Source organism: Numida meleagris, chromosome 14 (assembly GCF_002078875.1).
Source record: "Numida meleagris isolate 19003 breed g44 Domestic line chromosome 14, NumMel1.0, whole genome shotgun sequence".
NCBI classification, from domain to species: domain Eukaryota; kingdom Metazoa; phylum Chordata; class Aves; order Galliformes; family Numididae; genus Numida; species Numida meleagris.
In genome coordinates, this window is record NC_034422.1 from 7,629,097 (window position 1) to 7,700,960 (window position 71,864).

A 71,864-nucleotide genomic window follows, 5' to 3' on the forward strand; every position below is an offset into this window, starting at 1 on the left:
CCCTGTCACACAAGCTCCAGCACTGTTTCAATTGGATTCCAAAAATAACCTCTTTATTCACATGGCTCATGCTATTATATCGTAGTACAGCTCGGGCAGGCGAGGGGTCATTCCATTATCCAGGAACGAGATAACTGAGTATTAGGGCAGCCAGGCTCTTTGACTCTGTGCCCTGTGGTAATGGGCCTTTTTTAAGGGCATTAACCAATGTTTCTACTTAGGTATTTGACAAGAGTAAAGGTAACATTGCCATTTAATCCTCCCTTTTTTTTTTTTTATATCCTCACCTATAGACAGCGCTCACACATCCACTTCTCTTCAAGTGTTCAAACTTCAGCTCAACACCACTGAGCTCTCTGCTGCGGCTCCCACTTGGATGAGACCCCCCCAGACCCCCCGATAAGGGCACAGCCTGTGCCATACCTAGAGTTACGTGCAAGGATTTTTCATCTCCCGCTTTCCACTGTGCAATTCCTGGCAGCGCTGCCTTCAGCCCCCGTTCACACCAAGGAACTTTCTTCGGATGGATGAGAAAACACCCAGGAAAACCCAGGAGGCTCTGAAAATATCCCATCTCACCGCCTCAGGTTGGTTAGGGAGGACAAAGTGGCAGGTCAGGCTTCTTGCTGAGTTGGTGGCCGTTAGGATTGGGCACCTTGCAGGTGCAGAGCCCAGTGCCATGATCCCCCTGCAGCCCTGGGGCACATGGCTCCTGCAGCTGGCAGTGCCCACCAGCCTCCAGCCAGAGCCCAAGGGCTCGCAACGCCTGCACCTCCCCTCTTTAGGATTATCTAAATGTATCTACCAAAGATTGTGGCTTAATTGATTGATTAATAACAGAAACTCTAATTGAATCCTCCCAGCTTGTACATAAGATGTCTTAATGTTAGAGCCTAGGGAGTAAGTGCACAGCATGGAAGTATGAAGTGCGGCACAACCAGTAACACTTTCAATTTAAAAGTCAATCTCATTATACGAGAAGCTGTTTTCTCTATCCCTCTGGAAAGGCAACAGCAATCTCCCATCTTCTCCCTACCAGAGCCACACGGTTTGTTAGTGTCTGTGGGAGATGCAAATACGAGCTTTTTTTTTATTTGTTCCCACTGCTGCATATCTGAGCAGTTCAGTAAATATTCATGAGGCTGCCATTGTAGGAGCTCTGAAAACTACAGAAAATATGCCCTCCGAGGTGACATGTAATTTGGCACTTCCCGCATGGAGAGGCAAAGGATGCAGCCAGAGCAGAAATATCCCAATAATTAAATACCTTGCTACAAGCTAATCTTTTCTGTTTCTCATTAAACATGAGACACCTCAAACCTTTTCCATATGCAGGAGCCCCATAATGCAGAAGTTAGCACGGAAGGGTAGATCTGCACACACCATCCAGGGGACCAGGCAGTATCTAGGCCAGGAACGTCTGGAATTCCTTCCCAAATTCTCACTTCAAGGCCACGATGCCTCTCAGCATGGAAAATGGAATCCCTTTGGATCAGAATAGGCACTCATACATGGCGTGTCCCATGTTTTATTTGCCCACAGACCCTGCTGGTGTATTTCCCCTTCTGGGCTGGGCAATCCCATGCATTCCTAGTTTGTGTTTCCAGACATGCCTTGTGCTGTAGATGGGTTGAGTTCATGCTCTAGGATGGCTACACATGCTCTCTCCCTCCTGTGGCTCTCCGGTCCCCACTACCACATACTACTGGTATGTGCCAGGAAAACACCAATACCAACCACAAACCACTCCTTCATGCATACTCCATGTCCTGCCCCTGTTCTTCAGTTTGGTTTCTAAGACTCAAAGTCTCACAAGACAGATCCTCCTTGTTCAGACAAGGATTCAACCCTGGTGAGCGTCAAGTTGCAGCCTCTCACCGGGTCCATGGGCCACTCCAAGTTGTCCTCTGCCCCAAGGAGCAGGCTGGGGACCAATTTCCAGCCTTTCCCTCATGTTCACAATTTTTCCCTTCTATTTGAGTGCCTTCCTTTTGCAGAAGGTCTGCCTTTTCTGAACAGCTCTACTGCAACCCAAAGCATGGGAGTCCAAAGTCACGCGGACAAAATGGCGTCTTGGGCCACTTCACTGAGGAGGTTAATGACCCATTAAAGTGGACCACTCCCAGGCACTCGCCCTTGGACACCTGCCCACAAGATCCCTGGGGCACGGTGTTGCTGCAGGAGGATCACTGCATAAGGATGGGCTCCTGCAGCTGTTGCACCCAGGTCCCACGCTGGAGTGATGCCACGCGGTGGCGAGATGGCCCCAGAGGACACCTGGTTGAATCCCATCTTGCCCTCTGTGTGTACAACATCCCCTTTTATAGATCCACCAGCCAAGCAGTGTCCTGCTTCCTTTAACTACACCACCACCGGCAGCTCGGTGTCATTCACACTGTAATCGCATAGATATCTGTTTCCTATTTGGATCCCACCTGTCAGAGCACCTCTTTCCCACTGGCAGTATGGGTAGTGAATGACCTTCAGCCAGCGAGTGGTTATAGCCTTAAGACAACACAATTAAACATGTTTTATTGCTTAACACACTGTGTCAGGAGCCTTAGTTGTGTTTTTGTTCCAGTCTTCTATCGTTTTCAGAAATGCCTGGAACTGTGACAGCTCAAAGCGCCGGTGCACTTCTGCTCCCAGGTAATCAATAGAAGGCCTCAAGGTATCTCACGCTTCTGTCAAATATGGGATTTTTAGCATGAAAGCGTTTTCAAGACTTTTTTGGTCACTGCAGGGCTCCGCACCCTCCTGCTCCCATAGCTAGCAGGGCAAGGACAGCGGGCTGCCGTGAAATGGAGCAGCCCGAGCTGTGGGGTGGGGGCTCTGGATGCACTGGGACAGGGCAAGTGGGATGGACAGATGGACAGATGGGATGGATGGGATGGACAGGATGGATGGATAGGGCAGTGCTAAGCAAGGGCCCCTTGGGGCTGCGTGCTGCTGCGTGGGGATGATCGCATCCTCCAGGGAAGAAGTGAGCGCATGGACAAGGGACACTCTTGGCCCCGTGCACACTGTCACCAAATGTCCCCCTTCCAGAACCTTCCCAAAGCACAGCATGAAATGAGGAGCGTGGGAGGCTGCAGGGCTGGGGCAGGCAGGAAAAACACCACGTTTTTAGTGGAGATATCCCTGTTTTCTTCAGCTTCTGGGTTGTTGTTTTGGTTCTGCCTGTTTTCTGTTGTTTTTTTAAGGATCCCTGTGAATTAGATCCCAGTAGCAATTTACCTGTTTTTCAGAAAAACGCCTGTGTTCGCAGGAGCATCATGCCAGGATGAAATGTAAGTTTCTTTGGGTAGAAAAACTGTCTTTTCACTTTAGAACATTATTCCAGGTTAAAATTAAATATTTATGCACTTCACAGTCTCGCAAAGCTTGTTTTTGCTCAGACGAAGACAACTCTCCAACATTACCCCATCAGTACCACCATGGCTTTGGCTGGTGCTTGGATTGCTGCACTCTGCTCCTTCTGCATCTTCCAGCACCCAGCTCAAACCCCCTCTTCAGCACTCCACCAAGTTGAAATGGCAGCAGCAGACATTTTGAATGATTTCTGATTTTTTCCTGTTGTTAAGGGTCCATTTTCAGCCTATGGCCTCTGTGAGTTGTTATTCTTTCTTTCTTAACTGCATGCACTGGGCCACGTGCTCTGCGAGAACTTTTTAATAGACCCTCTCTCAAACCATCTCACACTTGCACAAATGACTTCACGTTTCCTCAGCCCTTAGCCCACTGGCTTTTGCAGCTGTTGTCATTCATGGTTTTAACTGCATTTAAATTGTCTTGATTTGTCCGTGAGTTGCGTTGGTGAAGGAGCAGTTGTTCGGCACATCCATCATTTCTGTCTCAGGCTAACCTCCAAGGTGTCTTTGCTGCCACTAGGAAATGCTTTTTGTAGCACCCAGCAGGGATCCGTCGAGCTTGTGCTGAGGTGTGAGGTCTGCACACACAGGGCAGCTCCCACAGGAGTGAACACCTTTTGGGGCTGACCAAGCTGTTTTCCTGCCCCTCCTCCTGAGAGGTTTGCGCTGCCCCTGTGGCAAATCTCTCCAAGCGAAAAGATGCTTGCTCCATGCACAGATCTGATGGGGGTTTCGTTTGCAGAACCCAGAACAAAGTAACAAAAAAAGAAAAAAATTGCTAATTGGGCTGAGATTGTGCAATGCTTTGCTTTATGGTTTCCCAATGGGAGAAGGACTCTCTCACCTGAAGGAGGAACCTCTTTGCAGCCATGCTCCTTCCCAGCCCTGCACGATGCCAGCTGTCCCACAGGCAGTGGGGGAGGCAAAGAGTATTTTCTCATTAAGGTTTTTGCACCAGTAGTATCCCTGGACCAGATTCTTGCAGCAGTGTCGGGCTGCGTGCAGTCTGAAACCATATGCATGTCAAGAATTTCTCCTGGGGCTACCAAGGCTCCTCTGCAGCTGTGGATCACAGAGGCCTGGAAGGGAGGCAGGAGAGTGGGGTAGCCTGCATGGACAGCATGCACGGAGAGCCTGCATGGAAAGCCTGCATGGAGAGCACACATGCAAAGCCTACATGGAGAGCATGCACAGAGAGCTGCAGGGAGAGCTGCTAACACCCTCCTACCGTCTGGGGCTGCTATTTCTTTCCTCCACCTGGTTTTCCTGAAGGGCAGAGGTCAGCAGCTGGTGGCAGCAGTGCTGATGGCAGTGCCCTGCTCCTAACGATGCCAACGGAGCGCTGCTTGGGATGAGGTTTCTGCAGTGCTGCGCACCCACGCCTGCTGCTGCTGGTGCATGGCAAAGCTCTTCCCTCCCTCCTCTGCTCTCCTGAGGTCGGAGCAGCTCCATGCGCCCAGCAGAAAGCAGCACGGGTTGGCCACGAGGAGCAGCAGCCATCGCCCTCGATTGGAGAATCCTGACACAAATGGCACGAGAAAAACAAATAGGGAGGGAAATGAACAAATTATACCGATAATTGGTTTAAAAAATGCATCAAAGAAAAATGATATCCAATAATACTGCTGGTTCCTAATGAATGTGTGTGTAATAAAATCAGGCTGTTTGGGCCGCGGTTAGCCCTGCACTTCACATCCCCAGATTAAAAATGGAACATCTGTGATGATTTAATTTACATGTTAATAACAAACAGGCCTCCAGAAACCAACGAATAAATGCCTTTTATTGCCGGCGTATCTTTTCCACTGCAGCTTGAATGAAAACTCTGGTAATTAATTGTTTTAAGCGATTCTATTAAAAAGTGTCTGGAAGTGCTGTGTGCCGAATGTTTATGTGGGCAGGCAGACGAGAGGAATACAGACGAGGAAGCAGCCTGCTAATTATGTGCCTTTTTAAAATTCACTGCCTTACAGACATGGGATACTTTTAAACGTGGAAGTCGACCTGAGCGCATTCTGTCTTCCCCGGTGTTATTTCCAGTTGAAAAGTTGGCAATTTCAAATAAAATAGTGCATCCTGATGGACATCTCTGTGTTCCGGGAAGGGAAAGCTGCCTCTTGGAGCATCGGGGCCAAAGGGAACTTTCAGGTGCTCTGTGCCCTGGGAGTCAAAGGAAGGCACCTGTGGCATCAGAAGGGTCGTTCTGAAACTCTTCCATCCTTCAGGCTGTGCAAAATTCAGGACGAGGGTTTGGGTAGAAAGAAGGACAGTTAGTCCTCTTCTCCCTGGCAAGCAACATTCAGGACCTGTTGGCAGCTGTCGCTCCTCCTTTGCCTTGTGCAAAGCAGTGTGTTCCCAGGATGGAGCGATGCTGCAGGGCTCAGCGCTGGGAGCATCCCCTTCACGCTGGGTGCAGAATGAGGATCTGTGCAGAGCAGCACTCAGCTGGAGCTGCCCGGGGCAGCGCTGACATTTTATCCACTGCCAAATGCCAGAGGAGCTGCTGTAAGAGCTGCTCTTACAACCACAGAGATGCTTCTGTCTGAATTGCTGCTGCCCTGCAGTGGGCTGGCTGCAGCGCTGCGGCTACCTGGGTCAGAGCTGCCCATCTCCAGGATGGGGACGTCTGAGAAAAGCACCACAGCCTCAAGGAACCTAGCCGTGGGCTAGGCCTGAGTGCAGAGTGAGCAGGGCTGTGGGCTGCAGGACCACGGCGCAAAGGAGAGGTGCTGCAGCACCATCGCTCCCTGCTGCCGGGGGGAACGATGGATGTTCTTCCTCCCTTACACCTCCACGGACTTTGTGCTTTCTCTCTACCAGAAGGAAAATAAGCAGGAGGCTAAAGAAACCAAGCCTCACGTAGGACGGACAGACGGATGGGAACCGGCAGCACGAGGTCTGGCCTGGCCAACCCTGCAGGTGGGCAGCGCGGGTGGGAGGCGGATGCACGCAGTTATTTATGGCGCGGGGCACGAGGACAATGCTTCCCAACTAAAAATTGCGCCGAAACCGAAGCATAAATTTCAGCTGACAGCAGGCGGGCAGGGAGGTAGGGCGGGAGGAAGCTGAGCGGGCTGCAACGTTTCTGTTGCTGTTTGCTATTAAAAGACAGGGGCAAGGGAGACAGAAAAAATATCTGTAAGGTGCGGGATTACACATTTCTTGGAGTAATTACATCCACAATTCTGCTCGAGTGACAGGGAGCTCCCCATCATCACCGCCAAAGAGGTCACGGACTAATGGGCTCTAATGAGAAGGGAAGACTCTCTCCATCCCTCTCTGCCTTTCATGCCACGGTTGCTCAGAGCCCGGAGCTGCCCCTCTTCGCCAGGGGTGCGTGGCATTCAGCGGGCGCTCCCCGCTTTTGTTTGGCACATGAAAAGCTCCCCTTCCCTGAATGCCACCAGGCTGAGGTCCTGCAGCACGGCCTGAGAGAGGATGGGTAGGAAACCTCTGGCTCCGCAGGGAAAGCACCGGGGAGCACTTAGCAGGGTCCCTCTGTGGGGTGGGGATGCTTTTCCTCCCACCTCCCCGCTCGCTCTCCTTGGAGCGGGGCTGTGTTCTGCTCGGCTCCACGGTGGCTGCTCCCCAGAGGCTGAGGCAGCTTTTGTGCAGGTTTCTTCCCCAAAAAAGGAACCAGAGGAAAGCTGTGTAAACAAGGAGAGCAAGAAGGAGGGAGGGAAGCGGTTCCCTCGGAGGTGATAGGATGGATGCTGCCATGACCTCCTGGTGCCATCGGATGCGGTGTGGGTCTGATCCCCCCCCCCCCGTGGGTGGCACAAGTGGCTCCATCCCTGTGGCAAACAAAAGCAGAGAGCCACTTGTCTGCTCTGCAGTCAGTCAATATTTCATTGAACTTTGTTTTCCCTATTTAGTACAATTAAAATCCCAAGGAGAAGTCTTGTATAAATCAAAGTTCTTTTAAAGTGTACCACACAGACACACACATCGGTGCCACTGCACAGCGTGCGCCAGTAAAAAATATGCAACCCCCTTTGGCAACACAAGCAGAAATAAGCAATTTAGGATCTTAAAAGATAAAAGATAATAAAAGTAATTAAGATAATTAACCACCCTGAAGAGAGAAGAATTTACTGCTGTAAATTTTGTACTTAGTTTTAGATGGCAATATCGCAGCTGCCACTCCGCTTAATATACAGCACATCAAGGCGTGCTGCCTGCGCCGCTGCCGCTGGCTACGAGGGGCTCACTGCGGTGTGGCTGTTGGTGGCCACAGCACAGAGCCTTGCAGAGCCCTGCCACAGCCCAGCCCCAACCATGCACCTGCAGCTGGGACACTGAGTGAGGACTCCATGGCCAGGCGTCAGGGCATGGCTGTTTCCAAGCTCCAGCTTCTCTGGTGTCCAACAAGTTTGCACCTCTGGAAGGCTAGTGCTGAGCCAGCCACATAGGGACAGTGCTCAGCTTAGACCTGGGTGCATGGTGCACGGTGCATGGTGTGTGGTGCATGGTGCATGGTGCAGGCAGAGCAGGCACTGTGCCCCTCTCCGCTCACTGCACAGCCAGGCGTGGTCAGAGCATTCCCCACTGACCCCAGAGGTTTATCACGGACAAACTACAGAATGACAACGTGTGTCTCTGCAGAGCTGGGCTGGCTCCATGCTCCCCTTCCTGCTGGTGAAGGCTGTGGCACTGCAGTGTGCCCAGTGCCTGCACCAGGTGAGCACCGCTCCTCTCGTCAGCCATTTGCAGGGTTTCCAAACAAGTGTGCTGTCTCATGCTGGCTGTCATGCTGCAGACGAACCACCTGTGAGCATCCCAACGGAACCAAAACGCTCCTTGAAATTCTCCATTGCCTCCCAAGCTCGGCTGCTGCTGCGCTTTAGTGAGCGCGCATCACACTGCTGGTGCTGCCTTGTTGTTTCGTCCTCTCCCCATCCGTCTGTATCCATCTGTTGCGACCTAGCTCCAGCAACAAGCTTTGTGGGATGATGAGTGTTTGTAGCTCCATGTTAAGCCCAGCAGGAGCACAGGTGGCCTAGCACTGCTGGCCTTGTCGGTGAACAAACCCTCCTCTTCCTCATCTGCTTTCTGTAGCCTTTGGCTCGCTGCAAGTTTCACCCTGAGAAATGCTGAACAAAAAGGGTCACGGGATTCATCCCGTACATGTGTGTAGAGATTGCCAAGGGCCAATGTCACCTTTGCTCTTTTCTGTCTCTGCCTCTTTGCAAGGAAATTCTTTCATTAAACAAATGCCAGCAGTCCCATTCTCCTTCCTGACACCAGGCCCTTGCAGTGTGCGCTGTTTCTCTGCAGCATCAGCCAAGGCAAAGCAGCCCTGGCTGTTCTGTAGCTGGGGCAGCAGCCCTATGCATCTTCTTGTTCATTCTGCCTGACTCTACATCCCTCAGCACCAAGCTCCATGCAAGCATTCACCTTTTTCCTTTCATCTGTAAGCAGCTGGGCAACATTTCTGCACTCCCCCTCTGCTGCCCGTCCCTCTTTCCCCTTGCAGCCTGCTAGCTGTGTCCCCTTGCTTCACCCACCCAGCAGTGCTGGGTGTTCTGCGCCTGTGGGGCAGGAGCTGAGCTGGAAGGAGTCCAGAAAAGAGCTGGGAGCAATTAGACCAGTCTGTCCAGTGAGCACGGACGTGGGAAGGGGAAGCAAAACAAGGGCTGTGGGGAGAGGACGGTAAGATCCAGCTTGGTTTTAGCTTCGTTTTCTAATGAAATGCAATTTAGGTGATCGGGCTGTCCATACCTGTCGGTATCTGGCTACATGTCTGCTGTGATAACTTCTTAATCTCTTGGCAGATTTCAAGCCAATCTGACAGAAGTGTGGGATAATGACATTCCTCAAAGCTGCACGAAGGGCTCCTGCCTGGGGGAAGGTTCCATCCCCACCTCTGCCCCTGGCCGGGCCGCTGCGGGCACAGCTGGATCCGAGCAGATAGAAGCAGTGCTCGTACTAACACCCACATGCCATAGCTGGGTGGTGGGGCTGAGCTGGGAGGTGCAGGGGATGCCGGGGAATGGCAGCACAGGGCGCAGTGCACACAGCACAGCTAAGCCCAGTCCCAGCCCTCTCCGCTGGGCATCGCCAACCTGACAGCAGCTCACTGCAGACGTGCACAGGACGCTTGTTTGCCACAGGAAACCAAATCCCAGGTCGCCTTCCCCGTGTCTGCCATCCATGAACGCAATTTATTGCACTGTAAATCCCCACGGCCAGCAGTCCCTGCAGCCAGGACAGACACCACCAGGCTTCCGCCACAGTCAGACCTCACCCTGACCGGGAGCAGCTGGGCCGGGTTTGTTCGAGCACGGTGCTGTGAGGTCTGAGAGCAAACCCTGCTCGAGAGGAAGGGGACAGGGTTATGCAAGAGACCCTTTCTGCCCCCGGGGCCGCGGCCCTGCAGTTCCCTCATGCCGCAAATAGCAGCAGGGGGAAGATGCATTGCCATTAATAACGCAGCAGCACACATCTGCGCGTTGGTTTTCCTCTCGAGTGTGCTCACACCTGCGGTGTGCACCCCGTGGTAAGGGGATGGGGCAAGCACAGCACCCACTGCAGCCCCTGCCCCGAGCCAAGGCACCGGGCACCCAGCACCGGCTGCAAACCGGCACCGCTTCCTCTACTCCCATAAATCACAGCATTTAGAGACAGAAACAGCTCAGATGCTCTGAAGTGAAGCAAAACTTTGGGGGGAAAAATACCAAAAAAAAAAAAAAAAGAATTTTAAAAAAAGAATGCGTGTTTACCAGAAAACAGTCATCAAGAGCTGGTACATGAGGAAAGCCAGGCATAGAGCAAGTTCTTGTGAATCTCACTAACTTTCTGCAGCCATCTCATCAAGAGGCTGCAAAGCACCTACTCCGTGCTACCAGAGCATTTGTAAGGTTGTCGTGCATTTCGAAAATGGAGAGGGTTTTGAGAGGAGGAAAGCTCATAAAATGCCTCTTCTTTTATAATCTAAAAAAAAAAAAAAAAAAAAATTTTTTTTTAAATTTACTTTATGAAATCAGAAGTTGCTTTTACATGACAGAAGAACTCTGAAGTAAAAATTGTTTACCACTAGTGTCAGTCACTTTTAAAATGTTCGGTAATTCCTGTGCTGAGAAACAGCTCCGAATAAAAATAGATAAAAGCATTTTTTTAAAAAAAAAAAAGGGGGAGAAAAACGTGCTTTAGAAATTGCCCTTTTCTGTTGCAGAGGAAATCACTGCTCGTGGCGCAGCCTTATCCTGACCCCAGCGTGGCCAAGTGCTCCCTGCACCACATGTATGGGTGATGCTGAGCGTTGCCCCTCGGCTCCTGCAGAAGCCAGACAGTGCTGGGGCTGCTCACCTCCCCATCAAGCCCTCTCCAGTTTGGAGCTGATGGGAAAGTGTGCGCGCCTGCATTGTGCGCACAAGCAATCCCTGCCGCCTGGAGCCTCCTCATTCCTTTTAGAATGCGACCTTCAAGTATTCTCCTCATCATTTCTCAAATCCTTTTGTAACCGCCTATTGTTTGGCGTCAAGGAGCTCTCAGGAGCTGGGCTGAAGTTTCATTTAATCGTCGAACGGCAGCGAGCGGTGCAGGAGGGGACGGCGCGGTGGCACTGCTCGCAGGACCCCAGCCAGCTCCCGCTGGTCACCTCGCTGCCATTGCCAAGTGATGATGGCATTTACAGCCCTGTGAGCCACGGAACACTCCGACCATGATTTGGGCTTTTGCATCACTTGGGTGGTTTGGGAGATGTCCCTCGAGCGGCTCCTGCTGAGCTCCCAGGGCTGCAGGGCTGTGGTACCCAGCACGAGGAGAGCCAGCCCTGAGAGCTACGTTCCCATTTACCCTTTGCACCGTATTTGTCCAACAGAGCTCCTTGCAGGGGAACTGGAGAGGGAGGAGTCAAGCAAAAAAAAAAAGAAAAAGAAAAAGAAAGAAAAGAAAAGAAAACAGCAGAAAAATCAGTTTATTTTATTCCAGAGTGACAAATGTATTTTGAAATGAAATCCAGAAGTGTTGCCAATGAGCCTTTGTTTGCTCTTGCACAAAAGTCCCCGGCTGGGGCCGGGCAGTGAGGAGTGCTGGAGGAGGAGAGGAGGAGGAGGAGAGGAGGAGGAGGGCAGAGCTGCTGAGGCCCTTCTCAGCTGCATTCCAAGGGGCTTTCTGAAAAGAATGAAGTGTTGAGCGTTTGCCAAATAAAGGAGGGGGGCAAAGGTTGCTATTTATCCCAGAAAAGTAGCCAACATTATGTCTATTGATGGGAAGGAACCTGAAGAATTGTGGGAAGGAAGAAAGTTGCTTCGGCTGCCAATCACGGGCCCACATTTCCATGAGCTGCCAATCATAATTAAAAGGAATGTGGCAGTTCAGGAAGGTCACAGCAGTGAGGATCTCTCTGAATAAACACCGGGTCCCAATTGAAAGCCACTCCAAAGGCTCTGAGTGATAAAAACGCCAACATCTACACCGGTCGCTGTCATCGCTGGGCGCTCAGAGAGCCTCCCCTTATCCCCCTCTGTGCCATCTGCTGACACGTGTTGGGGCACACAGTGTGCACACACTGAGATGAGGTGCCCGCCTCGCCCTGCTGACTCCCAGCACGGGACCACAGTGCCCTAATGGCAGCTTTCCATGCAACGGGATTCCCACCTTGCTGGTGACGAAGGCAGTAATCTACATAGTGATGGGAGGAGTACCAGCACTAACGCCACGGCCACCATGCAGCCAAGGACCTGCAGAGAAAACCTCTTTTGCATCCAACCCTTTACATGAGAACCAAACTGTTTCTGGTGTGCTCTAACAGACCCAGCCGAGCTGCAGGGCAGTGCCTGCTTAGATACTGCTCCCGATGCCCACTGTCACCCGGTTCCAGTGTATGCACACGTTGGAGGCCACCAAATACCAATGGACTGGGCAAAAAGGAAGCATGTGAGCTGTGAGCCAGGCACCATGCAAGACATAGCAATGCAAGGCATAGCAATGCTTGATGCAGCAAAGCTTGACACGGCCAGCAGTACTCCCCTGCCCTTGCAGACATCACAGTCGGGCTGCTGGCGTGTAGGCAGTGACATTTGCAGCAGAGAGCAGCACAGCTCCTTGCTGTGTTCCTGATGCGGGCCCTCCCAGCATCCCCATCCCCGGAGGCCACATCCAGTGCTGGCCACGCGCTGTGCTGCGGCTCCTGAGCGCCGCCCCGAGCTCCGTGCCCCGTTCCCAGCACCATTCCTGCACGCGGTGCTGCCGGGCCGCTGGGAGCAGTTGACACGCGGCGGTAATGCGATGTGACTTCCAGCCCAGCGCTGCCTGCTGCAACATGCTCCCCTTCAGCCTGGCACAGAGGCGCGATATTTCACTCGGTGCCTTCAGAGCCTTTTTGTTCAAAGTGTATTTAAAAATTCAACGTCTCACGGCCTCCGCGGAGTTGCCGCTCGAGAGGCAAAAATCAAACCTTCAACACATCTGAGACGGAACGAGTGACAAAACACAACAGTGTGCCAAACATTGTGCCCCCCTAAGCAGGGTGTCCCTGGGGAGGGTGTCCCTGGGGGTGGTGGCATCCCCCGGCCCAACAGCGTTGCTTGTGCCCACGAGGCTCCGTGCCAGGCCCATCCGTCACGCCCTGATGTGTAATTAGGAGGAGCTCCGTCTCACCGCTCGCCTTGCACCTCGGCGGGGCCGGGGAAGATAAGCTCTATGACATGCACATGATAGAGTACAAATAGTGTCTGTCGCATGATGTATAGAGCCATCTGCGCAGCGCTGCGCTCCCGCTCCCTCCCTCTCACTCACTCCTGTTCCCTCTTTCTCTTTCTGTGTTCATTTGCTCCGCGGTCAGATGCTGAGCTGGTGCCTGACGATGCCTCGTTTGACGGCGTGTCAGCAGCACCGTGGCCCCATCCCCACGGCCACCAGCCATAGGGCTCCCCGTGCCTCAGGCACGGATGGGGAGCACTGTGCTGTGCCCCTAAGCTGCTTTGCTCATTATTCCTGAGGCTCATTAAGCCTGAGCGAAGCGGGAGCAGGACCAAGGTGTCCCCATGTCACACCTCCAGGCCACCATGTAGCCCAGGGCCAGTGGCACAGCATGCAGCGTGCGTGGCCACGGGTGCCAATGTGCGAGGAAGGCCCCCCCGGCACGGAGAGCCCCAGCCCCACTGCCTTGCCTGCTGGCTCCAGGCCGGCCCTGCACAAACCCTCTGCAGCAAGCACATTTTCGGAGGATGCTGTAATCTCCTACGCTGCCCTCCCTAATCCCTGGGGAGGTTTCACTTCGCTCCTCCCCGCAGCAAACCCGTAACAGCCCTCTGCCTTCCCACAGATGGGAGCTTTTAGGGAACTCTGAGAGCACAACAGGATCCCGCTGCCGTCAGCCTCGCGCGGAACCCGACTGAAGGCAGTGGGGCAGCAGTGGGGCAGAACCAGCCGTGTTGCGTGCCCCTGCTCGCCCCCTCCCAGCAAATCTTCCTGGGCAGAGCCCTGTGCCTGCGCCGTGCGTGCGTCAAAGCCGCATGCATCTGCACTTCCCCGCTCTGCTCTGCCTCGGAGGTGCCAGAAATGGCGCTCGGATAATCAATACCAGCAGCGCTTGGGTTTACAAATTGCATATCATTCATGCAAATGGGGAATGATGAAAAATAGCACTTAAGTGCCCTTTGTGCATAGACAGCTGGAAAAGTTTGCCCTTTTCTTAGTGTTAGTTAAGGCTAGCATTAAAATACTCCTTGTGTTCTTGGTGCCTGTTCAATATATTTTATATAAGTTTAATAAAAAAAATTGCTAAGATCATTGGAAGGGTAAATAACTGCCATGCTGACATTGCTTCTATTTAAATCAGCTACACACTGCGTGCGTACATCGTTTGCATAAAACAATATTCAAGTAGGGTGATTTTAATGTTCTGTGCTATTTCTGACTCTCTCTGGATTGCTGTTTGCATATATTTGCATACCCTAGGAGAATTAAACCAGGAGTATGTAAATGAGCGAGCAGGCTCAGTGGTGGAGGAGTTTCTCGGTTCCACAAAGCAGCCTTCCCCAGCTTCCCCTGCTGCCAGGCGGCCTCCAGCCTCGCGGCCAGGTCGGGCTCAGCGGCCCCTGCAGACAATGCAGCGATTGTCGGTGGGGCGCGGGGCGGCTGCACAGCACAGCACAGCACGGCCACGGCACAGCTCCCACACCCCCAGCTCTGCACCCCCAGCCCCACACCCCACGCCCCGTGCAGGGCCCGGCTTGGTGCTCTGCTTCCCCCAGGATCCAGCTTTGGCTCGCAGCGGTGGGTTAGGAGAAAAGGGCAGGCGCGCGTTGGGCTGCGGCACAGCACGCCCGCTCCTTGGCATTACCTCAAGGCGGGGACAAAAGGGGCGATGAGAGCTGTTGCTACAAGGGCTGAGCAAACCAGTTCCCGTCAGAATAAATCAGCATCCCTCCTGCCGGACTGGGCTGTCCCCACGCCCCCCACTCTCCGCGTATGGCACAGCGCTGCAAAACTCCGGGGCAGCTCTGCAGCCCCCAGGGCCCTGCTGAGACACCGAGGTTCAAAAATCCCAAACAAAGGCTCCTCTGGCGTTCCTTGCCCTTCCCAGAGGCACGAGGGTGGTGGGAACGATTTTCAGCGCCGTGTGATGAATCTCCGAGAGGCCGCATGGGGGCTTAATTAAGCAGCCTGGTGAAGTCTCAAATTTTCCTACTGATAATTGCAGAGCAGCCTGCCTCCCCGCTGGCACGGCTGAGGAAGCGTAGCAAGGGGCTTGACCACAGCGGGGCCACTGCTGCACGGCGCCAGCTGGAAGCCCTTGGAGAGCAGAGTGAACGCAGCGAAACGCCACGCTGCATTGCAAAGCATTGCACTGCAAAGCACTGCAATGCTCAAGGGAAGGGCGGCCATGCCCCAGGGCCAGCTAGGCACTGGGGAAGGTGCCTGCCCTGCTCAGAGCCCTGGCACCTGCTCTCCCCTGGGCTGTATCCCAAGGAATTGAGCTTCTGATCCCTCTGATTATTTAAAGGGAATTTGATTATTTGACAGCAATTTCCTGCTGACCACAGAGAGCAGTACCCCAGTGCAGCCCACTGATGGCTGCTTTCCCCCTTCCCTGGTCTCAGAGAAGTGACACCTGGAAAGCAGAGAGGTTGGATCTGAGCGAATGCAGGACCCGAGTCTCCCAGCTTCTCCTGGGAACTACAGCTCACACAGCCACTGCCCCAGCACAGCGGAAAGCCACAGCTTCCCCTGGACACAGCTGCCATTGTTTTATAATGCAATGCTATGTATTTAATTTTTGTGTGCGGCCAGAGACCCATGAGTACTGAAGATGAATGGAGAAGTGCCACAGTGCCCTGCCAGGTGCCCAGAGCCTGGTCCCCAAGAGCCTCCTGGTATTACCCATCCCTCTCTCCTTCCATTCCTCCATCCTTCCATCCCTCCCCTCATCCACCCATCCCACAGTCACTCCATCCCTCCATCCATCCATCCATCATTCTATCCATCCATTCATCGCTCCATCCCTCTACCCATCATTCTATCCATCCCATCCATTCATCACTCCATCCCTCCACCCATCCATCCATGCTTTGTAAGGGCAAACCGAACACAGCAGCTGCTGCCTGGAACGTACATGAAGATGCAGAGATCGCTGCATGGAGGAGGCTCCTCAGCAGCCTGGGACAGGCAAGGAACACACATCCTCCTGCTCAGCCCCACACTCGTGTTTTGCAGAAGACAAGCGTGTGGCCAACTTCCCAGTAGCCCGGGAGCCACACATCCTCTTGTTGAAGCACTCTTCTCAATAATTAAAGAGATATTGGCTTGTTGAGCTGGAGAGATCATCACCATGGAAAGAGTGGTAATAACTTCCCACCACAAAAGGACTTTCATTCTCCTGCTGATCATGACTAGGCTTTACTGTAAATTAAACACATCCTCACCGGCACCTGAAGGTTAAGGGGGATTTTCCTGCACTAAATCAAAGCGGACACCGGTTTCTTCTGCAGGAAGAATCTGAACTGGCTTAAAAGGTCAAACAGTTCCGCACAGGATTTGGGTGGTTGTTTAAGGTCACCAGGCAGCCTGCTCCTGTCAATACATCAATTATTAACAAGTCATTGGAGTTCAAGTGATTTAGTCTTTTTTTTTTTTTTCCCATTCCGTTAACAGGATTAGCGAACAGCAAATAAAAATAATGGTGGAGGTAAGCAAAGCAGGCTGGCTCGAGCGTGTGCAGGGTCCCCACATCACCCCACACCCCTCTGCCTGCACAGGGCTGCTCTGAGACCAGGTGAGGGGTCGATTAACGCTTAACAAATCAAAAAAATAAGCCCATTTTGTTTCCTGTTTGCCCCATTGCTGCAATAGCAGCAGCAGTGTGGTTAGGGTGAGGGTACACCTGGGTGGGCACTGGAGCCTGGCACCTCCCGCTGGGATGCTCCATGGTGGTGGGCACATGGAACAACATTGCAGCTCGTATCTTTTCGTGACATTCGTAATTTCTCACGTCCAACTCAGACACAGGCATTGAAAACAAGGGACTGAAGCAAATCAGAAGTATAAAGGAAGAGGGGAAAAAAAAAAAAAAAAAGGAATGATTATTTCCCAGAACATCTGACATGCTTAAGAGAAAAAATAATCCGAAAAACAACCCCATAGGGAAACTTTGTTATGTTTGAGCAGTCTTTTTATCACATCAAAATTTTAAGATGCGTCTTTGTCCTGCATTCATTTTAACAAATGTGTCTTCACAGTTCACATCATCACCGTTCTTGGACTAATTAAATGTACACATACATTTTTAAATGTTCGCTTTACTTCAGTACTCTCAGTTTCAGTTTTATTCAAGAGCTTGTTTAACACCTTGCACAAAGAAAGCCCTTTGAAATTCCTTCCAGAAAATGTCACACGTTAAAGAGAGAAAACAGCTTCTCAAGCACACAAAACTACGCTGGTACCGGCATGCAGGTGCAGGAACACGCATGGGGCAAAGCATTGGGTAATGGCCTTAAGTTGCAGCAGGGGAGGCTTAGGTTGGATATTAGGAACAAATTCTTCTCCCAAAGAGTGGTCAGGCATTGGCACAGGCTGCCCAGGCAGCACTGGGGTCATTGTCCCCAGAGGTGTTCAAGGAATGCAGAGATGTGATACTTGGGGACACACTTGGGTCAGTGGGCATGGGGGGGTGGGCCGGGGCTGGACCTGGGGATGTGAGAGGTCTTTTCCAACCTGAACGATTCCACGCTTCTATGTTTCTAAACCACAAGGCCTAGCGCTGCTACTTCGACACCTCTCTATAACTCTTTTCCACTCATCCCTGGTGCTGTTGTTGCTATGAGGGCCACGATGTGGTGTCAGAAGCCTTCGACCAGCTTCTCCTGAGACATCCACAGAGCACTGCGGTGGCGGCAGCCCAATCCCAATGCCACCGAGCAGATGACAAGGAGTAGTTGGCTGCCCTGAGAGCAAGGGGGGAAGCAGCAGAGCCCCCTCCCTTCTGGATACACCCCACCCCCCCCAAGTCCGTGGAATTATTTGTTTGAAATACAACACTGGAACTTGTCAGGAGACTTTTTGCAGCATATTGTTTTAAAGAAGACATTCAATTACCTCAGCTGCAATGCTTCACTGTGCTCTGATGATCTACTAAGGGAAAAATAACTAATATGTAGCATGTTGTGTCATAGACAATTATAGAGAACATCGCTTTTAAGGAAACAAGACTTGTGCCCAATTGTGCGGGATTTATTAAGTTTGCTGTTTTACAGCAACATGGCAAACTAAGGGAGGGGAACACATTTGCATTTCCTTCTGCAAAACCTTTGCTACAGGAGGGGAGGACTGTTTCTTCCTTCCCTCATTAAAAGCCAAGGAGCGGGTAGGGCTACAAACGATGGAGATAAACATCTCAACAGACACGTTATTATTTCCTCCTTTAGTTTTACACAGCGTGAGATTCTTATGTGGAAACAAAGTGATTTGGCTATAGATTTATAGAGGGAGCAAATGATTCGGTCCTACATGATGGAGCATATCATGCATATTTTGTGCCTTAGCTCGTGGGCATATTCAGCTCTGCACACAAGACTGATGGAAGGGAGGCAAGAGGGAGAAGAGCTCGGGAAATGTGACATTATGCACAAGAGGAAATGCTGCTAGGATTTCACAGCTCCTTTGGCGAACAATGTGACTGAGAAATGCACTTACCGGAAAGGATAACTTAATTCATCTACCATACAGCAAGCATCTAGGAAGCGAGGCAGCAGGCAGAGGGGCCAGGAGAGCTCGGCAGTGGCATTGAATACGATGGCATTGCGGGGAAGGCACCAGCAGGCACGCAGCCCTTCTGCCCCTCTGCCTCCTGCTAATACCCCTTGACTCCATTTCCTCAAAGAGCAGGGTGTTATCGGACTGATGGGGCAGTTCTTTGTAATGTTTTTTTTACTTGAATGCTGAGCTCTACACACGCAATGGAAGAGCCCCGCTCCGAGGATCTTTCAGTTTAAGACCTTGATCCCGCAGACTTCAGGATGTGCTTTAAGCACGCTGTTGACTCTGGCGCTTAAAAAATTTGGCGTGCACATAACTGTTTGGGGCTTTGGCTTTAGGAGAAAAACATACCAGTGCATCCATGGGAGGTGCCCACAGAGTCACCCAGAAGCAGAGCAAGGAACCACTGTTTCCTCCCTGAAAGAGGAGGCTGAGAGCAGGGACGCGCTCTTCCAGTTGGAAGGATCCGAATCTGATGGGGTTCAGCGTGGTGGGCATTTCTGTAATCACTGGGATGTGAGACATGACGGAGCTTATGGGGCATGATTGATGGGTGATTTACAGTCCTCGCTAGAAAAGCGAGAGAGGACTAAAAACAATGAATAAGTCTTCCCGGAATTCAAAATTCCCACCGAATGCATTTATCTTTTCCATTTGCTATAAATGGGCCGGGAGCAGGATAGCATTATTTCTCCATTGCTGGAAAGAGGAGGGCAGCCTTCACGCCACCCACCGCCGCGATAAACAATGTTCTCATGAGCCCATCGCTATTTATAGAAGCAATCCTATTTCTCACATATTTGCCTCTCGGTTACTGAGCAAGGGCACTTTCACGGCCCTGATGGATCTGAGCACATTCAGCCGCTAATCCCGGGGGAGGGATGCCATTCCAGGGATGCATTGCTCTGTCACTGGATAAACCATTACCTGTTAGAAGCAGGCTTCTCCCGAGCACCCCACGACGCTGGGTGTAATTCCGTAGCCAAAGCACATTAATAGCACAGGTACAATACATGTGTCTCCGTGCTCTTCTCACCTATACTGAAGAGGTGGGAAAGGAGAAAGAAGGAGGGGGAGTGGGAAAGGATTTCACGGGATGAGCGATCTGCTTTCTGCAGAGAACTCGGGCACATCCAATAACCTCAAGCAGAGAAAATCTCAGCCTGAATTAAAGGCTCTGCTGGTCTGAATTCTCCTAAATATTCTGTGGTGGTTGCAAACACTCCAATTTCAGTCTCATTTGCTATCTCACTGTAGCATCTCCCAAGTCAGTGTCCTTACTTGCTCCGAGGTGCCGTAGCCGAAAACCAGCTGATGTTTGGGGGAAGATGTGCCAGCTAAAAGGCAAAACTGCAAGCTGTCTCTAGCAATGGGGATGCTGACTGCACGCAAAGCAGCAGCTGATCTGCTGTCTCTCCATAGGAAACACCCCCCAGGTAAAACACCAGCACCCTGCCAGGGCCACTGCTGCCTGCCTGGCCCTGGGACCAGCAGGGGCACCGAGCCCCCCCCACCTCCACCTCATACGGTGAGAGGGCGTAAAAAGGCAAGGACCAGACCTCAAAAGACAGCTCTGAATGCCTCACCACCAGCACGCTGCCATGGGAGGGTGGCAAGAGCCAAAGCCAAACAAGACTTCACAGGGCTCTTGGCTTTTCTTCTTCATTTATTGACAAAAATCTGCTGCCTGGGATAGGAACAAAGCTCACCCTCCTGGCCCAGGCGATTCATTTTTGTGCTTTGTCTTGTTTTCCTTAACGTGATATGCAAATCCCAGCACAAGGGAATGCAGTGTGCGTTTCCCTCTGTAAATTTCTCCTGCCCAGACCCAGGATACCATCCTCAGCAGGCAGCCCAGGAGAACCCTTCAATTACAGCTGCCATACAAGGGAAGCAAGCACCGCAGCTCCTCAGGACATGGGCACCATCTTGTGTTTCTCAGGGCTGTCTTGCACAAGGTGTCTGCGCATTCCCTGGGTCTGCATTTTGGATGCAAGAAGGCTTTTTGCCCTGGGTCACATCAGTGGTTTATTTCACCTGCAGGGGCGGAGATCTCATACCTTAGAAACTAGCAGAAAACATTCACAGCTCTCATACCACCAGCATGGGACACAGGATGAAGGCAGCAGGAGCAGCCCCTTGTCTGGGGCATAGCTGGAACATCAACCCTACAAGAAAAGTGGCTCTTAATAGCTGTATGCATACAGCATGGTGTGCTGACACCAGACATCACTGAGCAAAGGGCCAGTGCTGCTGTGAGCTCCCATTCCAGGGATGCTCAGCCCCATCACTGGGAGAGTGAGCAGGAGCTCTACATTTCTGCTGGGAGTGGGAAAGGGGACTCCAGAAGTGTCAGATCCATCTGACACTAGGAAAATTCTTATAAATAAAATAGTTCCTATGAAATCTGTATGAGATCTCCACAGTCCATCTAATATAGATGGTAATAAAGGAGAGACATAGTAACGACAGCCAGAAACATCATCTTGGAGCAAGAAATCTTATTTTAAGAAGTATAAAAAGAAAAGTCATTTACTCTATATTAACATTTTAGAAGCGTGTTAGCAATGAGGGGAAGTACATTACTGACACTTGGGGTGATTCAGTGCAGCACAGGGAGCCCAGCTGCGCGGGCAGTGATCCTGGCTCCGGGCAGGATCTGGTCCACCACAGCCCAGCATTTATGGATTGAACACTGAGAAGTGGTCATGGGAAAAGCCAGTGTTGCTATGGGTGAGAGTCAGAATTTGCATTTAGATTTCTTATCTTTATAGAAACCAGAAGCATTGTGCTACCAAACAAATCATAGAACCACAGAATGGCTGAGGTTAGAGGAGACCTTAGAGATCACCATCCCCCTGCCGTGTGCTGGCTGCCCAGGGCCCATCCATGGCCTTGGGCACCTCCAGGGATGGGGCACCCACAGCTCTGGGCAGCAGTGCCAGGGCCTCAGCACCCTCTGTGTGAAGAATCTCTTCCTGACATCCAACCTCAATCTCCCCCCTTCTAGTTTAAAGCTGCTCCCCCTTGTCCTATCACTATCAGACCATGTAAAAAGTTGCTCCCATCCTGCTGTAAGCCTTCTCTTCTCCAGGCTGAATAGCCCAACTCCCTCAGCCTTTCTGCATAGGAGAGGTGCTCCAGCCCCCAAGTGTCTTCACAGATGTAATGCTATAATGTGATGGAAAGCACAGCAATAACAGCAGGGTGGCAAAGTCTCTGGCTACAGCAAATGAGGACAAGCCCAAAAGTAGCTGCTGTGAATGCCAAACCAAAGGAAGAAAAGCTGCTTACATTTAGAAGGCCTCAGTTAGGCAGGGATCTCCAGCAAGATACCCCCATCATTGCTGCCAGCCCTTAAATGAGATCAGGGAAGGGGTGGAGGCAGGATCCAGGTCACTCAGTGCATTGCTTACACCTGAGCTCCCCTAGATTGGCCCTGCCTTCCCATCAGGTGCTCAATCACTGGTTCAGGCTGTGACTTAGCATTTCCACTACAACAGCACTCCTCTGTACCCACTCCAGCAGCTTCACATCCCTCCCATGCTGGAAGCCCAGGCCTGGATATAAGATACTTGGAAACCAAGATACTCCTCAGTTTTTCTTTCCTAGTGTCTGGAATGGGGCAGTGGGTAATTACACTCAATGCTACGCAGATATATGTATTCAGCTCTCATAAGGCATGCCTCACCTGTTCAAACCTTTGTCATCGAAGCATCTAGAGCATGAAACCCAATTAAAGATAAACCTCTCGCAGTTACGATGGAATAGGTACAAGAATTAGCACTTAAGCCGCATTAGCAGGAGGCACGTGTAATGACGATGCACCCAAATTTGTCTTCGGCGATTACTCAGGGCAAGCAGAGTGTAGCTTTCCTTCCTGGGGCCATTATCTATCGAGCGCTGTGCCTGCTGCCCACCCTGCTGCGGGTCAAGTGTTCAAGGTCATCATCCATCGGGGAAAAAAGGGAAATGTGCCTGGGGGGGGCTGCTGCAGGGGGTTTGCTGAAGGACCATAGGGTTCGGGCTGCAGGTGCCAGCCACTCCCTGCCCAGCACCCGCCTTCATCATAAAGAATAATTCTCAGCTCATCTACTTTGTCTCCGGAGCACTCTGCGAGCAGTGGTTGAGCCATTCCGCCCTCTGGCAAGAGAGGTTAATATTATTCACTCCGGTCTGCGGAGAAGGATGCAGAACCATGCAGGGGTTATGGGCCAGATAACCAAAACTGGCTTTTAGTTCCGAGCGCTTTCATTTTAAAGCGTCTGACCTCTGCGATACCATCAGTCTGATTTTCAAAGGCCTCAGGCAGCTCCTGCCTCAAACACGGAGGTACATGGCACTAAAGGCAGTGATAGACATCATGGGCCGGAGCGAGCTGCCTGGGGCACGGCAGACAGAGGGAAACTGGGAACGTGCAGCCACGGAGCTGGAACCCACGCACATCCCCAGCCCATTGCCAGCTGCTTCTGCAGAACCAAAGGCCGACAGCGGAGCGGGAGCTGAGGAAGGTCAGCCCTCCATTGACATCTTCAGGCTGATGGTGCCACATCCCCATGGTTCTTGAAGACCTCCAGGGATGGTGACCGCAGCATCTCCCTGGGCAGCCCGTGCCAATGCCAGTCTGCTCTTTGGGGGAAGAGTGCTGGCCGATCTGAGAAGCTGTTAACGCCTCAGGAATGCATTCAGGAAAAGGTATATGCAGAGATCTCCTACAAGGGGAATAACCTTCCCGTGCGCCAGGCTACAGAGACTGTTCCTTGACTGTAATTGGGGACCTGGTAATTAGATGATGGCAAAATGTACCAGAAGCTCAGTTTTCATTCTGTGGTCCAAATTACAAACCATCATATTTTGAAAGTGATGCTGACATTCCTCAGCCAGGAGGCTTTGCCAAAAACAACTCGAGCAAGGCTTGTCTTGGCACAAAATCAAACTCAGGGCCTCAGCAGCGAAACTGAAAACATTTACACAGCTGGACCCAAATCACCCTATTTTCTAAAGAGTTTGTCAGAGCCTGAAGCTCTTGGTGTATTTCTGCCTGTTTTAAAGAATCCTGTGTTCTTGCAATCTACCAGCTATCCACATATAGGAAATAAAATACACTGGAAAAAGTGGGTGGTCTTTCTATTAAAGTCCAAAAAAATAATCCAGCAAAGCCTCGCGGGGATAATGAGAACGAGCCGATATTTACCCGCTCTATCGATAGATGTGCCAGACGTATTATATTTGCATATATAGATATGGAAACCTCATCATTTTGCTGTATGTATGTAATGGCTAATAAATGCATTAGCAAACCGCTAATGAAAACAAATTGAAGCCAATGTCACAAATTACGACAGTGTGAGGAATTGCCTTTCTGCATTTTTTCCTAGCGAAATGTCCTGCCTAGATTTTTTTATTACATCAGTCGTACACATTGCTCATGCATTATGCATCGGTCACTAGTGCCAGGGTAAATGGTGCTGGGTCTCTGGAGCACCTTGTGCACTGCAACCGTGCGGGTCCCTGCCTCTTCCAACCTTCCCACCTCAGCAGTGTCCCTACAAAGTTTGCCCTTTCTTCCCTTCCTGCATGCTGCCTGAACTTCTCCTGCTCGTACAAGCCACCAGCAAACCCTCTTATGCGCCGAGACATAATGCAGAGCTGCCTTTGGAGAGGGTGGGATTGCTGTAAGATACGATGGGCATGCTCGCTCTAGGGCAGAGCAGGGGATGCGACAATGACAGAACTAACCTCGTTTGGCTTTGAGTCATTACATTGGTTGGTTACCATAGTCCAGCACTCGGCGGTGCGCTCGGTCACCGCTCTCCAGGTGCTGCACGAGCACAGTGCGAATAAACCAGTCCCTGCCCCAGGAAATGTGGTTTCTTCTTATAGCCGAGATAATTAACAGACTGTTTGACAGCAATCCCTCTTAAAAGCCCCTCCTATGCTCGGCTGTGATTGCTACCAGCAGACGTGGAGGAGCCATTTTTCATAGCTTAACTTGAATTTTTGTGGCTACGTGGGGACCTCAAAATCTGGCAAAATTAATTTTTTAATGCAAAACCTTTTAAGTAAAAATACTTGTAATTGCAACCTGAAGCAAAGTGGGATCTGTGAATGGCTCTCTGATTAATTCTTCTGCCAGGCTGGTCTTTTCTCTCTGTTCTACTGAACAAGCGTACACATATTATTGGGATTAATGCTGCATAATACATAATTAATGAAACTGCATAAATATGCAGATTTGCGATTGCAGATTGACTGCCGCAGCTATATCCCTGAACACTATGGTAACTGATTGGATGTTCATTATTACCATATTTAAAACTGTTTCCCCGTGAACATGTGCAAACAAATAACTCCAAAAGGGAAGGCTGCATTGTTTTGGGCACGAAGAAGATCCTCTCCACAATCACAGGGAAGGGTGAGCGTATCTGCCAGGTACAGCTGCTCGGGATTACTCAGAGCAGTGCATGCTCCAAACAGAAGGGCTCGGGTACAGAATGAAGTGAAAATAATGCTCTGGACTGGTCGCCTGCCTTCACCCCAGCCCTGCATTTCTGCAAGTTTCTGGGATCAAGGCTGTGAACAACACCCTCTATGCAAAATTTCCTTGCGCTTCTCCTCCATCATGGCACAGAGACAGGGCAACAAGGTGGGCTTTGGGCTTCAAAACCCCTGTGCCTGGAAAGTGCCTGAGAGTGCTCCTAGTGCAGGGAGAGATGGGGAATGGGGCACCCCCCGCACCCCACACCTGCCCTGCACTAGGGTAAAAACAGGGAACCTTGGCCCAAGATATCTGGTGGTGCAAATTCAGAATGCTTTTGTGTTGGTGTCACAAAGAAGGAACAAGAGGATGGGCAGGGAGGTGGGAGGGTGTAAACCTCCTTGGGGAATTCAGGTCCTGTAGCAACGACAGACAACACAGGCGAGAAAGGCTCTGGAAATTGAGAGCTTTTCTGGGCACCTCCTTGGACCTTTGGGATGGCCATAAGCAGCAAGCTTCAGCCCCAGGTTTCCTCCAGCACACACCAACAGTCACCACTGGGGTTCACTGGAGCCTGGGGTGAGCGTGCTCAGGTCTGACCAGGGGTCTCTCCCTCCTTTTTGCTGAGGGATAATATGAGGATTCCTTGGGTGACCTCCAGTCCATGCAGCAGCCACGGGCATCCCCTGACATGGCAGAGCAGCAGCTCAGGGTCTGTGGGTGCTGGAGCCGGCTCGGAGCTCCTGCGGTGTGTTTCAGGTGTCTCTGAAGCAGAAGCAGATGGTTCGCTTCGTTTTGTGCTGTCTGTTTGCGCTGCTGAGAATGTGGAGATTTATTGCATGATGATTTGAACATTCAGATCTCACACGGCGAGCGCGATCTGTTGATCTCAGAGTTCTGCCCAAGGAGGATTGCGAGCCTTGCTCCCATTTTTCACACCTACAGGATCAAATGCTTACTCAGAGAAAAGGAAAACCTTCCCCAGGAGGTAGATGGGGAATGTTTCCACTTTAAAGTACAAGTTTCCTATGGATATCGTCAGATGTTTGTAGAGGTGGAATAAATGAAGGTGTGAGCATGCACTGCTCTAGGAAGGCTGAGAATTGCAGCTCTGAGCACCAGAACAAGAAAGCACAGGAGACGTTTGGTGTTTTAAACCCAAGTCGGGCTTAATTTTTCCATTTCCACGGCCCAAACACGGCTGCAGCTTTACCCAAGCACTGGGAATGTGTCTGAGAATCGACTCTGAGGCAGAGCTGGCCCCCCCCAGCCCATCAGTCACCACGCATCGTCAATGCACGAGCGAGAGATGAGACCTCAGGAAGAGAGGAGGGGACGGGTGACCTTAATTGGTCTACCGTTATTGATAGGCCAACTTGTCTTCATGATGCAAATCACCCCATAAATAAAAGTAAAACAACTACGGGAAGCAATTCGCTGCTTCGTTAAGAGTCAAAGGAGACCAAAAATGAAATCGAGCTGCAGCAGCAGGCATTCAGCGGGGCTCTCTGAGAGCCTCTGCAGGCACAGCCAAAGGCAGGAGCAAACCGACCGGCCATGGGAGAAGGCCATGGGCACACACAGAGCTGGGGCAGGTTCGCTCCCCACACCAGGTGAGGACACAGCAGAGGGAGCACATAGGAGGAACTGGGGATTTTGTTTGCTTGTGGCGGGGAAATAAAAAGCTTTTCTTTCTTTTCTTTCTTTTTTCTTTCTTTTTTTTTTTATTTTTGTCAACTAAGTCGCAGCTTTTCTCAAAACATCGGAAATCACAGAGATTTCCTTCAGCCCCAAAGGAGGACTTTTAAGTGCTTCGTTTTAAGGAGAGGCTTCTTTTCTCTTTGCTTTCTTTTTTTTTTTTCTTTTCTTCCCCACCTTGTGTTTGTTTTCAAACCTGTCGGAAAGCACCAATACCTCCGAGCTCTGCGTTGTTGTTGTTGTTTTTCTCCCGATCCGTTCCTCCGCCGTTTGTGAGCGCGGCGTCGGTTCGGCGCGAGGCCCTGGGAGGCTGCGAGCAGCAGGACTCGATCACAGCGCTGGCTGCCGCGCCGGGCGAGCCGCGCCGCTTTGAAGCTGCCACTTTAAATTCATGCAGATGGGTTCGCGCTTTTGTTTCTTCAGGAAGTTATGAAACACTTTGTGAAGCAACATCAATGGGAATAATAAGGCCGGCTCCCCCCGGAGCGCGGCCCCGGCCCCGCGCCACGCTGCCCGCAGATGGCAGGAGCCGTCCCACCGTGCGGCCTAACTCCTCCGGCTCAGGCCCCGTATGCGGGCCCTTTCCCCCCACCCCTGCCCCAACAACTTGCACTGCTCACACCTAGCCCCCCGAGGGCCGCGGTGCCTGCCTTGGAAGTGTGAGGAGATGGAAAATACACAACTTTATGGGCAGTTTTTTCCAGGCAGTCGTTCCGCTCCCTCCCAGCGGTCTGAATCTCGTTTCCACGGTGCACGTCTCGCTTCTGCCTGTAGCCTTTGGCTCCCATTCCACCCTTCGGCCAGACCCGACGCCCTCGGCTCCTGCAGTGCTTTCTCCCTGCAAAGGTGCTTCAGGATTTAGGGAAGGCGTTCACTCTTCTTCCTGACCTCACGTGAGCTCTTAGTCTCTTTTTCTGTAGCTCATTTTCTCCGTCTCATAAACGATTTTGTGGCTTTCTTTTGACACCCTCAGCATCCCCCTAAAAACGCTGACACCAGAGCTGTGGGCGATATCCCAGTGCCCATCTCGGCGGTGCGGTACACATTTACTGTGCTATAAAATCATTTCACCACTCCTACTCACTAATCCTTTTATACATCTACCGAATGAATTGGCTCTTTGTCGCAAGGTCAGGGAAGTGTGCCCGTGTCCTCTGTCCATCGCAACCCTCCGACACTTCTCAAAGCCATCAGGGAATGCCAGACTGTCTCCTCCTCCTGCTCCGCCATATATACTACTCTTAGTACGTATGATTTGCATGATTTCATATTTATTTATATCATTTTGAAGGATGCATTCATCTTCAGTGGTGCATGTGCTCCAGCAGGGCTGAGCCGCCCCTCGCCGTGGTCCTATATTTGCACTCACAGGCACAGAGGATCACCTCCTGAGCACTGCTCCTTCGGACTTTATCTTCCAAACGTGAAAATTCTGCTAACTTCATAGACAGATATTTTCTCTGTAATTAAACCTTCTCTTGTGTCTGCCACAGGGAAAGCAAACCGGCAATGTCTTTTTTCCGCTGGTGAGAACAGCACGGACAGTGTAAGAAGAGAGCTGGTGCAAACCTGTGCTGCACAGAGGTGTGGTTATGCAGTGCGGATTGTATGTGTGCCTGTTACCTTTTCCACTTGTGGAACGTATGAGGAAAAGCAAGAGCATGCCAGAGCGACAGCTCCTGCCGAGCCCGGCGTCAATAGCACTCCAGACCCAGCTGTATTTTCTCTGTTAGTATTTGATTTCTATTCACTTCTATTAGACAAATGCCTGTGGCGTCAATAAGAGATCAATCCCCTTGCACCAGGCACCGCGCACACTGTAGAACAAGGTAACCCGTGCTGCAAACTGCTTACAGGGCAGGGGCAGGCGAGGAGGAGTGCGTGCGTCAGCACCGCGGCTCATGTGCTGCACCCAGTGCCTCCTGCGAGCAGCAAAGAGGAGACTGGCAGCACACACGGAGCCCAGTGTCCTCCCAGCCACGTGTCCACAGCCACTGTGACACAGTGACCCGGTGCCAAGTGCCACCAGGATGCTCCGCAGGGCTCGCCGTGGTCACTCTTCCTCTCCGGCCCTATGGAGTGGGGTCAGGTGGAGCAGCGTTGCCCAATGTTTGTAATAAACATTAGGAAATTACTTCCACACCAGGCACGGATTTTCCTTCATGCGTTTGGGATTTTTCTTGCAACGCAGCTCGCCGTCCATTATTTGTCGTGGCGTGCTTGCTGCCTTGCAGCAGGAGCTGGCAGCAGCCAGACGAGCTGTCCCCGGGGCTCCCACTGGGAATGCACGTGGTCAGGGCGGCTTCCACATCACTGCCATGAGGAGCTGTGTCCGGGTCGTACAGCGCGTGGTCAGCAAAAAGTGCTAGCTGCTTTGGAGTACAGGATGCGTTGTCTTATTCTATCTGCGTGGTTTGCACACTGAGCTGCAGCACGGGCTGCCCGAAACCCAGTGCCAGCATCACAGCCAGCCCACTGCTGGGAGAGCAGAGATAAAACCAGGGTGGGGGGGGGAAGAGGATAATTACATTAACTGAAACAATGTGCTACATTTTAAACATTAGAAACTTATGACTCTAAATGGTAAGTACCTGGTGCAACTGAGGAGAAGAGGGGAAACTGAAGCAATGGTTAAACAATGCACAAGGAGTCTGCCGGGCCTGTTTTGTATTAAAGCCATTTGGAGACAGAGTTTGCTCCTCTTGCAGCTGGCCACACTTGCTCAAAGAGAATAAGAAAGTTTTTGTTTTTTAAAAAAGATGTGTAATGGGTTTCTTATGCACCAGAAAAGAAAAGCTTTCTGAGCTGGATCACCTATTTTCTTGTCAAAAGACTTTGGACAAAACCTAATCATGAATAAAATACCTCGTGATTTTTCAAAGGGTTCTTTCATTTGAAGTCAGCTTCTCTGAAATGGAATGCAGGGTCTGGGTAATGTGGAGCAGGGCCGGAGGTTTGCACGCCAGCAGCCGCCGGGGCCTCCTGCCACCACCACTGTCTCCCAGTGCTCCCAGTGGCGCCCGGCTCCCGCCCAACCCCAGCATATGGCCGGTCCCACTCCCAGGGTGAGACACCCAGCACATCCAGGTCCATCTGGCAATGTGTGGAGCTGGGATGGAGCAAAAGCTGTTTACTCGGTAAGATAGCTGCACCAAAAAGGAAAAAGAAGACTTCTGTGGTTGCTCCCTAGATCACTTTGTGCAAGTTCATCCTTCGCTCTGCTCCAAACCAGGAAGCACAGGGCTTCAGGGGCTAATGGGGTGAAGACCTGAGAGCTGCCCCACAAGGGAGCCCAGCCGTGCAACTACACCTGCACCCACATTCCAAAGCAGTGGGCTCTATTTGACTAAAGCAAGTGGCACTTCAACTAAATTTGAAAGACAATGACCCAGGGGCCCAGGGGTCATGGCAATGTGGTGCTGGGAAAGCCATGGATCCGAGGTACCCCAGAAAGCTCAGCCAGGACCGACACGGCCATTCCCAGCAGAGGACCCCACCAACAACAACTTCTGCCTGCAGGCAGCGTCCTGCCACTGCTCCACCATTGTCCCCCAGCCCCGCTGGGGCTCTGGGCATGCAGCACTCACAGGGGGATCATAGAATCATAGAAAAGACCTCTAGGATCCCAAGTCCAACTCCAACCCACCCCCACCATGCCCACGGACCGTGTCCCTCAGTGCCACATCCACATGTTTCTTGAACACCTCCAGGGTCGGTGACCCCACCATCTCCCTGGACAGCCTGCACCAATGCATCACCATTCTAACACTGTTCCAACACCTCACCATGTTTGGGACGAGAGACCAAAGGCCACAGTGTGTCCTCACCCTCTCCCCTGGGCTCTGGGCTGTGAGCCTCACGCTTACTTCCCTAAATTGAGGCAAACCTGGATGCAGCTTTCTGGCTGCTGCTTGTTTTTTCTTGGCCCTCGCCAGTTGTTTATGGACAGAGAAGAATTCCAGCCCTTTGTCATGATCTCCCATCATGGCAAGGACCACTGGAATTTTAATTGTCCAACAGCTCTAATAGGTGTAATAGCCTTGCGTGTTACATATGCATTAATTAAGTAACACCGCATTTAGCTCCAAATCATGCGGAAGGCGCGTGCTGTGTTTGCACAGACATAAATATCTTCTCAGTTAGAGCCCAGGCTAATCGCCCTGCTCTCCTTGCACTGCAGCGTTCCCATCCCAGGCAAAATGGGTCCCTCCATAATGCACACCACACCTGCAGCGGGCAGAGCCGGGCACAGCCATGTGCTCTCAGGATGGAATATGGCCCAGCTGGAGCAGCTCTCCAATGTCTGTGCACTTCAGCACAGGGCAAGCACTCTGCAGTGACTCACACGTTGCCCATTACCCCATTGAACAACCAAACTGCCTGGCAATCTGATCAGTCTTTGCATGTTACCCAAATTTCTCAGCCCTGCTCTTTCGCTGCAAATGCATTTCAGCTTTGCCCAAGCTGTAAATACGGTGCTGTGTGCAAGCTTAAGGGAAAAAGGGGAGACAAAAGGAAACAGTATGGTGAATATAATATATTCTCGTCTTGATCCACTGGGAACTTCCATGCATTTAGATGAGAATCTAACACGAGCTCATCAATGGAAGCTCCTTGTTCCAAACCCAGTTCTGATGCTTTTACTTTGTTGCTTTAGTGCAACCTGATTCCGAAACAAAATGAGAAGTTGGAATAACATGTTGGATGAGCCCTGATACGCGAGCTGGCCAAATATTTGGAAGAGTATTCGCTTTCACCAGGCAACGTTATGCTCTGTGGATTAATTATACAGAATATGGTCCTGACTTCAGTTTGGACGATTAAAGCTATGCTGGAATTCCAGAGGATTACTTAAATGTGCGGCATTAGTGAAGGTAAAACATCTTCAATATCCCCTTCCTGCAGCCTCCATCTCCTTTATAGCAATATGCAGATTAGTGCTAAGTATTAATCTGCAGAGGTTCCAGGAGCAGGGCTCCTTTCCCTGAAGAGTACTGGGAGGTTTGGGGGAGAGAGGGGGAGGACTTTTTTAAAGGGAAATAAAGAGCTGAAAGAAATCTCCTGTGTTTGTAAAACAATAACTAGAAACAAAGTACACGTTGCACAGGTTTTAGTCTTGGAGAAAATTTCTGGATGAGGGCAAAGAAAGCGCAATGTGTAATTAAGAAATGATTCCTTGAGATCTTCCTTAAAACACGTCTGAGTACAGATCTAGAATTTGCATAAATAACTTATGCCTTTCACTTTTTCCTTGTGGAAAACACACAAGGCTGCCTCTCGCTTTCTGATTTTCAGACCCTCCCCGGCTTGGAGAGGAGGATTTGCCATATTACGCTATTCTTTCCAATTGTAATCAGCCTTAAATCTGAATAAAAGCAGCAAATGGCTGACTAGCACTCAGGGCTTCCCTCCCTCCCCTGCCCCCCATGGAAGCAGCAGCAGCGATAGCATTGAGTCAGACTGGGAAAGACATGACTGCAGCTCTCAGCTTTCATTAGTATTCATGGAGCATCCGACTCCAGAGAGGATTAATAGACTCTGATGCCTAATATCCTGGAGAACAATTAATTTGCCCACAGTTTTGTCATGGTTGAAAGTCAAATGCTGGAACAGATCGATGCACTGAGCTGCAAGTTGAACACTGCAACCTTCTGCTGGAGCTGAATTTTAATTTTCCCATCATCATTTCCCTCCGTTCCCAGCACACCAGTTTTCTAATAGATCTAAAAGCCTCTTACCTTCTTCCATCGCGTGTTGGTCTTCATAACAAAAGTCTATGTTGATTGTTCAAATATTAGAGCCTCGTATTGCTCTCCATTATGGGATTAGAGATGTTCCAGGCGGCCCCTTGTGTTTTGACCTTTTCCTGTCTCATTTCTGTTTAAATTGTACGAAAAAATGCTAACCTTTTGTAATTAAAATCAAAACGGAATGGTGGAGTAAACCCTTTTTTCCTGACAATCGTTCCGTACTTGGATTTCCACCTTGACAGAAATACTGGTGCAGAAATCACGGCAGGCGTTTGCTCCAGCCCAGCCAACAGACGTGGTATGACACATGGCTGCCATGGAGCGCGGGGGCTCAGTGGCAATTCCCAGTGACAAATCCAAACCAAAGCCTCACCGTCCCAGTTCTCCCAGTGGAAGAAGAAAGGCCTCACTACTGCGCATTGAGGGGCCAACACAGGACAGCTCAGTGCTGTTGGGAATGGACTGAGTGCCCCAAGCTTGGCGTGCCATCCTTTGGCCTTGGCGGGAGCTGCTTCACCAGCCTCATTGCTCTGCTAAGGGTGGGCATGGTGCTTGCTTTTTCCCAGGAAAAGAAAAGGGGCTTAACGGGTTAAGGGTGGGTTGGTGTGAATCTCTCCTAGCTATTGTGCTGTTCCCTCAGCGTTGCTGGTGTCCGGGCTTTTGTGGTTTAATTACAGCCTGTTCCAAATGGTCTTAGCCAACAGATCAATAGATCAGGAACATTAGAATTGTTAATTTGAATGGGTGATTTGAATTTAAGTGCAACTTCAATTTAATCATTTTAAACATGGGAGAGCGTGCGAGGGCCCTCCTTCTCCTGCTCTACCGAAGGAGCAGCTCCGATGGCCCATGGGGATCACAGAACTCTCTGACATGCACATTTCCCTTCGGTGAGGAGTTAAGCCCCGTGAGCTGCTGGATCATGACAAAAGTGGTGGTTTTAGCCGCCTTTCCTACAAGCATGGTAATCCCAAATCCAACAGTGATTAACTTGGACTCAAAGCTCCGCTGCAGAAATTAATTCTAAATCAGGGTCCCGGAGCCTTGTCTCACCGAACACTTTACAATGCTAATTGGTGATGACTATATGAGCACGCATAATAATGTCCCTCTTGTCTCAAATTTCCCAGTTCGCCCAGATGAGAGGGCACCGCCCAGCTCTTCCCCTGGGCAGAAGCAGTGCAGGGGAAGTCTCACGGGGCGTGCAGAGCACAGGGATTCCAGAGTCAGTGCCAATGCTCAAGGAGGATTCCTTCAGTTCACGTCCCTGCCAAGCACAGGACACATCGCTGAGCAAACCTGGGTGCAGTGCATCCCGGCAGGTCCCGTTCTCCCATTGACTGCTGTGTGCTGGGAAGGTCAACAAGGACGTGTAAGCCAATATTTTTCCTGAAATACTCAATGGTGTCTTTAGCCCCACGCAAGAAGGACGCCACAAGCTTTCCTTTCACCCTGCCACACTCACAATTGCGCTGCAGCCATCCCGTCTCATTGCCAGTATTTCTGAATGCAGCATTGAGCTCAGAGCCTGAGCACAAGGAGAATGAGGGATAGGAAGGTGTTTCATTTGCACCTGTGTTTCTGCTCTGCTTTCCCGCAGGTACCAGCAGCTTTGTTTGTGAGGATGCTTTGTTTGTGAGGATGCTTTTGTTCAGCCTGGCACTGCTTCAATAGGACACCTAGGCAGCCTCTAAACCTGGTGTCCATCAGCACCGTGTCTGAGGCTGGCAACCAGAGCAGTGTCCAGAGATCAAGAGTTAAAAAAGGCAAAGGATCGAGCGAGTGCCCACAGCTCGGCTCTCAAACCGCGTTTCTTCTTTCTTTCTTTCTTTCTTTCTTTTTCTTTGACAGCATAAACCAAAATGTTATTCTCGGTGCTGTTTTCTTGGCCTGTGCATCAGCCTGAATGACAAGCGCCGACTGCATCCTGAGCACAATCTGAAGGCAGCCCAGGGAACCCACCCAGATGGTGTTCAGAAGCGTCTCTGAGCAGAACGGGCTCTGCTCGACGCAGGAATTTCACAGCAGGAACAAAGGGAACTTTGCAAACAGAGCTTTCAAACGGAAGTCATTTCATCCCGCGTGCCTGCAGGAAACGTGAATCCATCTTCCAGCACAATCAAACGCAGAGCTGTGCATGGGCATAATTATTAGGGGAATGATGGCAACAGTAAAGGAGCTCATCAGTCAGAAAGCTACATAATTTCTAAACTGTCTCTTATGCTGTACCACCTGGATTTAAAGTAACATTCGCAGACAAGATTAATGAATCTGCTTACCGAACATGCCCGTACTAATGCATACAAGAGAAGGGACCACTGCAGACAGCAGATGTGACTTCCCTGCTCTGTGTTGTGTGGGACGCATGTGTCCAACCCCTCTGCACAGCGCCAGCAGTCCCATTCCCCTCCTGGGCAGTTCTCACCTGCAGGGACAGCTGGCAGCAGGGAAAGCCTTTGTTTGCTTTGGAGGCTTCTTTTCACAATCGTTGCCTTTTGATCCAGAGCTCAGAGCAGAGATGGAGGGCGCTGGGCAGCCCTGCCCTGCCACCAGCACTGAGCAGGACATGGAGTGACCGCAATGGGAAGGAAGCCTCCGAGCCTGCCAACAGGCAGCTCCAACCCCTCACCAGACCTCTGCACAAATAGCCCTGAGCAGAAAGGGAAACCAGAGCCTGCGGTTGCAGGTTTGCTGCAGATGTTGGACGGCTGCACCCAGCTGAAAGTGAGAGCCGCGTGTCCGTGGCAGTTCCCCGGGGCACTTTCTGTTTCACGATGCTTCCTCAAAACCAGTGCAAGGCTCTCCATGAATATTTAAGGCTTTCCTCTTTTAAGTATTTTGGTTTTGTGATGCACGGAGCTTCGTCCTGGGGAGCTCGTTCTGAGGGAGGAGCGGGATTAAAAACTTCAAAGTGGAGTTCTCCCCTGTGACAAGTTCTTTAGAGGAGATTGCTCCCTGTCCAAGAGCAATCACGTCTCTTCAGGAAGGGAAAAGCTGTGCCACCAGAATCCTGCTGGGCCCGCGGGCTGCTGCAGAGGAGGAGGTTTCTGCCTGCGGGGAATGCAGCATCCCGTGGTGCCACAGCCCTGCAGCGGGAGGGCTTCTCCTGCAGCTGGGGAAATGTCAGCAGAGGCATGTGCTATTTCAGGAAGGAAGAAAAGGAATAGAAGACTTCCAGAGATCTAAAAAAGTCAGTGTGGGACGGGTGGAGGTGTAACAGCTGGGTGCAATCGAGAAAGAAATTGCAATGGGCTTCAGGTGAGAAAGGTGGGAAAGGTCCTTTTATATGGGAAAGGCCCCATTGTGCTGCTGCTGCAGGGCACACTGGGGTCAGGGCAGCACGGCACACTTGTTGTGGCTGCTAAACCACCCCTGCTCCTGCAGCAGCTCACAAGATTCCCTGTCCTAGCCCCACATCACAGTGCCTACAGCTGAGCAGCCAGAAGTGAGAGCACTGATGTTTCCCCGTCCTTGGTCATCTGGAGTAGGTTATCAAGTGAGCACACCACTGCTCAGGCTGGGTCAGAAGAGCTACTCAAGTGCCAAGGGGGAAAACACTTCTTGTTCTCTCTGGCTTGACAACAGCTCTAAGTCTCGCTGGAGCCTTGCTGGTGCAGAAGTAAGAGAGCTTCTCATTGTGTTATCTCTACATGGCATCTTCACAGAATCACAGAGCTGTAGGGGTTGGAAGGGACCTCTAGCAATCATCGAGTCCAACCCCCCTGCTAAGGTTCCCTACAGTCGGTCACACAGGGATGTGACCAAATGGGCCTTCTGCAGTCACCCCGAGATCACGCAGCCCTTTAGGGACAGCCTCCAAAGCGCTGCTGGACGCAGTGGGCTCCGCTAAAACGCTTCGCTCAGAACAACGTTACTGGCTGTTTAGTTCACTGATTAATCAAAGAAAACGATGCCAGCTTCTAATGGCTGACTGTGGGAACGGTGGGGAAATGTTTATTGCCTTCTGGTGACTACCGCGTGGCTGAGCTGCTGCACATTTAGCGTCGCTGCAATAAGGAAATTGCAGAGGAGGAACCGTGGGGATGCAAACACCCCGCACCGGGCTCAGAGGGGCTGACTGTGGGTAATGGCTCTCCGGGGTGGGACAGATAATGAATGCACTTCAGTGATGAACTCTCTCTGACACCTCCGCTTTTCGCGCTTCCAGAGGAAAATGAAAGTAAATCCATCCCGATTTCTGCTGAATTCACTCCTCACCTCTGGGTGGTGTTTTAGAAATCAAAAGTAAATCCGTTATTTTGCTTCTTGTCTAAGGACTTGGAACCTTTCACAGATGTTAAGGCCACTTATAAGTTAACGGATTTGTATTTAAACCTCCCGGCTGTATGTTTTTCATGCATTTTAAGTACTGGCAATAGGATAAGTAAATGCACAGATTAAGCGAGCGAGTACATTCACACATACCCAGATAACAAAAGGAGAAGAAAAGCAAATGCATCCGTCCCTGTGTTCTGATCATTCCAGCTGGGGCGGGTTTTCTCCAAAATACTCTTGCAGAAACCTCCTGGTGCTCTCAGCCCCTTCTCTTCCCTGGAAGAACCTTCATAAATTTCACCTGCATCTCATTTGTCAGGGCCGGGTACGAGGAAAGAAGAGATGTTCCTTTTCCACCCGGTGTGACATTCAACCACACTCTGGGCTTAGTCTTCATTCATGGTGTAATTCCATTTCCCCTCTGAATTATGTACTCTCGGTAGCCTGCCTTGTGCATAAAAGATCCATGATGGGGAGCCACATCATTCATTTTTTTTCCATGAGCAGGTGCAAAATATAATGTCCCTGATTTTCAAGATCTGATTAAACTGTCATAGATATGGAGCAACCTCAATAACTCCTAGCATCCGAGAAGGGCTGCTTATTACAACACGGCACCCTCAGATGCTATCGATAAGAATCTCTCAGCATTTCAATTACAAACCCCTATTTTCAGGATTTGTTTATTTAAATTGGATGAATTTGGTGCTCTGGAAAGTCAGTGCCTATCAGAAGCGGGCTGGAGCCAGCAGGAAGAGCCCAGCCCCATGTCTCCATTGCAATGTTCTGCTGCTCTGCAACTTTGCTGGGGCTGCTCAGGGCTTCACCTACTTCAAACACATCTTTCTCTCCTGCAGGTTCTTGAGTCACCAGGGTTAGAAGGGGAATCATCACAGAGTACAGGGGAAGAACCAGAGAGGTGGTGGTGCCCCATCCCTGCAGACACCCAAGGTCAGGGCATGGGGCTGTGAGCACTGATGGAGCTTGGGTGTCCCTGTGCACTGCAGGCAATGGGACCTGGTGGCCTTCGGGGGTCCCTTCCAACTTGAACCGTTCTATGGTTCTATGATGTGACAGTGGGGCCCAATGAGCAGCATGTGGCAGAGAGGGACGGAGCAGAGGGACTGCAGAGCACCGCAGAACTGTGCAGTCAGCTCCAGTTTTCCGATGCTTTTCTTTTATAAAGCTGTTTCCAATATTGTAATTGAATGCTTAAGTGTTACACTGATGGAATAAATTAGACAGAACCTTTTATCCCGAAATCTTCTCTGTAAGAAAGAGACATCTGAGGGTCTGGCACGCTGACAGGTATTCCTCTCCTTTGGGGCTGGCGGGGGGGGCACAGATGTCCCCAGGCTGACACCAGCCGGCACAGGGTGACGCTGCTCTGGAGCAAGTGCATCCTTCACCCATCAGTCTGGCAGGGCACAACATGACACAGTATGGCATGGCATGACACGGCACAGCACGGCACGGTACAGAATGGCATGGCATGGCAAGGTACAGCACGGCACAGTACAGAATGGCATGGCATGGCAAGGTACAGCACAGCATGGCAGGGCATGGTATAACACAGCATGGTATGGTACTGTATGGCATGTCATGGCACAGCACGGCATGGCACAACACAGCATGGCCTAACCCTCCCAAACCATAGGGCAGCACTGCAACAAAACACACAGACAAGCCAGTGCACCGTGCCCTTGCTTGATATTCAAAGGTAGACCTGCTGGTTTTGGAGCTAAAATAAAAGTTTATTCAAATTAGCAATCAGCACAAATGATTGCTCTTCCATTCCCTTCCCTGCGCTGAAATAGGAGCTCCTGCCTCCCTGCACATAAACAGCAAACACACACTCGGCATCTGATACCGAAGAAGGCTCCCAACACCATGAAAAGAACAGGGAGTAGGTACTGCAGAGTGGGAGCTGCCATCTGGGCTTGCATCTGCGAGTGTTTGGCAAGGCACATATGGAGGATCCATTTCTCCGCCTCATTTTTGGCCCTGGAAATGCAGGAATGGGGGAAAGCAGCAGCTCTGCCTGGGGCTGCTCAGGACACCTTGGTGACCACGAGCGCCAGGTCCCCCCCCGACCACTGGTGCTGGGGAGCCAAATGTGTCTGAAAAATAAGTAGGAAATAACAATGGCACAGGAACACCTGAGAGTTCCCCTTTCCTTTCCCAAGGAAGACAATTTTTTGGCTCTGTGTACAACAAATCCTGAGCATTTCCTTTTTCTCTTTTCCTATTCAGACTTTACAAGGTTAGGATTTGGGGAGCTTTATTACACTTATTTCCTGGCACTGAAAAGAAACGCTTCTGCAAGTGACAAAGAAAGAACAACAGCAGAGCCTGGGCAGTGTGCACAAAAGCTCCTGCAGACACCCACAGACCATAGCCTGTCAATGATAGCAATCCAGAACTCAGGTCTCCACTGTCTCCTTCTGCCCCACCAGCAAGAGGAAGAGCAGAAACAGCTCTGAAGAGACAACAGGAGAATAGTTTCTCTTTCAACCCACACTACACCATAGCTGTCAGGCATCTGGGGCTTCCACAGGGACACACAGCCATTCCCTTGCATTAGGAAGCCACGTGTCCAACCTTCATTGCCTGAGTTCATCTCCTGCTGGTCATGCTCTGGGTGTCAGTGGGTGTGCTGCCAGCTTCTCTGCATGAGGAGCTGCTTTCACCAGCCTCCTATTGCTGAACTACCAGGGCTTCTGTCATCTCCTCAGTACAAGTGCAGGGAAATGAGGGAGAAAACCTCTACATTCAACTCATTGTGTTCAACCCATTGCATTCAGCTCAACCCCTTGCATTCAACTCAACCCATTGCACTCAGTCCCTTGCAGTCAACTCAACCCACTGCATTCATCTCATTGCATTCAACTCAACCCATTGCATTCAACTCAACACATTGCATCCGACCTGCATCCCCAGCATCAAAAAAAAAAAAAAATCCAAAATGCAAAGCCTCAAGGATGCAAAAGTCTGAGCAGGTGGAAGAGCAGAGGTCTCAGAGGTGACAGTGACACAAACCTGAGAGGGAGATGGAGCCTTTTGGGTGCTATGGTCATGTCTGTGCTCCAGGCAGAGAGGAATACACGGAGCAGTGGAGCTGATGTGAGAGGGGCAGCAACCAACCACCCAGAGGGGGTGCAGAGGGCTCTCGTCATCCCCAGGAGAAGTCCCTGCATGGGGGGTGCTGAGCCCATGGCCCCCAGCCCCTCATTGTGCTCCCATTCCCACCCGCAAAGCAGAGACCCACGCGTCACAAGACACGCTCACATAGGTGTGGGGACACCGCTTGTGCCCAGCAGGCAGGGAAGGAGAGGTCTGCCGACAGCAAAATTATTACTCTTCTTCTTCTTTGAAACAAGGTTAATTATTTATTCATGCACAAAACACAGGTTATTGTTTGCTAAACAAATCTGTGCGCCAGTCTGTGTGCGTCGCTCCGTATGTGCCGCGCCGCCCTGCTTCAAAACAAGCCCTGTCTGCCTCCGTTCCCCACTCCCTCACTGCTCCCTCGGAGGGCCCTGTCCCATCCCCAGACCCAAGAGAGCAGAACTCACAGCTGGGGACAAGGAGAGCATTGCATTCAGCTCCCACAGCACTGCTGCATGGAATGATTTCAGAAACAAATTCAGGAACAGAGGCACAAGGAGCCCAGGCATAAAACTAAAGCCTCACAGGGTTTTGTTATCGCAACACCACACTGTTAAGTGTCCTAAGCAATCTTTTTTTTAAGGAAAACAAGTCTTTAGAAACAGAGGTGACCCCAGAAGTGATAAGTGAAGAGGTGCACCTGAAAGTCTGTTATCAGCTATTTGTGCCTGGCTCTGCCTCAGATTTCTCATTTCGATGTGACGGCAGCTGAAAATTGGATAGATACTGACTTCACCTCAAACAAGACTTTCTCTTTTTGTCTTCAAGGGCAACTTAAGTGCTTTACCCTCCGAGGTCGTGGCGAATCACAGGATGCTGGGAGAGGAGCATTCAGGAGAGGGACTCAGAGCAGTTGTGTGGCATATTTTGATAATTAAACTACAAAGTAAAGCAGTGTGAGGGAGCTGGGCAAGCACCAGTTGTTCTGAAATCAGCTGTTAACGAGGATTCTCCTTGCTGACCAAAGTCAGGTTTAATCCTTGCACCATGTCCTGCCCTTCGAGCTGCCCCAGCCCTGGGCTCACACTCATCCACGGGCATTGGTGCCAGGGAGATGGGGAGGGGACTGGGGGGGGGCAGGGCTGCTTCAGGAGGGGAGAAGGTCTGAGGGCGGTGCTGGGGATGAAGCAATGTGGGAAATAGGGAATGTGATGAGAAGAGCAGGCGCTGGAGCTGGGGCTGACCCCGTGCGTCAGCTGCCTCCCAGAGTGGCATTTCAATTCCCCAGAAAAAGCCTTGAGGCGGCTGTGCTCAGGGATATGTGCTCTTATCAGCTTCATCTTATTCCAGACGGCAGTTCCAAAGAAAAATGGACAAAGGTACGAACGTCCTTCTGGCTGCTGCAGCACAGCTTTGCAGCGTGCCCTGTTAAAATGTGGAAATAATGCACCAGAATAGTTTGCTGCACCACTTGTGTGCCTGGTGCAAGCCTGCTGGGTCGGGTGGGTCCGGCGTGTGGCAGAGCACGTTGTGCGTGAGCAAACCCAGCCGCTCACATGCGGTGCATCTGCAGCACCAGCAAACCCAACCACCAGACAGCAGCACGTCCGGCTGAGCTCTGGGAATGAGCAGTTTAATTCTTTAGGAACCAGCACCATAAATACCCCGAAGCGTCCCGAAACACGAGCATCTTTTGCTTTGACTCACGTAAGCAATGCGATAATTCAGACGGAATCGTGCGGACACCTCCTCGCACCTATCCCCACTTATTTCAGTCGCTCCATCAGCCAAGCCCAGGTGGTCTGCCCTCCGTTCCTCGTGCTTCACCAAGGGCCACGCGGTGCCACCTCGCCTCCCGCTGTGGCCTCATGGTGGGAGCAGCTGGGACTCACTCCCTCCTCCTTTCTGAAGCCATTCCCAACAGACTACTTCTGGAGGAACAGCCCTTCCAGGAAACCTGTTTACTTTTCAAACTCCGGTTGCCATAACAACGCGATACAACTATTTAGATGAAATCTCTTTCTCCCCCCTTTCTCGGCTTGTGCTCTGTGGTAGGAGCACAGTTTCTGAACCAACACATGTTTTTTTCAGTGAACGGTTTTGTCTGTTTTTTGATATAAACGCACATCAGATAGAACGTGTGAACCTCAGCCAAGCTGAGTGCTACAGACCCATCCTCTGCAAGCACAAACGGTGCAAAACCCCATGGGACCGACAGCCACAGTGGGCCCCAAAACGTGGTGACACCGTGGAACTCCAACTCTATCCAGCCACTTCTCACCACATCCTACCACATCCCACTCCATGCTATCCCACTGTATCCCATCCCATCCCACTGTATCCCATCCCATCCCACTGCATTCCACCCCATCCCATCCCATCCCATTCCACCCCATCCCATCCCATCCCATCCCATCCCATTCCACTCCACCCCATCCCATCCCATCCCATCCCAACCCACTGCATTCCACCCCATCCATCCCCCTCCATCCATCTGCATCCCACCCTATCCCACTCCATCCTACCGCATCCCATCCAATCCTACTACATTCCAACCCATCCCCCTCCATCCAGCTGCATCCCACTGCATTCAACCCCATCCCTCTGCATCCCATCCCACCCCATCTCTCCATCACCTTGTTCACGGTGCACAGAGACAAGCACAGAGCCATCAAGAGGATACTTGAGAAACGTTTCCCAACTGCATATACAGGGTTTGAAAGACCATCAACTCAGCTCTGCTCCTTCCTGCAGGACTGGCCACAAACTGGAGCAAAGCCCTCCAGTCTCACTTCATTTCATGAGTTGTTTATTTTGTTCTGGTATTTCCAAGGGGTTTTTCCCTTTACTACCAACAACTGCCACATTACTAATAAAAGGAAAAGTTCACAGAATAAACTTCAGTGCATTAATTATTGAGGGATATAATCCAAATTTATTTAATGAATTAATAATAAGTCATGGGGGTATTTTAATAATGAAATACTTCTAGTTGTGTTTCAATAATTATGGCTGGCTTTCATAATTACACTGCTGCAGTGAAAATAAAATCAAAATCAATTAGGTGGCAGCAGTTCTGTCCCAGGAGTGCCCTGTGCAACTGTATCTAGATCAGGTTTAAAGAGATGCCATGAAAATCAATGTTGGTTTAAGCTTCTGCACACCATTGGTTCTCTGCTTCCCCCCAGAAGGAAATCAGGGTCCCCATGCAGAGCTGCTTGGGGATGTGAGAGGAGTGATTCTCCTTGGATGGAACACAGTCTCACTGCCCTATGCTGCCCGATCTGGTGGGGGGCAATCAGCCCACGGAGGGGTGTTGGAATTGGGTGGGCTTTAAGGCTCCCTCCGACCTCAGCCATTCAGTGATTCTATGATCCTCACACAAACCCCCCAGGCAGCACCCTGCTCGCTGGAGGACAACGATCCTGCAGCACTGACCCAAAGGGCAGATGAAGTGTTTGCATCTCCCTCCCATCCTAGGGAGCCTCCATCCCACCCCACGGCTCAGCCGCTGAGCTCTGACAGCAGCTGCGTTTCTTTAACCTTTTTCATCTCGAGGAGGAGTGTTTGGAACTGGAAGGAGCTCCCAGCTCACCCTGCTGAGGAAAGTTGTCATTCCCAGCAGCTGGGATTCTTCTTAAAGGACACGGAGCACTGCAGCTTGGCTGGAGGGAGGGTGCAATCCTTCAGCTGCTCCCACAGCTGAGCTCTAAAGGAACATCCCCATCCCCATCCCCATCCCTACCCCTATCCCCATCCCTACCCCAATCCCCATCCCCATCCCCATCCCTATCCCTATCCCTCTCTGCAGGGCTCTGTGGGTCCCCAGGGCAGCCAGGTGGTATCAGCACCCTGCCACCGCCCCACAGCAGCCACGATGCAGAGCACCCAGTGCAGAGAGCTCATGTTTGGTGCAAGGGACTTTGGGGTGCGTTTCTGTTTCACTCTGTTTGTTTTGGCTTTGCTGCAGAATTGAGTTGGGTTCCCCCCTCAAAAGCACACCCCGCTCACACCTGTGGGCTCCCCCTGCACAAAGCTGAGGATGCAGCCATCTCATTCCCCCTCTGTGTGTGACAATAGGCACAGAAATAGCCCAGAAGCAGCACAGTGACTGGGGGCCACCGGAAAGAGGAAAGGACAGAGATTCTCAGCGCCAAAGGTCAAGAGCCTTAAAACAGAAAAGGGAAAATTCAAGCAAAACATGAGGGCAGAGTACTCATAAGCAGGAGGTCAATCGGGCAATAGAATAATTTATCTAGAGAGATGTCGTCACCAAAGGCCGGGCCGCAAATGAGAACTGACACTTGGGGATGGGGGGAAGAGAGGCTCCGGTGCCAGTGTGAGATAAAAAACACAGCAGCGCTGTGCCGTGGTGCCAGGGATGTCACAGCGCGTGAGTGCTCAATTTTTGATCATAAATGGAACATAATGCACTGTGCTTTACGGCAGAGATCATTCCCGAGCAAATACCCGTAATTCCGTCCTCTCTCTGCAGCACAGCTCACCGTTGTGCTTTAATTACAGGGGGAGCCAGGAAGCCCTGCGGGTAGGGCGGCCCAATGGCAACCCTATGGGAAACTGCATCAGGAATCAACCTAAAACCGTTCAAATGCAGCCCTTGCTTTACCATAGTCTTTGCAGTTACGCTCAGCACATCCTAAATATTCACACTGAATAACTCGCATACTTCTGCAAGCAAAAATAGTGGCTAGTTAAGCACAAATGGGCTTCGGTTTCTGAGTCTATATTTGTTATTTTAAAACAGCCCCTACGATTATATTCTAGCACATCAGTTATTACTTCCCCGTGTGCTGCTTTGAGCATCTGCTGTTCGAACCATCACGCCCATCCCCTAAATTACCCAGCACTTCTTCTGGCTCCTAGCTAATGATGAAGTCCTATAAGAAGATCCAATGCAAGAATACGAATACATCATATGCAAACACTGCACAGCCACACAGGCTCGGGTTCTGCCTGGGCCCACAGCCACCAATGCTGGAAGCTCAGGTTTGAAGGCTCCTGCTTTGCAGAAATCCACGCTGCCCCTTGGTGCTGGAACCATGGTGCACCCCACGCTGCTTAACCCAGGGGTAGAAAGCGGTATTTTCTTATGCCCATCTAAGCTCAGCTTTTCCATTCGGTCTCGCCGCAATCGGTTGTCCTTAAATAGACTGAAGTGCTGTTCAGTAGGTCAATCCATTTCATCAAGTCGTTCAGCTTGACCTTTCGCAATGCACAGCAGTGCAATTTACACTGCAAGTTAGAGTGCCACTACGCATCACACTCATCCAATTTCTAGCCAGGAGAAAATGAGGGAGGGTAGGAGCGGCGGCAGATTGCTCTAACCGCTGATTAGCGCTCGGGCCCTCGTTACAGAACCCGGCGGTGAAGGGCCCTCAGAACAGAGCAGCACTACGGGAATGAAGCAGTGACAGCTCAGCCCTCACCTGGGGCGCTGAGAGCCCTCGAGCTCGGCGCGGTGCCATGCGGTGCCCGCGGGCACAGCATCCCCCGAATCCACCCGCTCCGCTCCTCCTTCGCCACCGTGCTGGAAGGGGTCCGGGTACTGAGAATTGATGCACTTTTAACTTGCAAATGCGACACAAACTTCCCTCAGGAACGTCTAATTCACATTTTAAGTAACAAAAGGGCTCAAATCCCTTTCTTGCCTACTTAGTCATGCTGCATTTAGTATAAGCGAGATGAAATGCTAAGCTTGGGGAAGATCAGAGAGAAATTGTATGATTTCCACATTATAGGATAATTCCATGGCTGAGTTGCCCAAACGTGCGAGATGAGACATCGCGCTCAGGCAACGCTCACAGTGCAGAGCTGAACCTTGGAGCCAAAGCAAGACAGGGCAATGGGGCAGTAGGATGTAATGGGGGGACCGAGCACCTCAATGCCCCAGCACTGCCACCACCAGCTGACGTCCCCTGGAAGCCACACCACTCTGAGCCCTCAGCCCAGCGCTGTAGGAAGCCCTCTGCACCCCAGGGACACCAGGAGGGCCTGGCTGCGTGGGGTAGGACCCCACGGCCACATGGCCAGCAGCCTTTGGAGCCTCCACACAAGAGACACTCGTAGCCACTTATCTCACAGCCCAGCGCAATTTAATTATTAACTTGGAAGCTATCCAGCAAAGCATAAAAAGTCGCCCCATTCCAGTTGTTTAGGTATATCATTGCCCCGCTAATTGAGTTTGATGGGAATTTCAAGAGGATTTTACAATATTTTCCTTAAGTGCCCTTACGTTTAACTCTTTCCTGATTTCATGCCACTGGCGGCAGAAGGGGGCATCCCTGCAATCTCAGCCAGCCACGGCGGGTGGCATTTGGGGGAGGTGGCTGGAGGGGCTGCAGGCGCCCACCCGGGACCAAGCAGTGCACACTGGCTCGCAGCCAGCCCCAGCCCCACCTGTGTGCTGTGAGCAAGGATTTTCCGTGACATCAGACACCGCCACCAGCCCGGGTAAGGCAACACAGCACGGGGGGATGTGAGGCATTCATAACCAAACAGCTCGCAGACAATGTTCTCCTAACTCACCCCCAAATCACTCCACCTCCAGGAGGCATTCCCCCCTGGTTAGGGTGCTCAGATAACTCGGAGAGCCCCGGTTGTAACCAGAGAGCCCCGATCCTTATCTCCACGGAGCAGAAGCTGTGGGAAGCAGCGGAATAAAGGGCGCTTTGTGAGGGTGGCACCGTTCCCATGCGGCCCCGCAGCAACCAAACAACACGGGGGGGGGGGGGGGGGGTCACTGCCTTGCTCATAGTGAGAGCAATGCTGGTGACACTTCTCCTCCCGCACCGAGAGCGGGTGCAGAGACACACGCAATCCTCGCTGGCACCAGCCTCTCCATTTCGTGTTTGAATGATGCTGCCACAAACATTTATTGTCACAAAAGAGGTTATTCAAACACAAGCAATTAGGCAACTATATTAGCATATTTTTCATTGTAATAATACAACAAAGGGTATATTCCTCCCAGTGAACGTATTTATAGGCTTTCGGAGCTAATATTTGTTTAAATGATTAATATGTTTTTCAAATACATGTGACAAGTGTGGCAGAAATATTTTTATCTCTGCAAACAATGTTCTGAAAGGCGAGAGCTCTGAGCCTCCAGGAGGGCTGCTTTCCAGGTTCAACAGAGTTTTTCAAGACACACAAATTAAATTTTTATCATAACGAATTCCGAGAGCAGGGCTTTCTGCAAAGAACGTCGAGAACAGATTGAGGCTGCGGGACCTCCACGCCGCCCCGACACCCTCCTGCACCGCACATCTGCAAGGAGCCTCCTCCTTATCTCTGCTTAGATGGCTGTCTTCGTTCCGAGAGCACACAGTGCTCTCACGCTGATAAGAAAGCCCTGATCTATTGATAGCTGAAAGCAAGGCTCACAACGGACCGTGTGCCTCACGTTCTTAAGCAGCACTGTGTTTTCACGGAGCAGCCTTCCTGCTAAGGGATGCAGACTTCGATCAAAACCCTGGTTGTCCCTGGCGGTGGCTGTCCCCACATTACGTACCACTTTTGCTGTTTAGTGTCCTAGACAGGCAAACCCTCAAGCCAGTGATCTGCAAACTTCCTCTCTGTCCTTGCTTTTAAAACAAGGGAGAAGAAGCAAGTTCAGGAAGCTCAGCTTGGAGGTGTCCGAAATGGAGAAGTGCTGCCTGGAGAAGCAGAGCTGCAGGGCAGCGGCACTGAGCCCCAGTGTTAAATTTGGTCAAAGTGGGACAGGAGCGAGGGGGTGGGACCTGAGCAGGGCGCTGTGCAATGCTGCTGGTTGGTTCATCCCCTCCACAGAAGTTTGGGAAAGTTTTGAATAAGGCTGTGAGCTCCAGCTGCTCCCCGGGCAGCTGTGCCAGTGCTGGTTGTTGACTCGCCGTCTGCCCATTACCTCGTGTCCCGCTGCTGTGCCCAGCAGCTGCCTCCCGCCCTGCAGTGTCTCTCCAAACATTCAAACCTCGTTGGTTTGTTGGTTTTTTCTTTTTCCACTGACAAGCCCCGCGTCCTCAGCAGCTTTCTAGAGCTGGAGGAACAAGGCTGACATTAACAGGAGAGTGTAATTACGCCTATGATCAATACCGCGAGTGAAATCTCAGCCTGTGATTTTGCTGCCAATTCCACTCATCCCACTCCTTTCCTTCCAAATGACAACTGAGATGGTATTTACATTGTACTCAGCTGCGCGAGGAAGTGGAGCCTAAGGAGGAATATACTACCACCACCTGTGGAACCAAAATAGCACTCATGTGCAGAGGAAGCTGGGCTGCTGGGCTGCAGGCTCCGCTCAGGAACAGTGAACTCTGCCAAGGTTTCGGGACTGGGTCCCACATTAATGGGGTAACTCCTCTGCAGGGAGAGGGGGTGGGGAAGCTCTGCAGCAGGGGGGGGAAGCAGGCTGCAACCTGCACAGCCGGATCCGGAGGTGACACTGTCAGTGACTGCACCAAACTGTGGCCCGGACATTTGTCCTGCCTTTGAGCCACAGTTCCAACCCACAGGGCTTAAACTCAGGGCCTTGAACGAGGAGCTCTGCGGGGCTGCTGCTCTCTGGAGCTGAAGGCAGCAGATGGGTTCGTTTCTGCCATGTCTGGAGATTCCTCAGACTTTTTCAGCAGATTGGAACAAAAGGACTCAGTCAGTGTTGGGGCTCTGTCTGTCGAAAAGCATTGGATACAGGACTCAGAAAAGCTCAGGGATGGGCCCATGCTCCAGGCTCTGGGAAGTCCCCTGCTGCTGGCCCAGCAAGCGCCTTTGGGGCACCACCATATCCAAGGGGCTACCAAGGGATGCTCGGATACGTGGGCATGCCAAGTAATTCACAGAATCATAGAATGGCTTAGATTGGAAGGGACCTTAGAGATCATCTAGTTCTAACCCCTCCTCTGTGTGCTGGCTGCCCCCCAGCTCAGGCTGCCCAGGGCCCATCCATGGCCTGGGGCACCTCCAGGGATGGGGCACCCACAGCTCTGGGCAGCAGTGCCAGGGCCTCAGTGCCCTCTGAGTGAAGAATTTCTTCCCGACATCCACCCTCAATCTCCCCTCTCTTAGTATAAAGCTGATCCCCCTTGTCCTGCGAAATCGTTCTTGTGGAGCACAGTGACACTATGGCTTTCATTTGGCTTCCACCTAAGGCTCTACCTCAGAGTTTACCAACTGTAAGTTCAGACTGAACCCTTCCAACAGCCACCACCTCGCAGCCATGCTGGAAATGTGGCTTTCCACCATTTCTGCTGCCTGTAGCAAGAGCAGGCTCACAGATACATTCGTGACCCTGGATTCTTTTGGAAATTCTCTAAATAAAGGCTTAAAACTGCATGGTTTTGCTCAAGATCACCCTGTTTGTGTTGGTATGAGGCCAAAATCCATGAAAAATAGCATGTATGCCAAAAAAAATCAATTTTATATAATAAATACAGATCATCTGGATGTTTCTTGCCAAAAACAATGCAAACATATACATCCTTCACGATTCTTATCAGAGCGCAGCTGAATCTTTAATACACTCTTCTGACAAGCTCCTAACAGGCAAGAACATGCTGTTTAACTACCACTGATCAATGGTTAAAGTTTCTCCATTCCCACCCACTCCAATGGCTTTTAACAGCCAAAATTGTGAAATTCGGGTTATTGCAAGAAATAACAAACCAAATATCAAAGACTCGTTCAAAGTGAAAGCCTATGTTTGACGAAGAAATAGAGGATCTGTTAGTTAAAAACTGTCTGCCTTTGGCAGCACTGAGATTGCAGGATGTCACTGAGAAAATGCTTCTCTGGAGCAGCTGCTCTGAGCCCCACGCTTCCAAGGACCCTGTGCATTTGAGGCACACGCTCAAAGCAGGGCCGTAGCATCCTGCACCATTTTGCTGGAACACAAACGTGTCGCTGCAAATAGTTTAAATTCTCTATTACAGCCTGGGTGGAATAAATAAAATATTCCATCTGCCTAATGTGACATGCAGATCAGACCCCTGTGGGTAATACCGGAGTTTGCAAAGGTGCATATGGGATGGTACAGCAAATCTAGTATATGTAGAGAAGGTTGTTTTATTTTTTAAAATAACCTTTATGTTATCCACGCTATAAATAATGCAAGAAGGCACTACTGAGAACGTGGCACACATGCTCACATGTGCACACAGGGGGAAGGCAGCGCTCAGCCCTACAGCGCGACGCCAGGCTGCATTATACAGAGGAGCTGGAGGTTTAGGACACCGCTTCAGATCATCCACAAAAGCTCAGAGAGAGTGCAAACGTAGCTACTTAAGCAGCAGCTTTGCGTGTGCTCACAGAAAGCACAGCCCGTGCTGCACTCTCTTTTCTCCTTCCCTTTCAAAGCACCGCAAATAGTGGGAGAGGCTGCACTTTGCAAGCAAAGTTTGCAAGAACTATAAGAGAGTATGTTAACTGCTGGTGGCGGTGCCTAATGAAGTGTGTTTGAAATATTGAAATATATGATAAAACATTATGTAAATTAAATTCATTGATAGCTCTGCTACGAAATCGTTCTGGTAGCGGAATAGTAGATAAACACGGAGCTCAGGCGGTGTCATTTATTCATCCTTAAAATGGCTCCAAGTTCCCAGTGATTCATTATCATTCAGCAGAAAACAACTAAACTTGAAGGAACGGCTCTCGGGCTCTACAAACACTGAGGTTTGACGACGCTTTCCCTCTTCCCAGGCCTGATCCTTCTCAGTCCTTTGTGGAGCCATTGGCTGCGGTCGCCTTCACCATGCATCAGCATGGAGCCCCATGAAGGCCTCACCCATGCGCCCTGAGTCCTGCATCTCCCCCAGGGCAGTGGGTGGCAGCGACGGGAGAGAGTGGAGGAGCTGGGCAGAGACAGCAGCCCTGGGGGTGCGAGGGGTTAACGCCAGCACCGCCGCCAGCCAAGCGTGCTGGGAAGGAGACAACCCGCTGCTCTGCAACTAATTTTACAGCTTACCTCCTATCAAATGTCCCGGGCCCCCCTCAAAAACCCTCTTTGAGAGGTGCGCTCCCAGCCCGCTGGAAAACCCGTGGCGTGTTGTGATTGGCACAGCCGCTGCCAGACGGTGGGAGTTATAAATAAACATCTCTGCGGGGCCTGGAAAAGTCCGGCTCACCGCCGGCCCCGCCACGGCTTTCAGAGCTCCTCTCCGCGGGCCGGGCCCTCGCTGGAGCCCCTCCATCGCATGACATAAGCCCCGAACAGGACATGACTGCATGTGTGCGAACAACTCGTGTTACAGAAACAGCAGCTCCTATTCAGCGGGCAAATTGCTGCGAGCTCTCAAAAGGGCCCTTTCTCTCCCGGCCTCTCCGCCTGAAAAGCCGAGGGCCAAGGAGCTGCAATTTGCATCATCGGAGACAAAGACAACTTAAACCCTCGCACCCGTTGCTCCTTGGTGCAAGGAGCCCATGGTGCAGGGGGGGAACGGGGACAAACGCACACGTCAAGGTCTCCTCTGTCCTTCTGCAAGGACATGGTGCTCCAGGACAGGGATGCTCCCATGGCACCGCCCCAGCCCTGTCCCGCACCCCAGTGCCTTGGTGGCAGCACCCAGCTGATGCATGGCGCGAGCCGCACCGCGCCGCTGATCGATTGCAGCCATACTTCACCAAACGCCGCTGCTCCCGTGATGTGTTATTGCAATACATCACTGGCATGGCGGGCGGCAGGACCACGTAATCCGGCAGGTGCCCTTCATCAGGGCATATAATTCTCCAGCGCTCAGCTTTCCTCCTCTCCCCCGAAAACAAAGGCTGTGTGTGCAGGGTGGGCTGGGAGGTTCCCCCGGCACTCCGTCCACAGCAGCAGCAAGTTCTGCAGGAGCAGCGCAGGCTCCAACGCATGACAAGAGGATCAGCCCATCTCGCCGGCTGTGACCTCTCCCCACATTTTAAAAGTCACCATTGGTTTATTGATCTTACTTTATCTTCCTTGCACGGGAAGGGAAGGTGAGCCTTAAAGAGGCAGCCTCTTTTCTCGGACAAGTCCTCCCACAGCCCCGCACTGACGGCTGATCCCACACCACGTCCCAGGCACACACGGGCGATGCTCCATGGCCGTGCCCAGCACATTGGCAGCACTCATTGCTGCCCCTCCAGCATCCGCAGCACCAACCAAAGCCAACCCCACCCCTTCCAGCACAGCCGATGAACTCGGAGCACCCCACAAGGCAGAGTAACTTTGGCTGATATCGGATTTTATGTCTGACTGCTAAGGGTGCCCGACTCTGCGTGTCAACGCTGAGCACAAGGGAAGGGCCGGGTGCCACGCAGTAACAATTCAATTACTTGCTACAGATGCTAGTGAGAGCTGTTCTCATTTTAACGCCACACAGTAACTCATTTCATGCTGGAATTGCAAAGCACTCAGTAGTCCCACACACACACGGCCCCTGGAGACCTTCTTCCAATTAATAATCAGTAACATTCACTGCTCCAACAAGTGAAATGATTTCTGCATCATCAAAGAAGACGGGTTTTGCCAGCCAGGCAGTGCATCCCCGGCGCTGGCACTTTGTCAGCCATCAGCTCCACAAGGCACGTTCAGCCTGCCCCAGTGATCCTCAACAACCAGAACTCAGCATGGCCCCGTATTCATTGGTGCCTGCTAGGTATCATTCCCACAGCAAAGAACCGTTGGCCAAGTAGGTTACGTTGCTCTGGATAGATGGCTTGGAAATGAACAGTGTGAGTAGAGTGGCAGATTTGGAAGCCGCAGCTTCTCTGGTAAGAGGATTTGCTACTCAGTATTTATGACTGCAATTAGGTTGCTTTTGTACTATGCAGCAGAAACCAAAAACTGGCACACAACTGAATGTTTACGTCGTGGGAAAATTTCATTGTGCATCTGTCGGCATCCACTTTTTTTAAAAAGTTCATCCAATATTTGTCACGTGCCCGTTTATTTTTGTGCACGACCCGTTGTTCATCCATGGCTGGCACTTAGACCTAAAACTGCACTTCTAGTTTTAAGTGGTGGGGTTTGCCAGGTGCATGTTCGCAGTCCTATTTTTTGGAGGGTGGAAGCCCACACTGCAGCAATACCAGTGTGCAGCTGGCATCAGCGATGTACCTGCCTGTGCCTCCAGCACATCCAGGCTGGGTGCCCCCAAGCAGCTGTGCTGAACAGGGGCTTGGAGCAGATTCACTGAGATCTCAGATCTCAGATCCTCCCTGCTGGTCCAAGCTCACTGCCACAGGCTCTTCCTGCTCCCACAGCCAGCAACCACCACCAGCCTGGAGCAGGAATCTCACGCTCAGTGCTCATAGTATCAGGAGCACAGGAACAAGAGACACGGCAACAAATCGCCTGTGAGGTCAGGCTGGATGCCAGCCGGGCAGGCTGGAGACACGGAGCGGCAGGGGATGCCTCCCAGCATGCATTGTCCGCGGGCAGCGCTCATGCCAAGTGCCACGGCGAGCTGGGAATAGGTCATTCATGCTTGAGCTGAAATCCCAGTCACATTATATCACTTACAGCTAATTAGCGGGCTCCAGGCACAATGCGGCAAGACACAGTTTCTTGCAGAAATGGATAACTCAGGGCAGCCCTCAGCACAAGGTTTGTTAAATCCTGCAGGAGCAGAGACAGCATTCATCTCCCTTCCTCCCTTCTCAGCACTAAACCACACGCAGGGCTCGGATATGAACCACCTAACGCAGGCTGAACCCAACAAGAGATAGGTTATGCTGGAAGACTGCAGGAAACCATTCCCAGAAGAAAGGCGGCATTGATCCACGGGGGCAGAGTACCTTTTTTCACCCACATTCACAACGCTGGGTTCCTGAGGACTTCTGGATGTCCAGGCAGCAACAGAAGCGTTTGTGAGTAACTTCCCTTGAAGCCAACCCATTTAACCGAGTGACGCTGCCTCCAGCAGTGGGAGCTCGCGCAGTTACCACAGAGCAGCTGCACTCATGCCATGCTCAGGCCTCTACTTTGGGCACCCTGGGGGATGGGGCACTCCTAACTTGGCATGCCACCCAGTCTGCCAAGGCTCCAGGGGACAGTGGCTGTGGTGATGGCAATGGTGGCACTGGTATTGGTGATAGTGGTGTTGATGGTGGTGTTGATGGTTGTGGTGGTGGTGTTGATAGTGGTGGTAACAGTGGTGTTGATGGTTGTGGTGGTGATAGTGGTGCTGATGACTGTGGTTGTGGTGATGGTTGTAGTGGTGGTGATGGTGGGTGCTGTTGATGGTTGTGGTGATGGTGATGATAGTGGTGGTGACAGTGATGTTAATGGTTGTGGTGGTCATGGTGTTGATGGTTGTGGTGATGATAATGGTGCTGATGGTTGCAGGTACTGTTGATGGTTGTGGTTGTGGTGATGGTTGGTTCTGCTGATGGTTGTGATGCTGGTGTTGATAATAGTGGTGGTAATAGTGGTGTTGATAGTTCAGGTGGTAGTGATGGTTGTAGAGGTGTTGACGGTTCTGTGGTGGTGGTGATGGTTGTAGTCCTACTGATGGTGGGTGGTGTTGATGGTTGTGGTGCTGATGGTTGTGGTGGTGTTGACGGTTGTGGTGGTGCTGGTGGTGGCATTGGTGTCCCCTTCTGTTTGGTGGCCCTGCCTTCTGCCAAGCAGCCCGCACCAGCAGCAGAACTGAGCTGTTTGTGCGTGGAGAGCGTGTAGAAAGGTCAGTGTCCCTGCAACTTGTAAACACTTTAACATTTCCACAAGTTTCCTGGCTGTGTCTTCCTGCCAAGGAGCCACAGAACAAACAAGCTCTGTTAGGCTTCGCTTAATGTAGGTAGCATTGATCAAAACCTTTTTATTTTCTTTTTTGATGTTATATTATCTTTCATCATCTATTATTATTAATATTATTATTATTAATGTCAATCTGGATGATTTGCCAGAAACAATGGATTCTCTTTTTTTAGCCAAATGTAGAACTTCTGTAGATAGTTCAGTTCCAGCAAAGCTTCACGGAGGATATTTTGGAAAAGATTTAGCTCGCTTTAATGCGCATTAGTGCAAGCTGAGTAGCCGATTCTCAGCACACTCTAAATTTTCTCCATGCATTTAAGAGGGTGTTTCCTTGGAGAGGTGCCGCGCTGAGCAATTTACCTCATTACTTGCAAAATCACCCTTTTACTCGACAATAAGAGCTACCACCTGTTCCTAGGGCTGGCCTGCGCTTCGGTCAAAGAGTTCACACGTTTGTTCAATTCACTGCCTGTGCAAGTGAGAAATGCTCTATTTTTACGTAAGTTATTTCTGCACAGCCTTTAATACACGACTGAAAGGCGGTGCTCTTGCAGAACCCAGGTGAGCTGGGCGCTTAGTGAAGCGCAGGATTGTGTTGGACTTGGGCAGAAGAAGGAAGTTTAGGGCTGAAATGCTGGGCCTGCGGAGCCCGCGGGTCTCTGGTGCTGCTGGGGGTAGGAGCCCACCCGCGCTCTCCTGGCAAAATGTGCTGCCAGTACGAACCTCCTAGCACGGCGCTCTGGGAAAACCCAAAGAAACGAGCAAAAAAAAAAAAAAGCCGTTTTTGAGGCTGAGGCTATTTTGAGAGCTGGTGGATTATATTGTAATGCGGACCGAGTGCCAAAATACACTATGCTTGGGGGTATGTAAACTAATTCCCCCAAAAATCTTGGGACTTTATTCCACTGTCCTGTCCCTCCTTCTGACACAGAGCCAAGCCCTGCACAGCCCAAGCACCGCAGCCTATTAGAGATTTTGCTCTAAGCAGCTTGAGAGTGTTTATTTGGTGTGCAAAGAAGATTGGAGCTGGGAAAAGCACAAAAAGGATTATTCTGTTTATCACTCAGCTTTCCCTGGCCAATCTCTATTCACGGAAAAAGTCATTTACTCGGGTTATCCACAGGCTTTGCTCGCCAGAAAGTGCTGAAAGCCCTGAAAATTAGAGAGATGCAGAATGGATTGGCACCGTGTAAGGCACTTAGGAGCATCTGACACCCCGGAATACACACGCTGAATCGAGGCTTTTTCAATCCCAACTTTCCCCCGCTAATAAGAAACTGTCCAAGTCTCAGCACGCGCCAGCTAAACCCCTCCATAGGCCGCGCAGCAATGAGATGGATTGTCACATCTGGGAGGTTGTTTTCTGAGAGGAAAATTAGAAACCAAAACATCAGATCGAGATAATGAGCCTTTCATTAATTCTTTTCTTTGGCTTTTTGCTTTGTATATCGTTTGCAAATGCCATTTGATTTTTATTTCTGTCGTCGCGAGGGCAAACCAGGATCACTGCAATAACTACGGCAGCTACACAAACCGAAGGGCTGCAGCCCTCATCCTCAGCCCCCAGCACTCGGTGCCACCTCCAAGCACGCAGCCTGCCCCAGCACAGCAGCAAAAAGGAAGAGATGTGCAGATACAAGCCAGTAGGAAAATGCCTCCGCAGACTGCTTGGCGTTGGTTTGGCTAAGAAAAGTGATTGGGGGAACCTTGAGCCAGACTGCGGAGGGCCCAAGGGTTGGCTCTGCTCCACTGGTCCGTGTTAAGGACCATGTCCCACCACTCTGCTGGATAAGAACTTGGGCACTGAGCCCATTGGGGCTGGAGTTGGCCCCCGGGCTGCTGGTCCGCGCCGTCGGGCCGCCCTGAAAAGAGAGATTGTTTCTCGAAAAATAAATATTAAATAACTCTACGATTTCAAATAATTCAGAGCTCCGCTATTTTCCATGCATTATGAAAATAACATCGAGGGGAAAAGGTATGTAATACGTTTCCTATTTCCTGTTTCTGCAGCCCTGCATGTGCCCCGGGGGATCGGCACAAGTGGAATTATCTATCCGCTGGCTAGGAGCGTTCATTTCAAGCCAAAAACACCAAAAAGCATGAACTAATCCCTACATTGAGCTGGGGAAGTGTGGGGATCGCGGGCCAAGGGCTGAAAAATGAGGCAATTTTCCCCATTTCAGAAAGTGACTAAAATCCCTCTGCTGTTCTCAGCACAAGCGCATTCTGTTCCACCTCAAACCACTTCAAGAGGGGATCGCCAGCCCCGAGAACAGCACACTGCCCTGCTCGGAGCTTCTGCGTGGGGAAGCTGGATGCTCAGACGTTGTGCCGTTATCTGCGATGCTCGGAACAGCTGGGAGAGCTGCGCTAAGTGCATTAAAAGGCATGGAATGCCAGAGCCAGTGCAGCAGATCCTCCGTTCACCAATGCATCGTCTGCATTTCCAAAGAACTAAAAAGCAACGTGTAAAAAGGTGCACACTGAAATACGTGGATTTCTGCCCAGTCCGGTTCACCGACTGTTAAAGAAAAGGATTAATGAAAGGCTCGTTATCTCAACCTGATGCTTGGGTTTCTAATTTTCCTCTCAAAATTAGCCAACAAATTGTATCTGTTCTTTTTATGAGCACCACACAGAGGAGAAAGTCAGTATGAAATACACCTTTTCCATACTTCTTGCAATACCAGTTTCAGTACCTCACCCACAGAGATCCTGCTTGCAACTTGCTTACGAGCACTAAGTCACCTCTATTCCTTAGCACGAAGATTTGCAGGATGCTCATTAGAATCCGAGCTGTTCCCCAATGAACCGCATGTCTTCGTAGAGGAGGGAAGCTCCCAGTGCTTTATGGCTGCTCCTGATGCCTGGCAGCACAGCCCTGCAGCACGGCAAGCTGCTGGCAGGAGCTGGCTCAGCCTGCTGAGCGCGGAGCAGAGCACACACAGCTGCATCCCCTCGCACCTCCATGCCCCAGTGCTCCCACTGCTGCTGCAGCTTCAGAGCTCACGGAGCTCCAGCAGCTCCGAGGGAGAGAGAAATCAGAGAAACGCAGAACGTGCTCCAACAGATCAGATCGACTCCCTCCCCCGGCCCCTTTTGCCCAGTCTCCCATTTTCTTATCCCCCTTTTTTCTTTTCCTTCACTTTAATCTTCCAGCGGAGGTACTTGGCTTGGATAAAGGCTCAGCCCAGGCCAAGTTCTGAGGCTTTTCAGACTCCAGACTTTTCTCTGTAGTCCTGTCTGAAGAAGAAGGGGAAAAAAAAAGACAAAAAAGAAAAAAAAAAAAGAAGAAGAAGAAGAAAAAAAAAACAGCTAAAGATTTTCCAGTGGGAAGAGAGTATTTTCTCTTCTCCCATAACTTAGACACAGCCAAAGGAATTTTTCTCAAGCTTGAAAACAATTCACCTTCAGGCAAACAACAAGCATGGAAAATTTAAGCCCAGCAGGTGAATGTTTGGGAAAATTTTTAGCCTATAGAAATTCTCATGTAACCTTAACTATAGGGGTCGCTGTATGGCATTGAACCATTATGCAGCACCCTCCTCCACGCTGCCGGCTGTCATCAGCTTTCCCAAGGAGAGCTACAAGTATTGGCATGAGAAAATATGATCCTGGGGAAAAAAAAAAAAACAAAAATGCACACCCATCCCTTGCAAGCAGTGTGCGTTGCTCAGAAGCCCCTCGGTGCCTCCAGGGCAGCCCCAGCAGCTGGTGGCTGTGCTGTGCTGGTGCTACATGGGGATGGGGATGTCACCTGGCAGCCTCTGAGCCCAGGACCACACAGGAATTCACGCAGGCCACAAATTTGGTGATGCTGAGCAGCTTGGACTCGATGTATATATTTAAGTTAATCAGAAGCAACTGAGCCACCAAGAGACTAATTCTACCTCCACTAACTAGCCACTCCGGGACCATTCCTGGGGAGGCTGAAGCGCTTCCTTTCAGCCTGGTGGACGTGAGCTACCGTCTAAGCAAACATCCCTTGAAAAAGCAAGCAAGCCAAATACTTCCTTGACATGGCTGTAACTCTGCGCTCACACAGCAGCCCCACCGTGTCCCCTCTGTGCTGCACAGCACCATCACCCTGCTGATCCGGCGCACGTCACCTAAGAAAGATGGGAGTGGCATTCTTCCCCTCACCCCTTCGTCTCGCACCCCTCTAGAAGGACCCGTTGTTTTTAGCAGAGAGCATCCAGCTTCTGCTTAGCGGGCTGTTCAGCAGAGCAGCAAGGCCAGCTCCATCTGGAGAGGTTCTGCTGCAGCAGCCAAGGGGAAAGAGCACAGATCCTTGGGCCGCAGAGCTCGGCTAAGAGTCCCAGGTGGGAGAACCACTGCCCAAACCATGCAGCATTTCTGAGTCCTTACATCAACCATCTCTTCCCTCTGCGCAGGAGAAGCCACAGCGAATGACAGCTTTGGGCCAAATGGGGAGAGTTCCACCACTCTTCAGAACTAATAACAAGAAGCTCTTCCCACAGCATCGCTCAGACTGCAGTCTCCAAGTGAGCACATGCGCTGGGGGTCCCAAGCCCGGCCATGGGGCACCATGCGCAGCATCCACCGCCGACATGCACCCACCAAGCAGCCCTGCTCATCTGCTGGAGAACACACAAGAGGTGATCGATGGCTCCCTTTGGAAAACACTAAGCACTCGGCTGTAGCGCATTTAGCAAGGCAGAGTGTGCATCAATCCCAGCAGCTGCCTTCAATCACAGCGGAATTTAACTCCACCGGTTTACAGGGCTGCTATTAACCATCATCGGGTAGACAACGTGCCTCTATTGTAGTCAACGTGCCTCTATTGTAGTCAACAGCCCTTCAGAGAGGAGGGACAGCCACGCTCCTCATTGTCTCCACAGACAGGCAGTGCTCCAGGCCCAGGGATGGCAGCGGCTGGATGTGGTTAATGCCGGGAGGGCGATGTTTTGAAAATACCACGGTCGATATTTTTATACAACAGTGACATCATGAACGTAGGAGGCCCTTTTTACATTTTCAAACATAAACTGAACCGCCAAAGATAGAAGATGAGCAAACCTACGAGCATCTGAGCACTTGGGATCTCACAGATTCCTCTCCTCATGTTCTGGGCAGCATTCCCAGGCATCGCCTCATTGCAATGCATGGGGACGGCACTATAGGGAAGCAACTGCTCCCTTCTATCCTCCTCTTTCCTCTGGGGTTTACAGGGGCACCACAGCAGCTAGCACGACGAGGAGAGGGAAAGCACGTCCAAAGGAAGCCAGCACATTGAGTATTACTGTCTGGAGACGGCAGAGCTAGCAGGGAGGTCAGCCCTCGAGCTCCTGGATGGAGGGCAGCCTGGGAGCCCTGTGGGAGATGCCCACCGTGCCCACATCCAGCAGCAGCCACCAGAGCTGCCAAGCACAGAGAAGCTATGCTCAGAGAGGAAAATAAATGGGAACCAAATGGAGGGATGGCTACTTGGAGCAGGCTGGACTGGTGTGCTGAGAGTTTGAAATGCGCTACACTTTAATTACAGCTCTTACCAATCAAGCGGTAATTACTGGTATCCTTCCTGTAGCCTACAATTGCCTAATCTTGTTATTTGAGAACCATCAAGATTTAAACAGCTGGAGAGCTGTGCCTCCTTCTCCAAAAGGTTTCGCTTGGCCGTGACACTGATTGTTTAATCTGGAAACAGTGTGTGACAATGTGCATTGGCTTTGCATCTCCAGCTCCTCTGTGCTGTGCACAGACCGGAGCTGAGCACCTCCAGCACCTCCTGAGCAGCACTGCCAGCACCACCCCAGCACCCAGCCCAGAGGAGGCGGCTGCTTTCTGTGGTTCACCAGAAGTGAGGATGCTGTGTATGCCCATTGGAGGCTTGGGCAGCAGATCATCCCAGAGAGGTGGTGGTGCCCCGTCCCTGCAGACACCCAAGGTCAGGGGACAGGGCTCTGAGCACTGATGGAGCTGTAGGTGCCCCTGTGGCCCTGACCAAGTGGCCTTTGGGGGTCCCTACCAACTCAAACTGTTCTAAGATTCTATGATTCTATCAGAAATCCACCTCTAAGCCTTGTAAGAACAGACCAAGCCTTCACATCCAACCATTTATTTTGGTTTCTCAGTACCGGAGGCTCCTGTTATTAAAATAACACCTGCTAAGCTCCGTTATCCTCAGGATAGCATCGAGCAGAGCTGCTTAGTGCGAGTGCTCACCTCTTTTCACACCTACAGAGTTTCAGTCAAACAACATAAAGAATAAGTTGTGCCAAAAAATGTCATGTACAGCATTCCCTTTATAGAGGTACACTTCCCCAGGGACAGCACCTCACCCACCAACAGGCACAGTGCCCCCTGGGCACCCTTCAGGGACTGAGCCCTCCCCAGGGGGACCCCGATCTGTTCTGCCCCAGGCTGAAGGGCCACGGCTGGTTGTGAGCCCTCTGAGTGAACCCAAGCACAAACTGCCATCGCAGCAACTGGTGAGATCTGGAAAACAGCTCTTTCACTTTGGTGGCATCTGAGAATTAATGCATTGTGGAAATGCTGATTGTATCTCCATAGCATCCTTCCCTGCATACTTGCGTGGCATATCAGCCTGGGAAGCAACTACGGAGATGTTGTCAGCAGCGTTCGTCTCCAAGGAAAGCCTGAAATTATTGTGATAATACTGCAGATACTTAAGGCCTTTATTTCCTGAGCATTACTAATTACATGGGGATGCAGAAGGACCAGGAGCCTCAGTGTGCTCCTTGGATATGATTTAGGTGCTGCTGGGGGAGGACAGGCACTGGTGGCCATAAGCACTGAGTTTGCCCCAGCGTGGTCTGTGCTTGAGGGCCCTCCTGGCAGAGCAGTGTCTCAAAGGCAGAGACCCCAAAACTTCCATCTGTGCCCAGCCAGCAGTGCTGGGAGCAGAGCTCAGGGCTGTCCCCCTGGAGATCTAAAGGCACACACTGAACTCAGGGTGAGCCCAGCCCAAAGGGAAAGGGTGGTGGGGGCTGAGCTTGCCATTGAGCACGAGCTCCATCCTGCTCCAGCAGGGCTGCGGGGAGCGGGGCCAGGGCACAGCACGTATCTTGTTGCACCATCCCCACGAAGGGGACAGCAACCTTTGACAGCTGAGCACAGTAACCCTTTAATCCATTGCAGAGCTCGTCTGTCAGAGCTCCAATGCCCATGGGGAGGTATCAGTAACAAAACGCAGGAAAGAGAAATGCGAGTGGAAAATGCTTGGCTTTTTGTCTCCTCGCTCGCTAGGAACACAACGGTTCTTGTTTCGTGCCCGTTTTGCTGGCGGGGGGATCTCCCCGTGGCCATGCAGAGCTGTGCCCCTCCCGGCCCCCCAGGAGCACGCACCACAGGGAGCATCATGAGAAGCAAGAGGAGAGGACGGAGCCCGGTTTCTGGACGATTGAACAGAGCGGTCAGCAGCTGCAGGAGGCCACCAGGCTCCCCTGGCCCCTTCCCTGCCCAAAGCAGAGCGATCCGTGCTGCTGCAAGCAGGAGACGGAGGCTGCGCTTCCCCCGCGTGTAATCTGCGGATTACGCCTTGTATAACGGGATTACCGGGGGCTGCGGAACGGCAGCGAGCGGGATCCAAATCACACGGCGAAACAGGAGGGAAACCTGCAGGAATGTCCCGCACAGTGAGAGCGCAAAGACGTCCTCGTAAGACCACGGTTAGGTTTTCGGATCAGATTTTCTGTAATGCAGAACATACTTATGGCCCGAGTCCCTTGCTGGGCAGCTGCTGGTTTTCAGCGTGGAGGAATTGGCAAGATCTTTTCACCAGGTGAAATAAATAGAGTGCTGGGCCCCAGATAGGATTACGGTTTGTTTTCTTTAGGTGTATAGAATCCGCGGGAAAGCTGAGCCCAAACGGAAACTCAACTCCTAAAGAATTTGGCCTATACCGGCCAGCTTCTGTCTGCCTGCCAGGGGTGCTCTCCTTGCCTGCATTTTGCTCTTTATCTTTTAAGAGGCTTTGTTCGCAGCGTATCAAGCCGCTCTTTGTGTGCCGTGGAGACGGGGTCCTCTTTTCAAATTACCAAGGACGATAAAGTTACAGGGTTCTACCTGCAGAAAGGAGCTCGGAACGTTCTCCTGGGCATTGCCAGGGACCCTTTCCCCAGCAAAACGCAGACCAAAGCCAACTCCCAGCGCTTCCAGGGCCTGAGCTCAGCTGGGGGAGGCACGGCCTGGCAGCCCCTCGCCCGCGTCTGAATCCCATTTCTGTTGCGAACATGTTTCCCTCCTTGCTGACTTTATCTTTAGTCCCACAAGGGCTGTAAAAATCCTGCAATATCTCACATGGGGAGAAAATGTACGAGGTGCACGCCGCGCAGCAAAGCACTGTTTTCTGCCTCTGCCCCAAAAAATACAGCGATGCTGACTCAAATTAACACCAGAGACAGAGACAAGTGCAGCCCCAGCAAGCAGAGTGCTGTGTTTAGGTGTTTGCTGCACGTCTGTGCTCTCTCGCTCCTCTTTGTTTCTCTGGCAAGCAGTATTTGCAGCAAAGCCCTGGCTGGAGCATGCTGGAGCCCCAGCACAGCCCCCCACAGCCCCACAGCCAATCATTGAACCACTTAGGTTGGAGGGGAGCTTAGAGATCCCCAGCCCCACCCCTGCCCTGTGCTGGCTGCCCCCCCAGCTCAGGCTGCCCAGGGCCCATCCATGGCCTGGGGCACCTCCAGGGATGGGGCACCCACATCTGCTCTGGGCAGCAGTGCCAGGGCCTCACTGCTCTTTGAGTGAAGAATTTCTTCCTGACATCCAACCTCAGTTTCCCCTCTTTTAGTTTAAAGCCATTCCCCCATGTCCTACCACTATCAGACCATGTAAAAAGTTGCTCCCCTCCTGCTTGTAAGCGCCCTGCAAGTACAGGAAGGCTGCAGTGCTCTCAAAGCCACACTGGATCAGGAGTGGGACCAGGACTGTCTCTGACCCCATCCCCATCTCATCCACTCTCACAGCAGGAGAGCAAACTTTGCTCTTGATTTAAAAATACATTCTTTAAAATTCTTTGGGGAATATCAAGGGGAACCTCGCACTGAAAATGCATGCATTTCGCTGTAGGAATGCTTACATTTCGTAGTTAACACACGGTTTATTTTTTTCATCTCGTGACGCTCTTTGCCCAGATCCCTTTTATTTGGATGAGGAAAGCAGCACCATGCACAGGTCAGGAAAACAGGGGAGGCACTGACCTAACAAACGCCTGGTCAGAAATATGTCCCAGCAGTGAAGTAGACCACGATGTTCTGAGGTCTCTTTGGATGTGGGGTACAGGAGCAGTACCATGTCAGCCTGCACTCAAAGTGCCTGGGGGGGTTTGCCTTGCCCTGCAGACACAGCACAGCAGCAGCAGAAAATCAATCTGCAGCTTCAGCCACCCAGCTCCAGCCAAGGTCCCTTAAAGTGGGTGTGCAAGGGGGATCTGAGGAGTAAGCCTGGGTTTATTTTAGCTCCTTTTTCTTCCTCTTCCCTCCCACGGCAGCACCCAGGCAGTGCAGTTCCAGGCTGGGCAGCGAGCAAGGAGCCTTGGCACTGGGTTCTCCCAATGGCTGCTCCCACCCTGAGCCCCACTGGATGGCATTTGTAACGGGAAACAAGTGTGTCTGTTGCCCTTTTCCCTGTGAATTGCTGCTTTGCTTCTGATGAAAAATTCACAGAAATCTAACCATACCCTAGCCAAAAAACGATCAACTCTAGAGCTGTTGGTTCGCAGCTTTCTGAGCATAGGGAAGCAGCAGATGATGGGATGGGAAGCACCCATCCGATGGGGGTGGAGGGTGGCAGACCACTGCTCCCAGCCTGCAGCAGCTGCTGGAGGAGCTGGTGCCCCCGCAGCCATCGCCCCACACCTGGCAGAGCTGTGAACCTCAATGCTCAAGCACGCAAAGTCCGCACAGAAATGATCAGATCGTTATGTCCCAGGGAACTCTCGCCAAAGCAGCTGAAATCATTCAAACATTCAGAATGCATTCATGGGGGGGGGGGAAGCCCTAGGTTCTAAGCATATGCCTTTGAAGGTAGCTTGTTGTTTAAACAGCTATTGCGAAACAGGGTTTGCATGGAGCTGCTCTAAACTGAAGAAGGAGCAGTGGAAAGCTGGTTGTGGGCACGCAGTCACCACCCAGGTATTTTAATTGCAAATCCCGGCACGTTTTATAGATGTCAGGACAGTATCTTTTTACATAGGCTCCAAGGATTACAATAAGATCCATCACCTCTAATACCAACCCGGTTACAGTACCTAAGTCCCACCCTGGCGATGCTGAGGATGGGAGGACACCATACAACATCTCCCACCTCCACTCCCCAGAGGCAGCAGCGCAGCGTGGGGATTTCTGTGGCTCTCCAATGGGATGCAGTATTCTGCATCACGGCAGCTGGGCCATGCTGAGCAGGTAAAACTCCAGCCCAGGCTGGCATAAACCCATGGGAAGGCTGCAGAAGGGAGGACTCAGGCACGGTTTGCAGCAGGTGGGTTGTCCCCCTGTGCTGGCACACACTGCCAGCAGGCACAGCGCTGCTGCAAGCCTCCGGCCATCCCCTACCAGCCCTGCAGGGCTGCTGCTCGTGCACATCGCTAGGCTTTTCAGCTCAGCTTTCATTCTCTTGTCAGTACAAATAGGGGAGTCCCAAGTGTGCCTCAACCCGAACGCGAGATTCCCAATGGCAAGGAGCCCGGCAGTCAGCAGGGGCAGCATGTCCCACTTGGCCTGACGTGACCGCTGCAGAAACGCTGCAACCTGCTCCAGTGCTCATTCCAGCAATCCCAGGGGTGCAATCTTTCCTGAAAAGTGTGTCAGCCTGCGCTCAGACACAGGTCCTGCTCCCTGCCTTGGAAAGCTCATGCAGAGAAGCAGGCAGCGCTGCTGCGCCTGTGCCAGCCAAGGCAACATGCATAGCAGTATTCTTTAGAGGAAGACCTCCCACCCTCTGTGGACTGGTGCATCCAGAAATTCCCACACGTGGGGACAGCGCTGTGCTTTTCAGGCACCAGCGTCAGATCCCCGCTGAGAGCAGGACAGGTGTCCCAGCACCAGCGGTCACCGTGACAAAGCAGCACGGGCACGGGGACGCAAAGGCTCTCAGCTGCCAGCAGCAGTGTGATGGCTGCGGACGTGATGAGAGTGCGAAGGGAAGGGGTCTGCTGCTCCCATAGAAGCAGTGGCCTGCACACCCTCCCTTCCTGATGGTCTGCATCCAGACCCACGGGAACGTTTGGGCAAACCCATCACTACGCTTCAGTTCACCGAGTTCCTTCCTGTGCTTCCATCCTCGTGAGCGCTCCCACTTCTGTGGGAGAGTGCCTAAAGACAGGAGCACTAGAAAAGCCCCAAACCTGCCTGGCACCTGCATACATAAAGCACTAATAAACAAGGACGCAGCCTGCAGGGCAGCCACAAACACAGCACAACAAGAAAGCAGTCGTGTACGAGTACAAAAGCATCATAAATACTCTCCCACTGCCAAAGGACCTCTTCAGTCTTTTACTAAATCTCATCACAGGAACAATTTACAAGCCAATAATGCTGAACAACTCCATTCCAAACTCTGTGTTAAGCTTTATTTCAGGCTTTCACACTTTATCATGTTAGCACCTCCCGGCTGGCACTGGACTAATGCATGCCAAGTTCAGTAAGGGGTATAATGGAGCGGGGTTTGTCTCTACATCTGAAGGTCTTCCAGTCAGGAAAAATAGCATGCTCACAGGCATGCCAACATGCAGAGCAGCCTACGTGCGCCCTTCCCAGGCAAGTGCCTTGCAACGGAGAATTTGGGCTCTATAAAACGTGCTCTTTTGATGTTTAGTTAAGTGTGTTATTTTTCCTTGTGGATGAAGCAGCACCAGGCATGTGTTGGTGAGAGGAGAGGCTGGCAGCGTGGGCCTGGGGTGCTCCCTCTGCAGGGGTGTAACCTCTGTGCACGCCAGCAATGGCCATTGGTTAAGAACCTACAAACACGACATGGGAATTGACATGCTGTAGACCACGGAAAAAGACTCTCGTAGTATGAGTTTGAGAAGGGAACTTAATGTAATTATCTTAAATTAATAAGAGAAGAGCATTCCTCTTTGGAGGTCATCTCCATTAACTAATGCAATCCTATTCCACCCTAATGTAATTGTGTAAGCATTGTGTCTTCCATCCAAGAGCTGGGGCTCATTACAAGAACAATGCCACTCTGTTACGCTCAGTGTCAAGTCATCAGGGTTCTTCTTAGCTTGCACACCGATACCTAGGAGCTGGGAGACCCAGGCTGCAAACGTTCCGTAAATAATGGAGAGATGTAAAAGGAGATGGCTCCTGGAGGACGGCTCAAAGGTACCAGAAGGGTCTTTCTGTGCACACAGCAGCATGGTGTATACATTCCCCAAGCCCAGCCGCTCATTGCTTTCCCCTGACTTCAAAATACAGCAGTATTCCACCACCCCTCTCTACTGCCAAGTTTGCTATTAGCTTTCACAACTGCGAGCACACAGCAAATATATACGGCGATCTTCAGCGGCTCGCCCTGAGAGAACGTGTTACCAATGGCTGCTTAATTCAAATTGCAGCTTCTTTAGAAAATACTTCTGCAAACATTGACACTCCAAAAAAACAAAAACAAAAAAAACTCTCAGCTCTCTTTAGCCTTTTATAAGCCAGGAGTTTATTTTGTTAATATTTTTCTGCATGGCGTGTTTTAAATGAGAACATTCTGAAAGTAAATTGGCAGAGTATTTATTGCTGTTTATTTCTGAGCAGCTATAAGCCAATAATAATAGCGAATCCTCTCCGAGTGAAAACTGAATTCCTCTCAGTTAAAACGCTCAGCGCAAAGACCAAGGCTGCGTTTTGTCAAGCAGATGCAGAGTGTCACCTTATAACGCCCATGCTAATGGAGTAATAGGATTGGAGCTGCGGCGAGCTACCCAGATCATTACGATAATCCCGGCCTAGAGAAAACAATTCCGCACTGAGCATTACTGCTCTGGAGCGCGTCCATCCCGGGCTGGCCCGGCCACTCCTGCTGCAGGCGCACGCACACGCAGAGCGCGCCGGGTTAGCGCTTAATCCTCCAACTGCCCACGAATGCCACAAGCATTCAGCAAAGCAGAGGTCTGGGTCCTCCCCACGGAGCCCTCACTGGCTCTGAACCCTCAGCGCGGTGCTGCCCTGGGGCTGCTCCTGTTTGCAGGGGTGCCTTCCTGCCCGCGGGCGGTGGGGCAGCGGTCTGAGCAGCCCTGCGGGGCTCAGAGCTCTGCCCGAGCCTGGGAGCAGTGGTGACAGGGTTTTAGGGTAGTACGGTTAGGTTGCGGCTGGACTTGATGATCTTTAAGGTCTTTTTCCAACCTGAGCAGTTCTGTGATTCTATGATCCCCTCTCGGCTCACAGAGTTAAAGGAGCAGGCGGCCAAACCGCAGGCTGCAGCTCGGTCTGACCCAGGATTATTAAGAACAGGGCTCGTGATGGTGGTGTGAAGGAAGGGGAAGGAGCAAAACAATTTGTGACTGTCTCGGAGAGCCTGGCAGTTGCTGGCATAACTGCTCAGATGCAAAGCACTGCGCTGTGCCTACCCGTCACGCACCCAGAAAGGCTGCTTCTGCAAAACATGAAGGTTGAGGAAGGAAGGATGCCAAACCGCTAAAAAAACAAACCCTGCTGGTGCGAGGAATCCCAGAAGCGTCTGGAATCTGCTTGTGAGGCTGGGCAGCTCGCTGCCCATCTGCTCTTCTGGGCCTCTCCATTCACACACTCCTTTTTCCATTATTGTACAAATTAGAAATTGCAACAGTCTCCCTCCAGGTCTGAAGTGAACCTGCTCAGCTGGTGGCTCAGTGAGCAATGGGAGTGCCTTCCCTCCACCCAAGCAGAGCCCAGCCGTGCTGCCCACACCTCGCCCGGCCCCGTGTGCTGCCTACAGAGGAGCGTCCCTCTCCAAGGTGTGAACAACTGAAGTCACAAACTGGGTGAAACCTCGCGGGCGTAGGGCTCGAGGCTGGCTGGGACCGCTGCCCTGAGAAGTTGCGGGTGCCCCATCCCTGGAGGTGCCCAAGGCCATGGATGGGGCCCTGGGCAGCCTGAGCTGGTGGGGGGCAGCCAGCACACAGCAGGAGTTGGGGCTGGGTGATCTTTAAGGACCCCTCCAACCTCAGCCATTCTGTGATTCTCCTTCAGAGTGAGTCCTGCTAGGTTCCCAGAGCCCAACCCAGGCAGATCCCTCCCCAAGGAAAGGAAGCACCAGCTGCCTCCATCTGCATGTGCACTGTGCCCATGGCAGCCTCTACCTGCATCCCACAGTGCTGTGGTCAGGGGCAGCACCAGCTCCCCGCCCAGAGTTCTGATCCTATTTCCTAAATTGCAAGCTTTTTACTTTGTGCATGCCACAGGGCAATTACTAAAGGAAAAATCCTTTTATCCAGAATACAGTACTTTGTTAATCTGATTACTCGTTAATTGCTCCAATTTAACTGAAGCATGTGGCTGAGCTTTACATTTTAACCACTGAGGCTCTGCTATAGAGTCAGTGAATTGCTTTGGTATGAGGTTCCCTGAGAACTGCCCATGGCTGCACAGCGGAGTTCTCCTCCCTGCAGCCCTGTGCTGGGGCTGCCCAAGCTCAGGGGCCACCAAGCCCAGGCTCTGAATGTGCTTTTGCCACATGGGAACATGGACCTCATGGGCAGATTTATGCTGGGCTGCTCATGCACACCCCTTTTTGAATAGAAATTATAAGTAAGTTTCTATGAAGAATGCTTTCCAGCTGTTGACACAAGATGCTATTACTGAAGCTGGAAAATACAGTGCTTCTATGACCACTCCTTATCTTTATTGCTTCCTCAAAGCATGAAGAAACTTGGTTAAACTCATTTTTAACAATGCCACTGGAGGCAGTGGGAGGCTTTCCCACTCCTGACGGACCTGGCAAATTGCTCATGGAAACAAGCTGAAGTTTTCCTCATGTCCAGAGGGAGGAAAGGTTCAGGACCACACTTCCTTGGTGGCGTCCTGGGGATTCATTCAGCTCTGCCTGGCCCTGACCTGCAGCTGCTGAGCTGGAGAGAGCCAGCTCTGCCGATCTGCACTGGTGCCTGCAAGAGCCAGTCCCCTGAGCAGGGGCCCAGCTCTGCCCCTGCATACCCGGCTCCGGGAGGCAATACCAGCAGTTGCCCCTGTTTCCGCTGGGCTGCAGAGGTGCAATGCACTCAGCAAAGGCAGGTGTGCTGCATCCTGCTCCGGAGCAGTCATATGGACCAAGGACCTGCAGAGATGTGGTGGATGCCCCATCCCTGGAGATACCCAAGGTCAGGCTGGACAGGGCTCTGAGCACCTGACTGAGATGCAGACATTCCTGATGGATGCAGGGAAGTTGGACAGGATGACCTTTAATGGTCTCTTCCAACTCCCCAGCATGGCATGATGGGAACACGGCAAAACAGACAGCTCCCAGCACAGCACTAGAGTTACCCCGTGCAGAGGCTCCAAGCATGGTGCCCAGGCCCTGGGCGGGGGACCCTCTGCCTGCAGAACATCAAACCCAGCAAAACACTTCCATGTGCGCCTTCCCGCTCCGAGCACGTCAGTCATGCTGCATTAATCCATTGGCCGGCATGAATGCTGCTGTCCCCACAAGTGTTCTTTCATGTTTGCCTACAATCTCAATGTCATCGCACAAAATCAAGAGTAATTATGAACAGATACCAGCCCTGTGCGCCCAGCCCCCCCTTGCTTCTGCTCCTCAGCATCTGGTTTCCACAACATCTCGGGGGTGCTGGGAGCCGCAGCCGTGCGCACAGACCTTCGGCACAGCTCTGCTGAGACTTAACCCTGCTCCCTCCTCCACCTCCCCCACTAATTTTTCATTTTGATCAGTGATCAGCGCTGAACAGGTTTTAATTCCCCAGCCCCGTGATTCCTCCCAGGCTTATTGCTGGCTACTCTGGCAACAAAGAGAAAGTGCATTGTGGGGAGACAGCTCTGCCCGCATCCGTCCTGGCGTTGACCAGGGCACAGCCCCATGTACCCCAGCCAAGCACGGGCTGCCCCACATCCACACCGACCTGTCTGTAACGAGCGGCTGCTGGGGTGTGGGCTGCAGCCCCGACCTGTCACAGAAATGGTGCCTTGCTGAGTAATGACAACGCCTAAAATGGCCATCACTCCTGGACAGTGTGTCATGCAAAATTCATATCTGAACTGACGGATGCTCTGCTCTGATATTTCACCTGATATCATGGCTCGTGGGATGGGATCTGGCAGACTAAGACGGGGATGGGCCGCGACAGGAGACCGGGAGGGCTCAGGGTTCTGACTAAGCACAAAACAAGATGGGCGAGCGCTGGGGGGTGAAGCAGAGGGGCTGCACCCTGCAGAGCCTGTGAGAGCTCACGCAAAGGGCCAGAGCTGCCCGTGCTCAGCCGTTCTGACGCCCAAAATCAGTCCTGGGTGAATCAGCTCTGGCCCTGCCCTTAGGAACAAAGCATGGGTGGTGCCACCATGGTGCCAGGGAGCGCCGGTGTCGTGACACTGCCAGCGGGGACACGCCATGCCAGCAGGGACACGCCATGCCAGCAGTGCCAAAAGCAACAGCGCTGAGAGCAGAGATGCCAACCCCTACCTGGCACAGCCACACCACTGCCCCTTCTGACCAGCACAGCACGACCATTTGGGTTCTTTCAGCCCACTGGAAGTTTGACTCTCACGCAATGGAAGAGTTCTAGAAGTAAGCACAAGCTAATTTTGAATATTTGTGGGGTCCTTTGCTGTCTGCTAACTGCAGGGCTCTGTGGGAAGAAAGCACTGCTGGGACCTCTGATCAGGGCATCGCATTGCTCCCTGCAGAAAGTCCCCTGAAGCTCCTGCAGGGTCAGGCACAGGCTCTCTCCTTGGTGTCTCCCGAAATAAAACAAGTCCAGTCAGAGGCTTGTTCCAGCTCACCCAGCACAGCACTGCCCTCTCAGTACCAGAGGTTACCAGCCCCAAACTGGAAAATGCTGGATGCATCAAACGCTTCTTGAAACTGTTTGAAACTCTTCGTGTTTATGTTTGCAATAAGAAAAGAACAGGTGCTGGCAATTTAACTAATCAGGTACCATCTAAATCTCCTCTGAACGGATTCCTTTGCAGTACGTTCCAATGGCTGCTTGGCCATCCAACAGCTGGCAATTACGCAGACATCCCGACTCACATGGTACTTATTACTGGCACAAGATGTGCTGTAATCCTGTAATTTTTACCGAGGCCTGGAACTTGCTGTATCAGCTTTTTGGGCCCCTCGTGCAGATGATTTTCCTTTACTTC